The following is a 72,089-nucleotide window of genomic DNA, read 5'->3' as shown; positions in this document are numbered from 1 at the left end:
TAATTTAGGTTTTATTAATTTGGGTTATGTCTTGCCACTTGGTAGCAAAGTACAATCAAGTGAAAAGTTATTTATAATGCAAACTAAAAATTTATAATAATTAATATTTTAACAATCCCCAATCATTTCCATGAATATAAACATCAATACCAATTCCTAATTTTCGTTTTCCATACTTTCGCCCTCTAACTGCAGTTGCAGCTGTTTTTTCTCATAATGAAAGATTGCTTGCATGCATTCTTTCTTTGTCAGCTAACTGAAGTGTTTTATCTTCTTCATGTCTTTTTCTAATTCTTTATTATCTCTAAAGGTGATATCATGTTCTTTACTGATACTCTTTCTTCAAGCTTAGTAAATGGTCCAGTAATTAAATCGTTGTAGATGCATCTCTGGCATTGGTAAATTATTTAGAGCCCAATTTATTAAACTGCTTCCATGTTTTTAGCTTTTCCAGAATGTATGTGTGTTAAATTATTCAAAAATCTAATCAAATATGGAATACCTTCGGGATCAATAGAATCACTAAATTTGTTTCTTAACATCAGTGTTATTCCAACTTCTTCCTTGTCATACTTTGTATTTGCAATTAATTCTTCACAATGAATTAGTGCTAGTCTAATGAATAAATCTCTAACATAATTCATCCAGACATATTAGATTGGCTTTTCTATACTTTTTAAATTAAACCATCACCTGTTTTTGCATCTGAATAATCTGAATCTGATGATACTTAAGATACTTTTGGAAACTAGACGTTAACATTTTCTGAATTTGATAAATCAGCAAAATCATAGTTTTCGCCCATATCATCGATAATAATTTGTTTTTAGTTAAAAGATTCTTTCGACCATCTGTGTCTTGACAAACTTTTCCACCATTTTTTAAATTTATTGCCATCTAAATCAACTGCAAAATGCACAAAATATTTAACTCTATCAGCAGATTATAATACAAAAATTTAATTTCACTATAATTAATATGCTTCATATACTTTAACATTCTTTTACCAACATATAATTTTTTACATCATCCTCTTTTATTTCTTTATTGGACTGAATCTTCTTTATTTTTTAGCAGCACCTTCTTTCTCTTCTTCATATTTATTCAATGGAGCTTGAATGTTTTATTCACTTAATGTAAAGTCATACTTACCAGGAATATAAATTTGCACATTCCTCTAGATGAGATCATTTGTTCTTCAAGTTCTCTATTTTCTTCAATATGTTTAAAAACATTATCACCTAATCCTTTGATTTGCTGTTTTACTTGTTCAATAGCAACAATAAATGGTTGATCTTCATTTTTATATTTTCCATATTCTGTTCATGGTTGTTTTTTTCTAAAACTTCAATGGTTCTTTCACTTCTTTAGCGTTCGTTTTATTTCATTAGCTTTGTTTACAACTTCTAGGTTGTATTTTGTGAACATTTAACATGAAAAACAGTAATTAAACAATTTAATGCCTAATATTTATGTCTTATGTTCTTGTTTAACGATTACATACTCTATAGAGTTTAATTAGATGATATATTTTAAATATATGTCTTTCAAAAATATCACAACCACATTCATCCACACCAGATTTATCATCATTTCTAGACCATGAACAACTACTGTAATGTTCGCTAAACCATCATCAATTTTGTCTAATTTTTCATATTGTTTTAAATTATCAGTTGCTTATTTTAATTCATTTATGTGTTTAGGTAAAACACAATCACTGTGTTCTAATATATATATATACATATATATATATATATATACGATATCACCATTTAAAGTACTCATTTAATAAGGATAAAGAACATTAATAGTTAATTAAATCCTGTATTTTCTATCTGAACTTACCTTCATTCGGTTTTCTAGTCTTATCTATTGTAAAAACTCCAAACTGATCATTCCAACATTTACTATACATTTCTTTAAAATCATCAAAATTTAAAACAACACAACGAACTCATGATAAATATGATTTAAATTTGTGTCATCTTGTTTGAAAATATTCTAAAAATTAAGATTATCTCTAACTAATTGTTTTGGTATTTTTGAGTAAGTTTAAGCTATATAAAAGCAATCTATTTCTTTATGTCTTCTTCTGGTAAAATATTCCCTTACTATTTTATTTTTTGACTTTCAAGAATGAAGTTATCAACCACTATTACAGAACGATCTATACATTGATCTAATGGAATAATTTCATAGTTTTTTTTAATAAAAGTTGTAATTTTTTCGTTGTTTTTATTTTCAATTTTTGCACATCTTTCTATAAATTCTTGATATATCGATTGACCTAAACTTTTTGAATAAACATATAAAGTGTCAGTTTTATTCTAATTCAACCATCCTGGAGCTGAATTATAATTGTCATACAATAATGTTATTTTTCCACAACCACTTGGACATATGATTACACATCAAATAGAAAGTTTACCATGTCAATTTTTTGTTTTCTTGTCTGGAATTCGTTGTTTTGGTTCACAATTTGTCATTTAGTTAGTAAAATTTTTTAATAGTAAGTGGAATGCAGTCAAGACTTATATCACAGTAGATTATTTCACTTAAGTCAGGGCTTAACAACTGGCCGGTTTTGAGCGCTAGAACTCGTGTCTGCTCAGGCACGTGTTCGCAAGCAGGTGCAAGTTCGCGGGGTAGGGAGGGAGGGGAGGGAGGGGAAATGCGTGCATACTTTTGAATGTGATCTCGCGTTCTTAGCAGATTTAACTAGCCATCTGAATGCTTTGAACATTTTACTACAAGGTAAAGATCTGCTAATTACTCATTTCATAGATCGAATACGAGCTTTTAAAATGAAATTGACACTTTGGGTGAGTAAGCTGGAAACAGCAAACCTAGCTCATTTTCCTAAATCATCATCCATGCAAGATGTTCACAAAGACTGTGAACGTTATTCACATAGTTTAGTTGATCAGCGCTTTCAAGATCTGACAGCACTAGACAGTGATTTTGATCTGTTCTCTGCCTCTGCATATTCAGCGAATATTTAAGAGATTCGTCCTGAGCTGCAGCAAGAAATTATTGACCTGCTGTGTGACAGAGAATACAGAGACAAATTTCAGAACAAGAGAAACATTTTGTAATTCTACAGACACTTCACTCAGGATAGATTTCCTCGTTTGCAGAAACTAACGGCTACAATAGTATCAAAGTACGGTTCCACCTATGTTTGTGAACAACTGTTCTCTGCAATGAAATGTAACAAGACGCGCCTGAGAAATGCACTGTCTGATCGAAATTTAAACTGCACGCTGCACCTAAAATGCACAACAACAATTACTCCAAACATAGACGCAATTGTAAAGGGCAAAGAGGACAAGATAACTGAGAACCCCACACTTCAGTGACACCCTTTATTTTGTAATAGTTCACAAATTAATGCGAATGTAGAGGCATACACTAAGCTAATAAAATTATGTGGCATGTGTACATTCTCCTTTACTTGTTTCATTTGTTGCAGTAATAATTCGTGAGTGATTTCCCTGCAGGTGGCCGCAGATTTACATTGAGTGGTGGCAGCTGTTTTGTGCCCCACGTGACTTTCCCCACTCTCTGCTCTGGTCCGGTAGTGGGGGTAGTGTGCTCGCACTGCTCTGTGCTCGCGCCTTGCTGCTCACAGCTTGCTCCGTGAGCACGTATGTTGTGAAGCCCTGACTTAAGTGATAAGTCATCTATTCTTAAAAAAAGGTTAGCTCTTCCAATAAGAGAAACTTATAAAAATGTTTGACTAGTTGCCTTTTATTCAATTTTTTAGCTCCAAATATTAGATCGAAAAATGATAAACTTTACTATGACAGAGAAACAATCGAAATTCCTGTGGGTCAATATAGTTTGAAATATTCAGAAAAATTTATTGAATGGAAAAATCCAAATATTCATATTAAAGCAAATGAAATTTTAAATAGAGTGGTTGTTGACAGTGATGTTAAATTATTTGTGCATAAAGAAGTTAGGGTGTTCAATGTTTAAGGAATTAATAACCAAATTGTTGAAGATAATAAAAAACTGTTGCTAAAGATGTTGGGAGACCAATAATTTATGAAACATGTTCTACATCTACATACTCCGCAAGTGTGGTGGAGGGCACTTTACGTGCCACTGTCATTACCTCCCTTTCCTGTTCCAGTCATGTATGGTTTGCAGGAAGAACGACTGCTAGAAAGCCTCCGTGGGTGCTCGAATCTCTCTAATTTTACATTCGTCATCTCCTTGGGAGGTATAAGTAGGGGGAGCAATATATTCGATACCTCATCCAGAAACGCACTCTCTCGATACCTGGACAGCAAGCTACAAATTGATGCAGAGCGCCTCTCTTGCAGAGTCTGCCACTTGAGTTTGCTAAACATCTCCATAACGCTATCACAGTTACCAAATAACCCTGTGATGAAACGCGCCGCTCTTCTTTGGATCTTATCTATCTCCTCTGTCAACCTGACCTGGTACGGATCCCACACTGATGAGCAATACTCAAGTATAGGTCGAACGAGTGTATTGTAAGCTACCTCCTTTGTTGATGGACTACATTTCCTAAGGACTCTCCCAATGATTCTCAACCTGGTACCTCCCTTTTCAACAATTAATTTTATATGATCATTCCACTTCAAATCGTTCCGCACGCACACTTCCAGATATTTTACAGAAGTAACTCCTACCAGTGTTTGTTCTGCTATCATATAATCACACAATAAGGGATCCTTCTTTCTATGTATTCGCAATACATTACATTTGACTACGTTAAGGGTCAGTTGCCACTCCATGCACCAAGTGCCTATCTGCTGCAGATCTTCCGGCATTTCGCTGCAATTTTCAAATACTGCAACTTCTCTGTATACTACAGCATCATCTGCGAAAAGCCGCATGGAACTTCCAACACTATCTACTAGGTCATTTATATATATTGTGAAAAGCAATGGTCGCATAACACTCCCCTGTGGCACGCCAGAGGTTACTTTAACGTCTGTAGACGTTTCTCCATTGAGAACAACATGCTGTGTTCTGTTTGCTAAAAACTCTTCAATGCAGCCACACAGCTGGTCTGATATTCTGTAGGCCCTTTTTGTTTATCAGGCGACAGTGCGGAACTGTATCGAACGCCTTCTGGAAGTCAAGGAAAATGGCATCTACCTGGGAGCCTGTATCTAATATTTTCTGGGTCTCATGAACAAATAAAGTGAGTTGGGTCTCACACGATTGCTCTTTCCGGAATCCATGTTGATTCCTACAGAATAGATCTGGGTTTCCAGAAACGACATGATACGCGAGCAAAAAACATCTTCTAAAATTCTACAACAGATCGACGTCAGAGATATAGGTCTATAGTTTTGCGCATCTCCTCGACGACCCTTCTTGAAGACTGTGACTACCTGTGCTCTTTTCCAATCATTTGTAATCTTCCATTCCTCTAGACACTTGCAGTACACGGCTGTTAGAAGGGGGGCAAGTTCTTTCGCATACTCTGTATAGAATCGAATTGGTATCCCGTCAGGTCCAGTGGACTTTCCTCTCTGGAGTGATTTCAGTTGCTTTGCTATTCTGAAACGTCCCCTTAGAAAAATTGTACAGGACTGTGCTTAAACTGACACACAATATTTTTAGCGCAACGCAATCTGACTTTCAAAAATCCCTACAAAAAAAAATGGCCCTGACTAACATTAACCTATGCATTTCACAAATCGCTTACCTCACAAAAATCTTGGTTACTCGAGCTACTGCAATACAGCAAGCGCCACTACTGCCAGCTAAATAAAAGATTCAAACTATGGAAGGCACTAACTACTGATAGGGATAGTTAGCAAATGAAAGATATTAATAGAGAACAAACAATGTATTTACCTTAATATCATCAAAAGTCATAATATACAATATAGGAGTTCATAACATCCATTCTTACAAATTTCAAATCTCCGCCATTTCTCTCCCCACATCCACCACTGCTGGCGGCTCACCTCTAACTGCACAACGCTATGCGTTGTTCACATCCAGCTGCCCAACACTACAATGGCAGACAACAATGCAAACTAGCCACAGACTGCACACAGCACAGCCAGTGATTTTCATACAGAGCGCTACATAACGTTGCCAATAAGAAAACATAAACAGCCTACTTACATAGCCCCCATGCTCCCCACAAAAAAATTTACAAATTGTTTTGGGCAGTGGCCAATAATGATTTGATAAAATTTTTCATAATTACAATAACAAAGAAATCAAATGCACACACTTATTGATACAATGTTGGTCAAAAGCTAAAATTTTCTCACAGTCCATAAAGACAGTCCAGATTGTTCATCACAGTAAAATTTCAGTGTTTTTTTTTTTTCAAAGTCTGAGCAGTAAAAGACAATGCACACGGAAGTAGTGGATTTCCATGCAGTCTTGAAGAAGTAGTGTTGTCCTTCCAACTGAAAGACAGTGCTGACTCTTGACATGCTGACAGGTAATGGGCCACAACAGAGCAAACCCACAGCAGAGTCATTCGACGTTTTGAAGAAGATTGGTAGGTAGGTCATCACAGAGCAGACCCACTGTAGTCCTGGTAGAGAGTATGGTATTGGTGGGCCACCAGAGGTGCAGACCCACTGTACTCCTTGTAGAAATAATGGTATTGGTGGGTCATCAGAGATGCAGACCCACTGTAGTTCATGTAGAGACGGCCAGCAGCCATCTGTTGCGACTGTGCAGGTGCACATTCACCATCGAAGAGTCTTGCGGAGAATATAGCAAGTCCATAAACCACCACTTGTGCACTCACAAAGTTTTTGGAATTGTCCTTAGAACCAGCAATGCTGTTATCCAGTCCCTTGCTGAATTATTAACACACGTGCAAACACTGACAATCCCTACTTCTCACATATTGTCCATATATTATGACCAACAGAAATGTGTGCAGTGAAATGAATGCTTACAAGTTACTTAATTTGATGAACTGGTGTCAATTACAATATTATAACATGAGAAGACAATTACAAAGGTACAAAATACAACATTAAAGAACATAACAATACAGATAACATTTGTAGTACAGGCTTTACGACAGAATCTAAATAACATATACATCAGCGTTACAGGAATTATGACATGAGTACATACATAAAAGATCAGAATAACTTTTGAAACATCAACTTCACACATGAGCATTAAAACAGAATAGAATAAATAATGTCTAAACATCTTTACAAAGAAAATAACATATTATCAGAAAAATTCTACAACATAACTCATATCAGTTAAACACATAAAGACAGGAAAAACACAAATATACAAGAGTACACAAACACATAGCAGAATAACACAAGAGGAAAGGGCAGGGTTTGTTTTCAGTGTAACATTTGGTACTGCAGTCCAACCCAAAACTGCATTCAATAGATTTTTCGTCTTATTTCAACATTTGTTTCCACCAAAAAATCCTATCCAAGCATGTTTTCTGTATTTATGTACTCACATTTTTCTTATGTCATTATTTATTTCTCATTATCGTACCTCATCATTTATTTCCAAGAAAATCCTACCTATACCTGCTTTCTGTACTTTTTTTGTATAACGTCTCAATGCATTTCTTCCAATTAATCGCAATTCATTCTCTTATAGTCTACCCCTTCTTAAGCTAACTTAAATCTACTGAGCTCAGATGCTAAACTAAGGGATGAGGCAACGCAGCAGCACGAAACAATTAACGCAAACAGCAATGACAAAAAAAATTCAAATTGGCAAAGTAAATCTAAATTAACAGAGAAAATACAGCATTACAACTAATATGAGCCAATGTGCAGCAACAAGAAAAATAAATCAGTAGTAAAACTAGTTTAACAGAGTAATACAAAGTGAAATTTAGTAGCACTATGCCTGGCAAACAGCAGCAGCAAAAGTATTAACTTATATCTAAACATGACATAGCTCAAGCAGAAAAATGTTACACTAAAGACTACAATGCAGATAAGGGAAATGTATATTCACATCTTAATGTCTATGTAATTAAAGTGGTGCACCACAAAAACTTATTCTACAAAAAAAATTACCAAGTACTTGAAAAGAAAATTATATATGCAGTTACTGTTATTAGTCCCTTCTTATTGTTCTTTCCATTCCAAGAGCTCCTTTTTCGAAGAATGTGGATCAGAAAATAATTATTTAATAGATATGTTGACAGAAAGTGTTCACATTAGCAAATGCATTTAATTTTATTTTATGAAACCAATGCTGCAAGAGAGCTGGAAACCAGATATTAAACAAAATGAGCAATCTCTCAACTACAAAGACAATAGATGTAAAATGTTTCTAATCATTTCATTAGGCATTTAAGTAAATATCATAAATTATGAGCTTCACAGTATGCTTTCAACAAGGAAATGTCAATAGCGAGGATAATAGCCTCCCCTTTCTTTTTTTCTACCTGTGCCTCTGACGAGGCACTCACTAATGACTTGTTCTCCCGGCGTCTGACACAGCTGGGTGCCCACGACGCATTATGTGCAGGTGGTCACTTAACTTTCTTACGAAAATATTTACGACAGCAGTTTCCGCTACAGTGACAGTCTCATATACAAAATTTCACAGGTCGAGAATTTGCGTTGCAAATGTGTAGAAACAAAATCCTATTGATATAACAGTGTCCAAAAAATTTTCGCCGGCATTGTGATACATTCACACATTTACATACATTTCATAACTCTTAAAGTACGATTCTTGGTTTCCAACAACCTTTTTCACAAACCAGAGTCCCTAACTTCTATTCATTATTCATATACATATAAACACGTAATCACATTCCTCATATATGGTAGCACTATCTTATTGACATAAACATACCTCAACAGCATAATACACATCGTCGTCGCAATAATAACATCATAACACCTCAGTCAAATCTCAAAATCGTCGTAGCTTCCTCCAATAATTTCAAAACCTAAAAAGAATTCTCTTCTCATTTAAATAGTGTCATCTACCTCAAACGTACTTTAAAATCATGATCCCATACCAAATATATCATTCAAAGCTCTCATAGTATCACAATGGTTTCGAAAAAATATGAAGAGTTCACAAAGTACAGACAAAATACAATTTCGTAAGTGTGAAGTTATCCAACGGTGTAATTACGTAAACATCTGTCACTTCCATAGTAAAAAAGTTTGTCTCTCTCAGTTAAATGATCAGATAGCTATGTAATTTATGTGTTGGAGGAATATGGTACCGATGTGTAAAGTTGTATAAGCAAATACCATATTAGCTAGGGCTCCTTGTGCTTGCCACACACATGGTACACAAAGTAAGCGTGCACCCACCTGAGGATTAATGTAATTATACCCTCAGGTGTTACAGATTACAGCAATGGAATGAAATGTATCATGGAAAACTTTCTTTGTAATTCAAAAATCTTAAAAAATAAATGTTTTAAGTACTAAATTAATCACTGAAATGCGTGTCCTGTAGCGCTAAATGTGCATCTTGTTGTAAGATAATATCTGTGGAAGTGTCGTAGTTATTGTCCTCCGAAAGCTAAGTGCTGCAGAAGTCCATGTACTTACCTCATGATAAACAAAAGTGAAATGCTTTGCCTATAGATATCTTAGTTATTACGCTTATTGTTGTGATGAAGAAAGTACTGTGCTGTAACATATTCTTGTGCTACGGAAAAGGCTGTCTCATTGTAGCTATACCACAAAAGTTACTACTAAAACATGTTTTACTTTCCAGAATAATTCAGAAAAACTGTGCAGATATAAAACAGATACACCGCAAAAGCAACATTGTAAATTGTCACTCATTAGTAGCGTCGTGATAAAATCGTGTAGCTGTAAAAGAAACCATATACTAAGTCATTTTTAATCTCACAGAAAGTACTTTAAATCCAGAATGTATTTTCAAGTGAACCAAAATGTTGCATTAAAATCTCATTAGCAGTACCAGATATGTTCTAAGTATGTGAGCCTTATAGTCGTTACGTAACCGTGCAACTTACAAGCAAGAATGTACACACACAATAACACTGTGTCGTCTGTTCACAATAACAATGCATTCGTAATTTCTGTTTAAATAAGTTCTCTTGGTTCTTGACTGGATATTTAACTTCAAACATTGTTGCATGGTAACAGATACTAAGTCTGACAAAGCATACTGGTAATGTAAAGTGAAAAGTTATATGGCAAAGACAAAGTTAAAAACCAGATTATCTTTCAATAAACGGTTTTACATGTGAAATGTGGTGTAACCCTTTGCTCTTCCTAGTACGCAGAGTTTCAGCTTGAATGCAATCATCATGCGGTATTCGTCCGTAAAGAATACTGGAATTTGTCTCAAGGTTAGCGTCAATGTTATTTTTCCCTGAGCCAGCGGGCGCACGTGGCTGCCTGCGGTGCGAGTCATTGTCTGTTTCTTTGTTGGCGCGCGTCGTTACTGGGACTAGGAGACCTAGCTTCTACAAATTCACATTGTCGAAAGTGCCCTGCTCTATTTGAATCCCGCCAGTTCTGATAAAATGCAGGTCTGTCGTTATGATTATATCGTCTGTCGTCATGTCGGTAGATCCCACAGTTTCTTTCTTGTCGGTCACGTCGTGGAGAATTTCTCCCTGAATCGTAACTACGCGCTGGACCGTTGCGTCTAAAGTTATTCTGTCTCCCCTGATAATATTTATTTTGGTTCCTATATTGTCTGTTTCTCTGATTGTCTCTGTGATAGTCATTACCGCGGAGAGGTGATCTTTCCCTGTAATTATTACTACTCTGCCAACGGTTGCCATACGGGTGGTGTCTGTTTTGGCCACGATTTGTGTTGTGAGAATAGCCTTGTCGCATCCAGTTATTATTTCTTTCATCGCGGAATTGCGACGGATGTGACCTGTAATTGTTGTGTTCCTGTTTTTGCATTCCGCGATTGTCAGTGTCAATTTCCAGTTCTTGTAACAGTCCCTGAAAAGCTTCAATGTCGTCTTTGCAACGCCCTGCTAAAATAATATGTCGTAAATGTTCAGGTAATTTGATTAAGCAAATACGGATGAGTTCTGAGGGGCTGTATGGGTTTGACAGGTACTGATTCTTGTGCAACATGTCTTCAAAATATTTCACAAGACTGGAAAATTCAGGTTGTTCGAAATGTTTCATCATTATGATGCCATGTTTTACTCGGTCTTGTGTGGCTTGAGACCAATATCCTGAGAGGAAGGCATGATAAAATTCTCTTTCACTGTGACAATCGTGAATGACCGATCGCATTCTTACAGCTGGTTCATTCTCCAAGTAGCCACACATAAATTCTAATCTGTGTTCTAATGACCAGTTGGGAGGAAAACAATGAGAGAATTGATGGAGCCACGCTTGTGGATGAATGTCGTTGGCAGAATTCTTAAACGTTTTGAATTTACGTGTAGTAATGAACAGCTTATAGTCAAAACCATCATGTCGGCGAGTCGCATGTCGGTCATTGTTACGTCGTGTCGGCGGTTCCATCTCAAAATTCGGTGCACATTGCCAATTTCTTTCATAACTTCCGAAGTGTCCTGTGTTATTATTTTGTGGTTGTTCCGTATTTCTATGTCCCTCTTCCCGTATTGGATCGCGAGTGTCCTCTGAAATACGTAATTCTTGTATTACCTGTGTCAGCTGATCTTGTACTTCCTGGATTTCTCTTTGGTGTTGTGTATTAATTTGATTCTGATTTTGTTTGAATTTTCTAATTTGTTCATACTCTTCTGTGTCAGTGAAGGCTATGGGTCTTGTGTCATTCAGATCATCATCTACCTTTGTAGATAAGTTATTTAGCTGATCCGAAAGTTCAACTACTTTCTCTGATAATGAACTAATTTCCTCCATGTGTCTTTGTACTGTGTCCATTAAGTTTTCCTGAGTTTTTGCAAGTTCCATAACCGAATCGGTAGACGCAACTGAGTCAATTTTAGCTTGCAAGGTCTCATGATTTTCATGAACAATAGTTTGCAGTTCTTTTATGGCTGCTTCGTGATTCTGTAATGCATTTTCATGACGCGAAAAAATAGGTTGGAAATGCTCACAAATTTGTGTTTTTACGTCATTACAGGCTTTTTGACATTTCGATTCTATTTTATGTAACTCAGTAGTTAAATCTTCACGTGTTTGTTCAAGCGTGGTGTGAAGATTTTGTTCCATTGCGTCTAACTGTTGCTGTGTTTGTTTCTGACTTTGTTCCATTTTTTGCATTAATTGCAATAATAATGTATTAGTGCCTGGAATCTGTTTCTCTATGCTTTTTGGCAGTGCGTTTTCACCGGCAGCATTCACATTTTGACAAGCAGAAAATGTGTCTTGACTCATTTGAGAAAACGGTGAGGACCTAAAACCTAAGTCTACAGTATTTGCAATATTGTGTTCTGTCATTTCGGATTTCTGAGGCGAGCTGTTGCCGACCGATCTATCGATAATGCTTCCCTGTTCACTACCTGTTTGACTGTCTACACCATTATTTGCCGCCCGCTCCATCTCCCTATGCACAATTACCAAATTACTACTTCGAATGTCTGTTAATTCACTACCCAGTGGTGCTGATAAGCTACGCTCGTCGTCACTATTATTTCTCAGTTTACTTTGAAGCCTAGTGTTACGTTTTTCACACGCCATTATTGTCACAATATTTCACACGATAACACAGAAAAGCACAATTTGAAGAGCAAAAATAAGAGAACACATTAACATAGCACTGAAAATAATATGTAGTTAATTGCAAGCGCAGCTGCGAAATACTTGGTGCAAATTTACATGCATGCCACAACTGTTTTACTGTACAACAATGAAAGACTGCAACTACAAAGGAACTTCTCTCTACAATTACGCAATAGCAATAAACAAAATCTACACTAATTACACAAACTACAAGAAAAAATCAGAAGATTCCAGTGAGGTATCCTCGGCTAAGGGTCGACATATGAAACGTCCCCTTAGAACAATTGTACAGGACTGTGCTTAAACTGACACACAATATTTTTAGCGCAACGCAATCTGACTTTCAAAAATCCCTACAAAAAAAAATGGCCCTGACTAACATTTACCTATGCGTTTCACAAATCGCTTACCTCACAAAAATCTTGGTTACTCGAACTACTGCAATACAGCAAGCGCCACTACTGCCAGCTGAATAAAAGATTCAAACTATGGAAGGCACTAACTGCTGATAGGGATAGTTAGCAAATGAAAGATATTAATAGAGAACAAACAATGTATTTACCTTAATATCATCAAAAGTCATAATATATATAGGAGTTCATAACATCCATTCTTACAAATTTCAAATCTCCGCCATTTCTCTCCCCACATCCACCACTGCTGGCGGCTCACCTCTAACTGCACAACGCTATGCGTTGTTCACATCCAGCTGCCCAACACTACAATGGCAGACAACAATGCAAACTAGCCACAGACTGCACACAGCACAGCCAGTGATTTTCATACAGAGCGCTATGTAACGTTGCCAATAAGAAAACATAAACAGCCTACTTACAATTCCTTGGACACTTTTTTCGATGTCAGCCATTTTTTCATTTGTACGAGGATTTAGAGAAGGAACTGCAGTGCGGTCTTCCTCTGTGAAACAGCTTTGGAAAAAGGTGTTTAGTATTTCGGCTTTACGTGAGTCATCCTCTGTTTCAATGCAATCATCATCCCGGAGTGTCTGGATATGCTGTTTCGAGCTAGTTACTGATTTAACGTAAGACCAGAACTTCCTAGGATTTTCTGTCAAGTCGGTACATAGAATTTCACTTTCGAATTCAGTCAACGCTTTGTGCATAGCCCTCCTTACGCTAACTTTGACATCGTTTGGATTCTGTTTGTCTGAGAGGTTTTGGCTGCGTTTAAACTTGCAGTGAAGTTCTCTTTGCTTTCGCAGTAGTTTCCTAATTTTGTTGTTGAACCACGGTGGGATTTTCCTGTCCCTCACAGTTTTACTCGGCACGTACCTGTCTAAAACGCATTTTACGATTGCCTTGAACTTTTTCCATAAACATTCAACATCCTGTAGACATCCATATATTTGATCCTATTCAAGATTTATAAATTGCTATAACTGATAAAAATCATAATCTGATTGACTTTAAAGGCTCTTCTGTAATGGCTGTTTTAAAAATGTCTTAATAAATTTTATCCTTAATAAATCATGAACAAGATATTCAGTTATCAGTTTTGCTCATTCCCTGTGAATGAGAAAACAAAAAATAATTTAAGTGCACCCAACAAGGATACAGAGCTTGAAATAAATATTGGAGATCGATGGCTTCATCCAAATCATGAACAGTTATACATGAACTTTAGAATTGTTACAGCTGATCCAGATGGATCAGAATCAGATTATCGAACATCTCACAAATACCAATAAAAAAAATTAATCGACAATTGTGTAGCTAAAATGTTTGATTTTGTGACCATAAAGAAAGGAAATATTATTTTATCTAAAATCGAACATTCTTTTGTTTCATCAACAGCTATGTTATATTTCACTTCATTTGTTACTAATAAAATAAGCTTCGAAAGACATATTCCTTATAACGGAAAATTTAAGAGTAAGAAAAATGAAGTACTTTATCCATTATCAATGCTTCGTGAATTTTTTAAAGATTATAAAGAAATTATTTGGGAAGGAGATTTAGCATAATTTTTCCAAGGTCATCTAGTTCTGGAGATGCAATTCTTAGATGGACTTATTGTAATGATGCTGGAATGGAAATTGAAGACACACTTCCTAAGGAAGGAAAAATTGTAATAGAGATCTGTGTACCAATTGTCAAATATGAATGAACTTAATAGTTAGAATAATGATAAAAAGTTCTGAAAAATCCGAAAATTCCGATATCTCTTTATGAACTACAAAGTGTAGAAGTTGCAGGATTAAGTGCTAAGAAAAAGTTTCTAACTTGATAGGCCTATTACAAATTACTGTAAGTCAGTGGAATTTGATATGCCATATTTTTTATTTGTTACATTTCACACAAATCGCAAAAATAATCAGTTACTCGACCCTTCATTATTCGACCATGTTCATCTACAGAATATAGGGTGAGTCAGGAGGAAATGTACATGCTTTGAGAGGTGATAGTATTAGTGATTCTGAACAAAAAACTTCATATGGATGTATGTCCTGTTCCGAATGGTTTGCAAGATAGAACACATTTAATATCATATTTGTACGTTTTTCTTGAATGGCTCGGAACCCACACCCTTCAGCGAAAACGAGTCGAAGTACAAATTTAAACTACATTAAATCTCCTACAAAAGAAGGTCCTGTTCATTTATTCTCTCGAACTAATTGTTTGTGAGAAGAGAACGAGATAATGTTGAAAAACTCGCTCGACATGTGTGCGCTGTAGCTTACATAGTTTTTGTAGGCCAATTTGAGGTAGTTTACCGACTTGATAGATCACAAGTGTCCCATATCAAACTGTTCGTCTAAACTTGCTACCTCAATATGTTACCTCAAGTTGGCCTATAAAAACTACGTAAGCTACAATGCATGTGCGTCGAGTGAGTTTTTAATATTCTCACACTCTCTTCGCACAGACCATTAGTTCTAGAGAAAAAATGAATAGAAATTTTTTGTAGGAAATTTAATACAGTTTAATTTTGTACTGCAAGACATTTTCTCTGCAGGGTGCGGTTTTCGAGTTATTCAAGTGAAACGTACAAAAGTGATATGAAATATGTTCTATATCAGAAACCATTCGTAATAGGGCATATGTCCATGTGAAGTTTTTTGTTCAGAATTTTAATACTGTCACTCCTCAAAGCATGAACCTTTCCTCCTGACTCACATCGCATGTTCCTGAAAAATGGAGGAAACGAAGTTTTCCCATGGGAAATGTGGAATATTAATCCTTTAAATAATTTTCTCAAACCAGACGATGCATTTCACCATTTTAAACGAGTTACACTACTCAAATCAGACACTGACATAACTACATATAATTTCATAACGATCTATCCAGTCTATGTAATAACATGACTCATAGAAAGAATATTGTATCTTCACAGAAAACGACTATAAAACATTGTACAACTTTTAGTGAAAAAATTCCTACAGATACTTTAGCGTATGTAACGATGTATGGCAAGAAAAGTGTAGCTTTTCCTGAAAATTTTAAACTATAAATGAATAAAAATTAGAAAAAAACATGAAATCTTTACAGCTTGTTTGCATTTCATTTTGAAGTAATGTCAGAAAGAAAGAAAAAATAAAAACTGCAAAATTCTGTATGTCAATTAGAAAATTATATCCAATTCTCATTTTCCTGAATAGCTCTTTTTATGTAGATTACATTAGCATTTTGAATTTTCAGACTCGGTTAATATCTGCGTGAGATCAATGGACAGCACTCAGAGATTGCAATTCTTTTTTTATCTGGCAGCATGCACCCTCTAGAAAAGATATTGCAACACTTTCCATCACTGCAAGCAAGGTCGCGCAATGAGTGAAGTTTTATAAACATCTTCTTGTGCTGTTTGTGAAAGAACATTCTTTTGCACTGTTCAGGGCAGAACATTCTCTTGCACTGAACTAAGCAATTCATAACCTCATTCAGAGATGGCACTAATGTATGATCCACTGAAAATAATAGGGGAACATGTTTCTCTTTAAACACAAATTATTATTATTAAAGTTGTTTTCAGTCTTCATACTAACTTTTACATGTTATTTACATCTCATTACTTCAAATAAAATACCAAAACGTGAAAAAAAATAATTTATTTACACCTGAAGTAAACTGATAAAAGTGCATTTAGAAAGTAGTTTGTGACTCGAGTACCAACTATACATATAAAATCTTAGAGGTTCTTTACTCTGTCAAACCCCTTAACTGAGTACATTAACTGAAGGACATTTCGCCATTATCTCACAGTCATCAAAAAGTTAGTATTTGGAGGAGAGCTAGCCATTTGACAAAACAATCAACACCCTTGCCTATGTATTAATAACAGCATGAATAAATGAAGAAGTTCTGTTAATTCAGAACTTAGTCTTCATGTAGCGCTGTGTACATAGGGTCAGAGGAGCCCAAAAAAGAACAATGTGGTAGTTGTTTTGCAGTTTTCAAGAATGAATTTTTATTTTTCCTATTAAATTTTATAATCTTTAACATGGACAATACTAAACAGCTAAAGCACTGTGGTGACGGTCTAGAATAACCAAAATGAAAAAGAATGTTAAAGAATTTCATAAAGATAAGTATAGAAAAGACGGATTTTGTTGATTTGTAAAGAATGTAAAAAATATTACCAGAATGTTAATTGTGAATGTGGTAGAACTGTAAATAAGACTTTTCTAAAAAAACGTTTACAATCGCCAGTTCATAAAAATCTTATGACTGCTCAAGAAGAAAGAATTAGGAAAATTTTAGGTAATGAATAGAGTTCTTAAATTCACCCTAATGCATTTTATTTAGTTTCTTACATTCACCTTTTATAAAAAATATTAAATTTTATTTCCTTATGTTCACCTTATGAAAGAAATAATTATTTTGAAAATTGGTGAACGTAATATAAAAAAATATTGATCTTTACAAATTTTTCTAAGTTATTTAAATGAAATTAAGGGATTTAGACCTGAAAAAGTGATTATAGTATGATGATTCAGTTAGTTCTCGGTAAGATTTCATTTCTAGTAAAGGAATGCGTGAAATTATTGAGTGAGCTAGAAAATGAAAGCTGAGCCAGAACTTACTGAATCATCCTACTTACCACCACAGTGATCATTACAAAGGATGAAGAACACGAAATTTCTTCATTCCACATAGCACATTGACTACAAAAATACTAAAGGCCAATCCACACTGGACATGACGGCACCGTCACATCATGACAACATCCCATCAAGGTTTATTCACACTGTCAGGCGTGTCATGGCACGTTAAGTCAATTCACGTCATGTGATCCCAACTCGCATTGCTGTCCTTAACTGTTTCTTCATGAGAACTGCAGTATTCACAAGATGATTTTCAACTTTTTTTATACTCAAAGTGCACATAAACAGCACAGTAGCTTATGTATGTGGACACTGGAGTTCACATTTGCACAAAGATGACATTTATTGGGCTCAAATGGTTTGCAGCTTGCAGGGATACTATATCTACATTAGAGAAGGAAGGCAGAAGCGTAAAACAGCGCAAAAGAGAGTGTGGGTACTAAAAATGTCATTATGTGCTTCAGAAGGAGAATTCCACACACTATACAAGGAGCTTGCAGAAGAAGAATCTCCATTTTATATTTTAGAAACCTGAAGCATCCGTTTTTTTTATTTGTTGCATCAAACTGCACCCTGAATTGCTAAAAGGAACATGGTGCTATGAGCTACTATCACATCCGGTGAAAAATTGGTGTGTTTAAGGTTAAGTTTAGTTGTGAGTAAAGTGCAAATTGTTATGGAATAGTCATATTTCCTCCAGTACCTTTCCCTTCAAGATCTTTAGGTTTTATTTACACTTTGTATTTGGTTATTAATAGTTCAAGTGCCTTATTTGTACTGAGATTAGCTAGTGAGTCTACATAAATATTGACCATTGATACTTGCAGAACTGTTTCAGGTACAATCCACAGAGCTACTTAACAATAAATAAGCCTGCCACAAAAACATATTTAAACAAGCAACTAGCAGTATCTAAAGGTTTCAATCCATTTCTTTATGAAACACTGCAAATGCATGACAAGGTGCAAATAAATTCCTCCTAGTGATCAATCTGATTCTACAAACAATAATTTTTTTTTACTTCAAGTTGCAGCCATATTGCAATCCATTTCATTGTAAAATATTAAATATGGTACCAGTATATGTACACTTTATAAAGATAATAGAGGCCCAGTTGATATCGTCCATGAAAACCACATCAAAACGAAATATGGAGATCTGCACATGGCTGCATATTGAGAGGAAATGAGCTTCAGGGTCACATGATCAACAACAGACAGATGACATCAGCCATCAAAACTTTCTTCCTGTGAAACTGTGACAGTGCTGTGACATGATGTGTCGTGACGTGACAGCCATTATGAATGCAACCATTTGAAATGCACTGCAGAGCATTTTGATGGGACGTAATGTGATGTGATATGAGTGACGGCCAGCATGAATTGGCCTTAATAAGCGCTTGGAATCTTACAAAGAAATATTGACAGGAATCATCTGCATTTTAAGTTTCTGTACTATGGATGATGTTAAGTTTATACACAAAAAGAAAGGATATGTTAGGAGATATGAAAATCCAGCTGCATTGAAAGTGTATATGAGTGAAATAAATGTATTTAATTTTACTCCAAATAACCTGTCCAAACCTACATAAATTCCTCATTAGATGATTTATATACTGGTTCACATGTTTGTCAAATAATATGTAAAATGGAACACTGTAGGATTTGGGTACTATATTGAAAGGTGTAATACATTTCGCCTGTAGCTAGAAATCGAAACTTCGCCATGAGACGATCTTTAGCAGACATAGTATTCATGATTTAAATACTAAGACACGGCACCAGTTATATGTTTTTTGTGATTGGCACAATGCTTTGCCAGAAGGTAACTCATGAAGCACAGTTCGAGCTTCTCCACTCACTATCCACAGTTTCACCCACAGCTATTTCCATTTCTCTTTCATATGCTGTTGTTAATTGTTTGGCATCTGTTCCCAAACGATTATGACGAAAAATTTTACCATCAGGTAATAGCTCCAGTGACGTACCTATGAGAATTACAGTGGCTGCGCTACTTTTCAAGATATGCTTTGGCTGTCACGAAGGCATCAATAGATGTCTCTGTTGTCAAGGTAATGTCGTGACTGAGGCAGCCACTGTAGCAGATGAAGTAAAGCAGAAGCTCATTATATGTTTAAATGGTTCATTCATTACAAATTTGGAAACAAGTACTTTCTTTTCTTAATCTGAAAGTTACAATCTGCCCGCTTTATACTCGTTATTTACATAGAGGTATATAGTACAAAAATACTTTAGAAGCTCCCCCAACGCTCCATAAGTGAAGTATGTTCTAATTTGTGCGAAAATTACAACTATTGCCATATTTTCTCTCTTTGCAAGTGAGAATCTGTCAACTACAAACTGCCCATTTAGTTAGTGGTATATATTAAAAAAGTACTTATGGAGAATTTCTCCCACTGCTGAATAAATGTGCTGGTTATGTGAAGTATTTTCTAGTTCATGCGAAAAATTGCAGTTCACTGCCAGGAAGGTAAACTTCTTCCTTTGCTATTGGAAGTAATTGAAACACCAGCAGAAATATGCCTGCACCAGTACCAAAATATATTTCATCTGTTTACGTGCTTAATTTGAAGACATTCTTGCTTGGAAAAAAGAGTCTCCTAAAAAAACTAGCTTGTACATTTTCTTTTATACTTTATAGGCAGCTGACGGTGAGACTAAGGCACCTTTTAATTCTATCTCACACGTGTCGCTCTTTTTTAAGTTTTCCGCTCTGGCCATGAGTGGTATTTTGTTTTCATCACATAATCAATGTGTTTTGAATATTCTCTCCCATTTCCTTGTTTCATGCTTAATTTGTGAATTATTGACAACGACAAGTCCCAGAAGCTCTCATATGCATGAAGGTGAATAAGAACATTTTTACAGATGGCAAGATGCGAACCAAAACTAGCGCATTTGCAATCCGACCACCTTGTCTACTTCTAGGGATGTTAAGCCACATCCACACTGCCACTGGAAACATGTTTCAGGTGGAAAAATTATCTCCTGTCGTGTTTTGCGTCTGTTCCTAACTTCGTTTCCTGTCTCTGTTTCTGACCACAGTGTTGGTTGGGGAAACGTTTCTCCTAGTGTATTCCTAACGTCTACAACGCTATAGTTTTCATATCGTCTGCTGCTATGTTGGGTGATGAGGAAATTGTAATGATGCATGGTGCTGCACCGTCAATACTGGAAACTGAATGCAAACAAAATGAAGGATGTTATCATCATCGTTGGTGGGCGAAAACATATTATGGAAGAAGTGTTAGGAATAATTTGCTACAGGAGCTGAGTATGGAAGACAGCTCAGGTTTCTGTAACTTCACTCATATGACATACAGTGAATTTGAATTTCCGGCAAATATGATAGCACCAATTGTTTAAAAAAAAAGACACAAATCTCAGGAAAGCGATTTCTGTGAACCAAAGACTTGCAGTTATTCTTGGTTTTTTAGCAATGGGAGAATCATTTCAGAGCCTGGTGTATTTATTTCACATTTCAAAGCAAGCTATAACTCAAATAGTAGCTGAAGTTTGTGGAGCACTAGTGGAAGTACTGAAGGATTATGTAAAGGTAAGCAAATTAAAAATACTTTTAAATAAGCATATTATCTATTTTTTAATTCTTCTGTATTCCATTACAAAAATCGTCAAACATTATTTCATCCAACACTTTGTTGTCATATCAATATGACAGGGGAATCAACACAGGTTGCTGATGCCCTGAAGCATTCACATCCACTGATGACTCCAGACTTTCATAATAGTCTATTTGTTCACTTAATAGCACTTCCTCCAGTTTGATCATTGTTATGGTTCTTCATACCTGTGGCATTTTCCTCAACATTGGCGCCATGTACTGTCTGTAGGCACTACATTCATCATTTAATTGCTGTTCCTGTCGCTTGAGAACAGTACTTAATAATGTGAAAGCCACGTTCTATGTTCCATTGTCGGTCTTTGCACAGCCCACTCACCTTGATGGTTTCCTTGGTGGAGAAGTCAGTGTTGAAGGACCAGCAATGTCCTCTTCCTCATCGTTACATCCATCTATCGAATCTTCCACAATCTGAAATCAAATGTATTTCTGTCAGATGCTGGAGACTGAAAATAACTAGCATGTGTATTCACACAAATACTTCACTTCCCCCATTGTGTGATAGCAGGCACATAATCATACAATGCTCTGTTGCTAGTGGTAGCGAATTTTGGAACTGCAAAGGTCCATTTAGCTTTGTGCAAGGACAGCATCTATAACTTTTTGTATGCAAGTATTCGTTGCCAAGGAAGAATTTCAGATGGCGATGTCTTCAAGAATGCGAGCTAAGTGAACTTACTAACAAGAATAAACAGAGCTTGCCACAAGCTGAATGCCAGCCTAGGGGGCAAAGGCCCTACCCTACGTTTTCGTGGCAGACAACGTCTTTCTGTTCAAGAAAACATAATGAAACGTTACCAGAAAAGCATATTCAAGGTTCCAAAAAAATAATTTTTAATTTTTGTACCGATTGTCTCGGGCGAGAATGGTGGGGAGAACGCATTCGGGATTCTGGCTTCGGTTTTTCGCGTCTTTAGAAGACCGATGTTGCTGCAACCAGAAAGGGACGAACTGTCACTTTTACAGCTGTGTGTCTCCACCATTTTTAAGGGGAAATGTTGGAGCACAGAAGCAATTTAGCCCTCAAGGAAGCTTGACACACAGGGGAGATATTCCCAGGAACATAGAGTCGAGATGACATTGCATCGATTTCTCCTGCATGCCATAAAGTATCACACAAAGCTTCTAATACCGACAAACAGATTCGAGAAGAATTTGCAGATTTCTTTGTAAGCCCATAAGGAAGTGTACCATGGGAAAATAACTATGGATGAATGTTATTGTATCCTGTTTTTTATTATTGTTTTTATAATTCTTCTTCCTTATGTCCCACAAAAAGTCCTCTGCCTGGCAAAGTCATAGCAATTCCACTGTTCGCTGCATAGTCCACTCCATTTTTAACCAAAATCGATCAAAATACTCACGACGTCACGACGCTAGACAGCTCGTAACAACTGACAACCACAACACAACATATAAACAAACACTTGAGGCTTGCAGCGGTGATGTATGGTAACGGGCTTGAAACATTGTTTCCTTTGATCTGTACTGACACTGCTACAGATTGATGATTCCGTGTTTCGAAACATGGTTGTAAACAATGTGGATATCAAATAGGAGGAAACATGTTTCGAAAACAAGTTACACACTCAGTGTGGACGTGATTTTGGACTAAACCACAATGATAATTTGCTTGTCACAGCTTTCTCCTGTGCCATAGGTCTCGTGAAACCTATAAACACAATAACTCATTATCTGACATTTAACATCAATAAATTGTAGCTTTTCGAGGAATCCTCAATGTGCTAGTGTTTTGGAACAGCATTTATTTATAGGAGATAAGTTATAATATGGTTATAATGTAAGACATGCCAAATACGAGCTGGACGACATCCAATATGGCCTCACTAGGACGATTCAGAACTGTGTTGTGGTAGAACCACATTACTACTCTGGTGTAAAAAGTATACTTAAATATACGACGTTACAATACGTACTTGATTTTAAAATGGATGAGTAGATCACTTAAAGTGAAAAACAGATAAAATCGAAAAAGATGAGGCAAAATATGGCTTATTTACTACCGCAAAAGCAATAAATCAATTTCAGTCTTTTAATACTAATGAGGTGCACACAATGATTGTGTATTAGAGACAATTTCTGAAAGAACATAACCTTGTTGTTCATAAATTACTTTCATGCTTGTAAATAATTAGGTGTTATAAAACAGCAACCAGTCACATTATTTCAGATCGGTAAACTGCTGTTCCAAAAACGTTCCCTAGGTGGTGGAATGTACCAACATGGACTCTTTTGGCTATTGCATGAAATATTCTCCACATTTTTCATCGAGTAATTTTTTATTAATAGAATAATAATACAAATCATAATTATCTTTTTTTAATTGTCATTGACAAAAGTTGTACATACAGTGATAGCTTCTTATTGCAGAAATGGAATGTAAAAAGAAAACAAGCGTGTTTTCAGAGGTACACGACAAGGAAAGGTGTCTGTGTGATCCTCTAGATACGCTTTACCACAATAAAGTACGTCCAGACATATTTAATTCTGAGTTTACATGTTCCACGTAAGTGTAGATCTAATTTTGCTTTGGATGTGTACCTATCGCCTTAATTGGTGAAAGTACAGCATTTATTTTATTTGATTGCATTTTTTGTACTATTTCAGCATGACAGGAAGGGTAGTGTTGTGAGAATAGCCGCAAGAGTCAGAGTAGTTGTGCTGGCCGCGACCAGTGAGGACTGAAAAAGTCGCTGTGAATATTTGCGGTCGCACTGATATGAAATAGCGTCCCTCATTGTTCTGTTACTTGCGCACGTCCTATAGTGTACCATCGATAAGGCACATCCATTCTGACAGAGTTCCTAAATTCTTGTGGATCTTCGGTCTTTAACTCCTGCATTAACAGGAGATATATGCCCTCCCTTCAAAATGGTTCAAATGGCTCTGAGCACTATGGGACTTAACATCTGAGGTCATCCCCTAGAACTTAGAACTACTTAAACCTAACTAGCCTAAGGACGTCACACACATCCATGCCTGAGGCAGGATTCGAACCTGCCACTGTAGCGGTCGCGCGATTCCAGACTGAAGTGCCTAGAACCGCTCGGTCACTGCAGCCGTCGTCCTGCCTTCACCCCTTCTTCCAGCCAGAGTCGAACCCAATTCCTGCTTCTGGTATTACCTCGTCGTTCTGCCCTTCTCCTAACGGCTAAGGCGGGTACTTAAAGCAAATGATGCATAGGTAACTACGTCGTCCATGTCTAAAATGCTGTGAAACTTAAACACAGATAATCATTTTCTTGTACCAACAGGACATAAAAGGAACACATTGTCCATAATGCTGTATAATCGTAACGTAATTTCATTATAGCTGCACAAAATAACAATAACTGCTTAATAAAAACGTTACACCTCTCACAAGTTTTAATGCGAATAAATAGCAGCTTTACTAAAATATCACCTTTCATACTCAACGATGTAACTGACGCAAACAAGCCTGTGGTTCCGCGTATGTTCCCTTGGAGTGCTAGTGCAGACTACACGTTAGGCTGCAGTAGCAATGGCACCGATATCGGTGGATTCCGCCGACAACCGACGTCATTCGAAGACTGCCAATCTTTTGAAAACAGTGCGTCACTACTTGTGAGGCCACAATGTAGCTGATCTCGTCGCCCTAGAGTTTGCTGTTTTCGGTCACAAATGGCTTACGCAACACAACACAAAGCATGGACAGTGGGAAAATGATGCATTCAGTCAGAGGAGTAGTTTGTGGCATCCTGAAAAGGAGAAACATCATAATCGGATATAACTCTGAATGTATGGACTGAAATCGCAGGTTTACTGGAAACAGCAAGTAGGAAAAAATCATCATCGGAGATTTCAGGTGTAGATTATCACTTCGAAAAATAATTTGTTCAAGTGACAAGGATGGTGTTCCTTACGGTTAAAGTTACTGTAGTGGGTCTATTTGGGTTGTGGTAGGTGGACATTAGCTGTCTATAAATTATTGTTACTTCTTATTGGCGTTTTCATGCCAGTAGTCTGCTTATTCTATACCGTAAAGTGGTTTGTGGTTTGCAAATGCGGTGCACGTATGTTTTACCACTTTACAGAACTTTAGATGTGCAGAGTATCTTATTCGAGAGTTCATGTTTGTCTTTCACACATATGCTGAATGACAGTCATTGAAGGTTAACTGATATATGGCTGCACAACTTCAAATAAATTCAGCAAAACAGACTTCTAGTGCTTGCCTAGACATGTGATTTGAACTCTATTAAAGAATCAGATATTCACATTGAAGATGCAATTCTGCCTCAAGTAAAACTAGAAGTGACACTCTGATATTTTAAATCTGGCGATTATGTCTTTTCAATGATTAGGCATTTACCACATTCTGAAAACGGCAGTTTCAAAGTTTTTGTGAGATATGTTGGATGTTACTTACCAAGCCCAAAATACTAATTTAAAAGCTAATGTTTTCACTCTTGCGTCCCAAATACTACAAATTTTTTGATTTAGCCTATACAAAATTTTGGAGCTATGCATCGTGGAAGTACACTAAAAGACACTATAATATAGCTGATTGTTCTTATTAAAGGCTCTTCTCAAGTTGAAATAATACTGCCACCAGATATCTTGTATATCCTTTCTGAAATCCAATGGGCAAGTGTTTAAAGGGCAGTGAAGTTTCCAGTACTAGAATCTGACTATCTGAATATACCTACTGCCAGTATGGAGTTAATATACGCCATTCTGAGAATAAAGTGAGCTGCTGTGAAACCGCAAATCTACTTTTCATTAATTACATGATACTTGCTTATGCACATACACATTTCGTGCGTTCATTGTATAATAAAAACATCCACTTTCACCATGTACATTAACGTTTATGTGCACGTGGCCTAATTGGCAAAACCATTATACACCAAAGTTGTCAATGTAGCATATAAAACCTTTCTCTGAACATGTTTTGAAGAGATCCTTAGTGTGGTGTTAATTGAAACTACATATTTTCGTAATATATGGGTATTTCGTAAAGCTTCTATGGTAATTCCAATAACTGAAGCCAGAGTATACAGTACTCGAACCGTTCTTTTCGAGACAGATATAGCTCATTAGGCATCTTTTAATAGCAAATGTCACATGGCAGCACTCGTCTCCAAGCAAAGAGGACTCGTGGTACCCATCCCACCCATGGAGGTTACAATCTAACCTCCTTCATACACAGACTGGACACTAACCTAACTTAACAGGCTCAGCCCCGCCAAAAACTGACGAATGAGATCAGACGCAGCATGACCAATCTGTCATCCGCTGTTATCGGGCGATCTCTGGCGAGAGCGTCTGACGATTGTTATCTGTGTCACTGCGGACGCAAGTGTATCGTGTAACAGGTTAATGAAAAAGTTGGCAGTTCCAGTTTCGGTCGCAGGTGCAAAAGTGTACGTGTCAGTGCCCTTTTAGAAAGGAGAATGCAAGCTGGCTGCAGCGAACCACTTAAGACAGCTATTGGACGCTTCCCTGAAGTTACGCCAGCAGTTCACACGAGCCTCACCTCACACCTTCAGATCACAGTTGTTTCTAAGCTGGTGATTCTCATAACATGCTGGAAGTGGCAGAATTTGCCACTGTCGCAGCTCTGGCTGTATTCAAAAAAAAAAAAAAGGAAGAGGAGGATGGGGCCACAAAAGTTTTTTAGTTTCTATTGTATGCCAGTATCATCGTTTGATCAGCTCTGTGCTATTTCGAAACCACAATTCAATGTGCAGGACACCAACATTAGAAAATGCATTTCTCTTGAGGAGAGGATTGCCATGACTCTGAGGTAAGAAGAAAATGAAATAATGTATTGAAGTGTAAAAATATTTATTGTTCCTTCTATTTCCCCCACATGTCATCAAAATACAATACTACTTATTACATGTAATCTGCAATGTGCCGAAATTCTATTCATTCCAGTGATGTGACGAAGCAGATCTATTAGACAGGAGTAACAGATGGGTTGTCACATGATGATTGTTCCTAGGGCAGTGTTGACTGAGAAATGTGGCGACAGTGGTTTTTTAGTTAATAAATCTGTTGTGCTGATTGTGGGCAGTGTGTCTTTTGATGTGGGATTTCTGGAAAAAACACTGTTTGGTTGGGATGAAACAGCTGATTTGTGTGTTGTGGAAAACTTTACAAAACACGATTGGAAAGAAGCTGTGTTGAAGAGTGGCGTGAAGATTTGTATCTAGCAAGTAACTTGTGCCAGTTCACATTTGGCTTAGCACTTCATATCTTTAGGGATATCTCTTAAGTCACTGTCTAAAGATAGTGAAAACAATCTGCCCTCGTCTGAAGACTGCTCGTCTGAATGCTCACGTCGCTCGTTGTTTTTGTGTAGAACATCACAAAGCTTATTGATATCAGACTGATTTCCATCTGTGCTGCTAGGCTTCCATTTCCTCTATGGTCTTTGTTCATCGGCAGCCTCACTATGTCGTTCATATCTCTGACCCTTTTCAAATTCCCCTGCATCTTGCGAAAAATCACCATCATCAGGAATGTTCGTTACCATTCTGGGAACGAAAAGCAATATTTGTTCGAAATTATTTGTCTGTTACTTCCACAACGCTGTTGCACGTTACTAACACGAATTTTAAACAAGAAAAGACTTTCACTCTTATAAAGAAAAAGAGATGCAACATTACTTACAGTTTGTTTTCCAAAATTGGGGCAAGAAACGAAAGGATTGCAGCACAAATATATTTCGCCCTTCTATCTCCAGCAGAACCTGTTTTCGAATTTCTTATCTTACGAAAATATCTCACAAAAGAGAATCTCAAATTTTTCCATTCCTTCTGTAAACCATTTTTTGAAATTCAATGTGGAAAGAATATTCACAAAATAACATCCTAAAAAGCATTTAAATTTTGAAATTAGTATTTATATCTCCACAGTTATCTTGGATCAGGATGTACCATGACAGATTTATCCTACAGCTTCAGACTTGGAATTATATATCTAAAATAATAAACGATGTCTGTATGAAGATTTGGGACCACTTGAGAGACATCACAATGTCAACACAAAGTAAGAAAAAATGGGAAGAACTTGTCAAGGGAATTTTTTGCAGCCGCTGATTTTCCAAACTGTATTGGAGCAATGGACGAGAAACAGGCGGAAATGATTCAACCTAAAGACAGTGCATCAGTGTTTTACAGTTGTAAAGGCTACTTTTCTATTGTTCTCCTCGCTGTCTGATTCTAATTATTGTTTTTCAGCAGTAGACACTGGGAATATGGAAAAAGTTCGGATTCGTGTCTATTCAAAAATTGTTATTGGTAGAAAACTTGAGAAAGAGAACTGAATCCGTCATTCGCATGCTCACTGCCTGGGACAGCTGTACCAAAAATACCATTCGTATTTGTTGCAGATGAAGCATTCGCCCTGTCACATAATGTAATGTGTCCATTTGCAGATAGAGCCATACCACTGGGAAAGAGAGTATTCAATTATCGTTTCACTAGAGCCAGAGGTTTTATGGAGTGTACTTCTGGAAAACTGTCTACCAAATGGCGAATTTTCCACCGACCTTCGAACGTTTCACTTGATGTTGCAGAAAACATTGCGAAAGCCTGTGTCATACTTCACAATGTTGTTAGAGTTTGTGATAGTTATCAGTTGAAAGATATGCTACAGTAGGAAGATTTAAATGATTTCGACAGTGAAATGATTACCAACGGCAGTGAATATTTCTACAGTGACACTGAGAAACGTATATCGCAGTACTCACATGTGTAAAACTGAAGGAGTATCTTATGTACTATGAAATTATCATCTAGCACAGCAGACTAGAAATTAGTATTGAAATTTTGTTACTTAATTTACAAAAATAAAAAAAAGCACTGCGTCTTCAGGCCACAAGTAGCCGATCGGGACCATCCGACCGCCGTCTCATCCTCAGTTGACGATGCGGATAGGAGAGGCGTGTGGTCAGTACACCGCTCTCCCAGTCGTTATAATGGTTTTCTGTGACTGGTCAGGACTGGCTCTCCCAAGGCTGTCAGTAGTTCTAATGGAATGTTGTCTACTCCTGGGGTCTTGTTTCAGCTCAGGTCTTTCAGTGCTCTGTCAAACTCTTCACGCAGTATTGTATCTCCCATTTCATCTTCATCTACATTCTCTTCCATTTCTATAATATTGTCCTCAAGTACATCGCCCTTGTATAGATCCTCTATATACTCCTTCCACCTTTCTGCTTTCCCTTCTTTGCTTAGAACTGGGTTTCCATCTGAGCTCTTGATATTCATACAAGTGGTTCTCTTTTCCCCAAAGGTCTCTTTAATTTTCCTGTAGGCAGTATCTATCTTACCCCTAGTGAGATAAGCCTCTACATCCTTACGTTTGTCCTCTAGCCATCCCTGCTTAACCATTTTCCACTTCCTGTCGATCTCATTTTTGAGACGCTTCACTTACTGCATTTTTGTATTTTCTCCTTTCATCAATTAAATTCAGTATCTCTTCTGTTACCCAAGGATTTCTACTAGCCCTCATCTTTTTACCTACTTGATCCTCTGCTGCCTTCACTATTTCATTCCTCAAAGCTGCTCATTCTTCTTCTACTGTATTTCTTTCCCCCATTCCTGTCAATTGTTGCCTTATGCTCTCCCTGAAACTCTGCACAACCTCTGGTTTAGTCAGTTTATCTAGGTCCCATCTCCTTAAATTCCCCCCTTTTTGCAGTTTCTTCAATTTTAATCTGCAGTTCATAACCAATAGATTGTGGTCAGAGTCCACATCTGCCCCTAGAAATGTCTTACAATTTAAAACCTGGTTCCTAAATCTCTGTCTTACCATTATATAATCTATCTGATACCTTTTAGTGTATATAACCTTCTTTTATGATTCTTATGTTAGCTATGATTAAGTTATGCTCTGTGCAAAACTCTAACAGATGGCTTCCTCTTTCATTCTTACCCCAATCCATATTCAGCTACTATGTTTTCTTCTCTCCCTTTTCCTACACTCGAATTCCAGTCACCCATGACTATTAAATTTTCGTCTCCCTTCACTATCTGAATAATTTCTTTTATCTCATCACACATTTCATCAATTTCTTCATCATCTGCAGAGCTAGTTGGCATATAAACTTGTACTACTGTAATAGTCGTGAGCTTCGTGTCTATCTTGGCCACAATAATGCGTTCACTATGCTGTTTGTAGTGGCTTACCCGCAATCCTATTTTTTTTATTCATTATTAAACCTACTCCTGAATTACCCCTATTTGATTTTGTATTTATAACCCTGTATTCACCTGACCAAAAGTCTTGTTCCTCCTGCCACCGAACTTCACTAATTCCCACTATTTTCTAACTTTAACCTATCCATTTCCCTTTTTAAATTTTCTAACCTACCTGCTCGATAAAGGGATCTGACATTCCACGCTCCGATCCATAGAACGCCAGTTTTCTTTCTCCTGATAATGTCTTCTTGAGTAGTCCCCACCTGGAGATCCGAATGGGGGACTATTTTACCTCCAGAATATTCTACCCAAGAGGACGCCATCATCATTTAACCATACAGTAAAGCTGTATGCCCTCGGGAAAAATTACGGCTCTAGTTTCCCCTCGCTTTCAGCCGTTCGCAGTACCAGCACAGCAAGGCCGTTTTGATTATTGTTACAAGGCCAGATCAGTCAATCATCCAGACTGTTGCCCCTGCAACTACTGAAAAGGCTAATGCCCCTCTTTAGGAACCACACGTTTGTCTGGCCTCTCAACAGATACCCCTCCGTTCTGGTTGCACCTACGGTACAGCCATCTGTATCGCTGAGGTACGCAAGCCTCCCCACCAGCGGCAAGGTCCATGGTTCATGGGGGGAGGATATTTTATGTATATGTATATTTTATGTATATTTATTGGCAATATTTTATGTATTGCCAATAAATACACACAAAGTTTAAATAAAAGCGCCTCAAGTGCTTTGTGTTTTTATTTATAACAGCACTAATTAAGCTGCACAGAAGGAAGCAAATTGTACCATACGAGAAATATCACAAATGAGTTCTGTGGAAAAAAAATGTTGTAAGCTATGAAAATGAAATTCTTACCGATCATTTTCTTCTCTTCCTGGGGCAACGTCTCGTAGTTGGCGTTCTAAAACCCTGCATAATTCCTTCCATACCTCAGCTTTCTTGTTTTCATTAGGATAATCTGCTTTGGAGGAATCCCAAATTGAATTTCGAGTATAAATTGTTCAAAATCTCTATTTTTTTGCGGCGCGACAATAATCTGCCAATTGAAAATAAAGGCTGACAATGGACACCAAGAGTCGTCTGCTCTGTTCACGCGCTCTCGTCTTCATGCATGTATTAGACTCTGTTTAATGCGAATAGCAGGCGATTCGCTGAACAGCCGGCGTGTCAGCTGCAGTGAGCCTAAGCACCCGCTCACGCGCGCTCGTCTGTAAGCTCTCATTTGACCGCGTGTTATGTAAATCGATGCAGCTCACTGCAGCCGGCTCGCAATCTATCGTCTAAAAGGGCCCTTAGGTGTGTTGTGTAATACGGGCTAACACTACATTGCTGACATCACACAGACGTGCTCTCAGACCTTTATTTATTGTACGTGACGACGTTTTGTGAACAGGAGGTTAACGCGGCTCAAACGTTTACGTTCGCGCCATATTCAATCGATCGATTTCAGCCGAACGCCATTTGTACCGTACTCATTGTAGTTGCTCGTGGACTAGGCACCTGTGCTTTCATCACAACAATATCTTAGGTTAGAGAGATGGCGGCAAGTGTGTTTACTTGTAATGCGCGTGGATCGACTGTAACGAATTGTGTGTTTATAGCGAAAGTATTGAAGGTACATCAAGAAACAGCAGTTTATAGTTCATGTATTTATAGTGCGCATATCATGTTCGTTTCGGTGGTTCTGTAATGACTGTCTGGAGAGTTTCGTTAATACGTAATTGAAGCAGTTACACTCTATCGGTTTTCACGTGATGTTTTACAGTGATTCTTACGTTAGATGATGTATATGTTTTATTTGTGTTTGCAAGTAAACTATGTTACAAATATACAGCAGAAACTTATGTGTGTGATTATTGACTACTTGGTGACAGTTAATTTCGAAGTATCTGTTGATTGATTGTATTTCGTCTGCCAGTTAGTTAAAATTTCGGCAGATACATCGTTCTAGTAAAATGTGTTGCCATCGAAAATCAGTGGCCTATCACTGTTATCGTTCTCGGATATGTTGCTAAGCAGAGCCACTTTATATATCTGACTTTTACCCTATTTTAAGCCATTTCACGTGGGGTTCATTTGTTCGCGGTATAGTATATTATTGACTCTTCATAAAACCGCTAAATAAGCATTGCCGACACTAATGACAGAGCATTTAGTTTCGCCATTCATAATCTGGTAAAGGACGCGCACATACCAACGGCAGCGCTACAGCATTAGGGCCTATAGAGAACTCATAGCCATAAAAGTGGATGTGGTAGTTTGATTGAGGAGATGGCAATAAATGGAGAGGTTGCCCTATAGATTTGATTCTTGGACATCAAGTCTTGATACTGTGGCAGGAATATTTGAATCAATTTGGAACCTGATAACTGAAATGCAGACATTCAGGAACTTTGTGTCATACCGATGCTGTGCAATGTTTTGTAGGAGACTGATGGTTAGCAGTCAGTAATTCGGGCATATATTCCATGAATTAGACGAATGTTCAGACCTTAGTAGAAATAGAGAGAAGTTCTAGAGACATCGAATTACTGTAGAGGTTTTGTGGCTTGTTGTCATAAGGATCTTGGACCATTAGTTAATTTGAAAGGTTTGCTGGAAATAACTCAGGGAAAGGGGGTTACATTGATTGACAGAGTAGAGGAGAGGAATGCTACTATTTGAGAGTGTGTAAAATGATGAGATGACACTGTCATAAATTAAGCATAGACCTACTATTGAACATAAGGCATCAGATTGGAAAACAACTGACTTGTACATACCTGTTTCTTATTTCATCTTTTAATGACTCACCAGTGCCAGATATTTATTAATATAAATTCGTTTACCTTTTTCCTATGTATACTGAAAGTTGTATACCTGTGTTATAACTGCGGATTCCGCCATTTCTTGGGTGACTAAATTGAAGAAATAGACTTTGTCTTGAAATTGTTGCAGGTCGATAGGGAATGAGAGTATATAAAATAAGCCAGTATAATTGTCTGCAACCAATTAAATTGCTGAACTTGAAAAATAGGGTCAGTACTTTCCAGAATACTTAGCTTCTCTGCACATATCATTTGCAGGTCACATGTTTCATGTATCCACTGGTGGATTGTTTCAGCCAGAACCAGTGAGAGATGTGAAAATTATCCAATTAGCCTATATATTACTGTTGAAATTGAATGTTTCCCATTCCGATATGAGTTTGTCTTGCTGTCAGACATTACTTGGCGTGATAGGCTATGTCTTGACTTGGCTCAAATTGCCACCTTCACAGTGTTTTGTAGTCCCACAGTACCTTCTAAGTTTGTTTTCTGTATTTTTTTTTCTTTTAGCTATATCAAACATCCTGGCATTGTATTACAGTTTAGGTATGATAAATTAGCTTCACACCACTGCTACAAAACACATTTTGAGAGGCTAAAGCCTCCCAGCAGACATCTTGAAGGAAAAATTCTAGGATATCCCTTCAGAAGTGAGAGTCAAAGTGGGATAATATTTCAGTGTCAAATCAAGATTCCAATATCAGCTGGGCTGATGTGGTTTGGTGTCAAACACCATGCCTTTTTGACTCTTGTGTCTGATGTTTTCCTTCAGCATATTATTTGTTTGCCATTTTCCCATCGTCTGCTTAAAACCAGCTCTTTGCCTATGCTATTGCATTTCTCGTCATTGTGTTCCCAGAACTGCTACCTAGGAGCTGCAAAATGCGTAAGTAGCACTTACGTACTGCATCGGCACTTACCAGTTATCACACAATGAGTTATTTCTGAAGAGGTTAATTAAGGGTGGGAACATGTGTATTAAAATATGTTGTTTGACATGATATTTATCACTAATTATATGTGGTTGAGCAAAAGTTCAGTACTGAATTAGTTTCTTAAACACAATCCCACCTCTAGTTGTAGAAGAAAAGTTTAGTGTGCATTCTGTGATTATATTCACATCATAATTTGGCACAATAACTTAAACCCACTGCTATAAATTCCGCTGCCTATTCGATACTTACAGCTAGTTAGTTAGTTGCTTGCATGTTCCATTGATCAATTGCACGGTACGGTAACCGTTGTGATGTGGAACGTGTCAAGTGCGCAAGAAATGCACATATGAAACAAGATTTTTTTTAATTTAAATATTAATATTTCTATTATTTACCCAATTCCCTTAAATGGCACAAAATCCATATACTATATTAATAGATTTATTTATTCCTATTGAGGAATTCATCTACACAGAAGGAGTTGTCAAGGAGATGATTTCAGTTTATTATAGAAGCTATTACTGCTGTCTGTCAGACATTTTATTTCATCTGGTAATTTGTCGAAACTTTTTATAGCAGCATATTTTACCCCTTTCTGTGCCAAAGATAAGTTGAGTAAAGGATAGTGTAAGTATTTCTTTTTTCTGGTATTATAATCGTGAATGTCACTGTTGTTTTAAAAACTGGTCCAAGTTGAGAACTAATTTCATTAGTGAGTAAATGTACCGTGAGACTGTTGTAAGAATTCCAAATCTTTTAAAAAGATGTCTACAAGACATGCGACTATGAACCCCACACATTATTCTAACCACTTTCTTTTGAGCAGTGAATACTTTTTGTCTAAATGTTGAGTTACCCCAAAATAATATTCCGTATGGCATCAGAGAGTGAAAGTATGTTAGCTTTCTAATTTCTATATCCTCAAAATTGGCAATTATTCTGATCGCAAAAGTTGCTGAACATAGTTGCTTTGGAAGATCCAAAATATGAATTTTTCAATTGAGATTCTCATCTATACGTACACCCAAAAACTTAGTAGGCTATGCTTTACCCTGTCTACTGACTTCTGTTGATGTGTTATATTTATCGAAGGAACTGTACTGTGTTTTTTCAAAGTTTAGAGCAAGCCCATTTGCAGAAAACCAATTAATGACTTTTCCAGAGACCTTTGGGGTTTCTTTTACTGGATTAATATTGATGCTTGTATCATCAGCAAACAGTGTCAGTTCAGCTTCCTGTTTCAGATAGCAAGGGAGGTCGTTCACATGTATCAAGAACAGAAGGGGACCCATGATTGAACCCTGTGGAACACGTAATGTAATTTCACCCCAATTACATGAAGTGGCAAACTTATTTAAATCACTTGACACATATAAGGAAACTTCTTGCTTCCTGTTCTGTAGGTACGACTTAAACCACTTGTATGCTATTCCATTTATACCATAGAATTGTAATTTCTATAACATAATGTCATAGTTCACAAAATCAAATGCTTTGGACAAACAGAAAATTCCTATTGGTCACATTTTACTATTTAAAGACTCTATTATATGGACAGTAAAATTGTATATTGCTGTCTCAGTGGAACAACATATTTTTCAAATCCGAACTGTGATTTACTAAGTATCCCATTACTGTTGAGACGGCTAACCACTCTTGAGTACATTACTTTCTCGGAGATTTTTGAAAATGCTGTAAGCAAAGATACTGGCCGATAATTATTGACATCTGTGGTGTCCACCTTTTCGTAGAGAGGCCTGACAATGACGTATTTTAACTTATGTGGGAAAATATCTTGAGTCAGTGATGCATTACATTTGTGACTCAGAACATCAGCTGTAATTGCTCCACATTGTTTTAGTATCTTATTAGAGATGTCATCTACTCCCAACAGTACATTTATTTTTCAAAGATTTAATAATTTCACTTATTGCACAAGAGGTTGTTACGTGAAACTTAATTTTTTTCAAAATAGACTCTCCCATGTACTGCCTGGCTTTTTCTTTTGAACTGTTCTCGCCAATTTTTTCTCCTACACTTTAGAAACGGTTGTTAAATACATTAGCTACTTGTGTACTGTTGGTTAGGATGGCCTCGTTCTCTTTAATAGTAATAGTACCTACCCCAGTGGTTACTTTTCCGGTCTCCCTTCTAACAACATTCCATATTGATTTGATTTTATTGCCGGAGTTGTTAATTTCTTCTCTAACATATATATTTCTCGATTTCCTTACACCTTTTCTCAGTATGATACAATAATTTTTATAGTGTAAAACTACTTCTGGATCTTTACCAGTTCTTACTGTCTCATACAGTTTTTTTTTTTTTTTCTGAAGACACTTTAATGCCTGTAGTAATCCAAGGTTTCTTTGAAAAGTGTGTGGTGTTAAATTTAGTAATTTTCTTTCGGAAACAATGCTCAAAAAGGAATATAAATTTACCAAGAAATATGTTGCATTTATCATTAGCATTTGGCTCATTATATACGTCTCCCCAATTAACATTTCTTAAGCTTTCTCTGAAGTGATCTATAGATATCAGGTTGAGTGACCTCACATTTTTACTTAATGGTTTCTGAACTGTACACCCTGTTAGGTTTTGTAAGTTAACCAGTCCATTTACCACGGGGAAAGCACGTGTTTGTTTTACATCCTCTTTCTGTACAAATACATTATGTATTAGTGTGAACATGGATGATAAATAGTTTGGACAAGAAGAGAATAGAAGCTTTCGAAATGTGGTGCTACAGAAGAATGCTGAAGATTCGATGGGTAGATCACATAACTAATGAGGAAGTATTGAGTAGGATTGGGGAGAAGAGAAGTTTGTGGCACAACTTGACTAGAAGAAGGGATCGGTTGGTAGGAGATGTTCTGAGGCATGAAGGGATCACAAATTTAGCATTCGAGGGCAGTGTGGAGGGTAAAAATCGCAGAGGGAGGCCAAGAGATGAATACACTAAGCAGATTCACAAGGATATAGGTTGCAGTAGGTACTGGGAGATGAAGAAGCTTGCAGAGGATAGAGTAGCATGGAGAGCTGCATCAAACCAGTCTCAGGACTGAAGACCACAACAACGATATTAGCGTGCTACTGTCTTGAGCTACACGTGTAGGGAAATTGATCACTGATTCTAAGTTATATGTCGTTCATAACACTTCTAGTTCACTTTTCCTATCAGAATTACTTAGAAAGTTTACATTGAAATCACCACAGATTAATAACTTCTTCTTTTTGTCTGACAGACAGCCTGATCAGGTACTCACACATCCGCTTGAGTTTCTATCACACCACATCATGAGAACTGCCAGCATTGCTCCTTACAATATGTTAGAAACCACACTGTCCCTGATCTTGCCATTGTTGTTTAATAAAAACAGACATATTTGAGGTGACAAATGAAGAAGTTATATACTGTGTGTTACATTGATTGGAAAGCCATTAAGGTGTTAATGTTGGAGTAGACAGACTCACTCATAAGTCTCAATGAGAAATTGAAAGAATAAATTAGAGAAAGAACTTGTTTGAAAGGATATAGAGTGATGCTTGTATGATTCTGTCTGTATCCTGGCCTAACTTAATTGTTGTGAATGTTGAAATGTAAGTGGAAGGAAGGGGAAGGCAAGAAGAGAAAAGATCCAATAAACAGCCATTAAGAAAAATGGAAGCCCCAACCACTGTGTGGAAGATTGTTCAAGAGGAGCAACTGAAGTTGATTTGAACATGTTTTCACATCCATTGCCAAGTTCACTTTTGTCCAAAATTGTACAAACCAAAAGTCTTCTATGTGATGATTGAAAGTAGTTTCCATACTTGCAGATTGACTGTCTGCTAGGGAACAGTTGTATAGAGGGTTTAAGAAGACATCTTTTGAAAGAAATGACCAACATGCACATATAAGTCACCCTTATTTTTAAAGTGTTTTACGGGGCATAATTCCTTGGTCTAAAAGTAGCTCTCACACCTCTGAGGACAGTGGTTGCCAAACTGTGGCCTGAGTAAAGTATTCATGCAGCCTGTGGTTCTCCCCCAGCATGAATTTTATCATAACATGCACCAAGCAACAAACAGCTGAATCCAAAAAGTCAACTAATGTTAAGAGCATGTCAAGAGTGCATTTTTCTTGCTTAGTAAGAAATGAAAATACTTAGAGACAGTAATATTTTAAGATAAGCTACATTTTAATTACCAATGGTGAATTCAGCCTTGAGCTATATAAAGTCTACCACTCATGCCAGGGACAGAGTGGTATATAGGGCAGTCACTACAGGTTTAACAGAAGTGAGAGTGGGAGTATTTTATTGTTTGTCTTTCATTTCTCACAACTCATGACCATACGCAACCAGCACGTTCAGCCAGTGTGTTATAAATGTCTGACAGAAGTGATATGGATTTGTGGATGCACATTATTGAGATGGTCACTTTCAAATACAGTAGGCTACATGTTTGTGGCAAGTAATATGCAGTTGAATTAATGTGTTGTAGCACCATGCAATAAATAAAAGAAAAGTGACATTCAAAATATTTGTGATCACGTTGCATATTCCACATTCTGTTATTAATATAATGTACTAATTTCTGTAGGTTACCAGTTAATAATAAGATCGGTAGGGGGAAGATACAGTAAAATTACAGGGGCTGGGAAAGTGGCATATTTTTGGCCGTGAACAGCGCCACTGGCTGGCGAGTAATTGTCAGGCTAGTTCTAATTGATGTATGTTGCCATTGTCAGTGAGATTGACCGAGGAACCACGCACATTTATTTTCATTAAAAACATGTTTGTTATATTATTCTTGTTACCTCATTGTGGTTCAGTGTTTAAACAGTGTCTTTTGGTCTAAACATGTAGTTCCGTGTTGCACTTGAAGACGCCTAAAAATGTGTATGGAAATCAGAAAAAAAACATGGGATCCTGTTGCGGTGAAGTGACCACAGTATGCACTTAGGTACTGAAAACTGGCCATCTGAGCCTTCAGAGAAGTGCATGTAGTTACAATATATTATGTTCTATTTGACTTAAAAGTAATTGGTGTGATACCCTATAATATGGCAGTTCAAAACATGTAAGTCGGAGGCTATCAATAACCTTGGTTTGGCAAAAATGAAGTTTTCATTGAGCAGCCACTTTAGTCCTCCACTCCCCTTCTTTTCCAGCCCGAGGTGTTAACCTACAGTGTCGGAATTGGGTTTTAAGCAAAAAAGATTGACAACCACTGATCAAGAGATGTACTCTGACAAAATATTTCTGCTTTTCATGCTTTCAGAGCAGAAGTAATTCACTTGGACAAATGTTATAGTTCAATGAGAATTTATTTTTTCTGGAATGAGGTGAAGACATGGACAACATCTCAGTCAAGCAAGCTAACATATTGTTGTCTTCAGTCTGAAGACTTATTTGATGAGCTCTCCATGCGTACCTATCTGTGCAGGCCTCTCCATATCTGCATAATCACTGCAACCTAAATCTCCCTGAACTTGCTTACAATACTTAAGCCTGTGTAGCCCTGCTCATTTTGATGTCCCACTCTTCTCTCCATTAACAAACTGGTGATTCCTTGATACCTCAGGCAATGTCCTACCTGCCAAGCTCTTATTTTTTTCTTCAGTTCACTTCAGTATTGCCCTATTGGTTATGTGACCTACCAGCTTAATCTTCAGCATTCTTCTGTAGCATCACATTTCAAAAGCTTAAATTCCCTTCTGGTCTGAACTGTTTTATCATCCATTTTTCACTTTCATACAAGGCTCTGATCCAGATGAATACCTCAGAAAAGGTGTAAATATTAAGTTTTATGTTCAATGTTAACAAATTTGTCTCTCTCTCATAAGTTCTTTATTGCCAGTCTGAATTTTAAATACTCTCTTCTGTGGCCATTATGACTTGTACTGCTGCAAATAACAAAAATCACCTACTACATTTTGTCTCTAATTTCCAGATTTAATTCTCTCAGCTTTGGATCATTTCATTCAACTACATTCCATTATACTTGTTTTAATTTTGTTGATGTTCATAACACAATGCTTGGAGGTCCAACTGGGGGTCTGTTTTACCTCCAGAATATCTTACACAACATGATACCATCATTAAGCCATACCATTGAGCTGCATATTCAGCAAAAACCACAGTAGTCTATCTATCAAATATCAAAAGACATAATGTGAAGTGAAAGACAGAACAGCCAAGGAACACTTAGGAAGGTATATTTGAAGAGAGAACTGCTAGTGAGAACTGGCCGCAGGTCAGACTTGGAGGAGGTTCCTCAACACAGCAATGCAGACATGAATGTTAAGTTAAATTTGGCATAATTCAAATACATGAGTACACCTTACCCCTTAATGGGAATTCTCTAGTTTTTGAAATACAGATCAACAGCCATCATAGTGGAAACATAATAAAAGTTGCCCTATTTTGCTAAAAGATAATCTCTTGCGATTTCATAATTCCTCACGTAATTGTCTGCAGGAGGTATCTGGCCTCTGTGTTGTTGGAAAGTACTGGATCAGCAGTATGATATATGCCCTGGATGCTCTGCACCAACATTTTGATCTGATAGAGTTGCCTCAATATGCACATATTTCAAGAATGGATGTAATGAGGAAGAACTGAATCACATATTTGAACCTCTCATGTGCTATGACTGTTCAGTGAGCTGCTGGAACTATCACAATATCCCATATGTTTTTCTACATCACTTGATGACAGTTGTCACTGTGTGTTAAGAGGCATACTTTCCACTTCTTCATGGTGCCTCAATGACATGCTCCTTATGCAAGAGAGTAAAATAGTTTTGCATCATATGTGGCTAACTCTGGTGCCGTAGGGTAACTAAGTAACTGTAGTTTCATTAATATTTGTGTGTCACCTGCAAAACAGTTAACACAAAATGTGTGATCAATCCTCTTTAAAGAACATTTTACAAATGAACATTGACCATGGAACCAGATTAAAAGTTATTACAACAGTGAGAGAGATTACTAGGAAAGGAAAAAAAATAAACGGGAGAGTGAAAATGGCTGGAATGCTTCTGGTAAAATAAACAATTTTCAAAACTAAGTTTCCAGTGTGCTCTAAAAGGAAAGTTTGCAATAAAAGACATACAGCTATGCAAAGTATGGGCCAGGAAAGAAACTTGCTGAATTTCAAGAGCTAAGAAAGGGTAGAGACAATGGCCTGTAGAAGACATTAGAAAATACAGGGCTATTACAAATGATTGAAGCGATTTCATAAATTCACTGTAGCTCCATTTATTGACATATGGTCACGACACACTACAGATACGTAGAAAAACTCATAAAGTTTTGTTCGGATGAAGCCGCACTTCAGGTTTCTGCCGCCAGAGCGCTCGACAGCGCAGTGAGACAAAATGGCGACAGGAGCCGAGAAAGCGTATGTCATGCTTGAAATGCACTCACATCAGTTAGTCATAACAGTGCAACGACACTTAAGGACGAAGTTCAACAAAGATCCACCAACTGCTAACTCCATTCGGTGATGGTATGCACAGTTTAAAGCTTCTGGATGCCTCTGTAAGGGGAAATCAACAGGTCGGCCTGCAGTGAGCGGAGAAACGGTTGAACGCATGTGGGCAAGTTTCACGCGTAGCTCGCGGAAGTCGACGAATAAAGCAAGCAGGGAGCTAAACGTACCACAGCCGACGGTTTGGAAAATCTTACGGAAAAGGCTAAAGCAGAAGCCATACCGTTTACAATTGCTACAAGCCCTGACACCCAATGACAAAGTCAAACGCTTTGAATTTTCGGCGCGGTTGCAACAGCTCATGGAAGAGGATGCGTTCAGTGCGAAACTTGTGTTCAGTGATGAAGCAACATTTTTTCTTAATGGTGAAGTGAACAGACACAATGTGCGAATCTGGGCGGTAGAGAATCCTCACGCATACGTGCAGCAAATTCGCATTTCACCAAAAGTTAACGTGTTTTGTGCAATCCCACGGTTTAAAGTTTACGGCCCCTTTTTCTTCTGTGAAAAAAACGTTACAGGACACGTGTATCTGGACATGCTGGAAAATTCGCTCATGCCACAACTGGAGACCGACAGCGCCGACTTCATCTTTCAACGGGATGGTGCTCCACCGCACTTCCATCATGATGTTTGGCATTTCTTAAACAGGAGATTGGAAAACCGATGGATCAGTCGTGGTGGAGATCATGATCAGCAATTCATGTCATGGCCTCCACGCTCTCCCGACTTAACCCCATGCGATTTCTAAGTTATTGTAGGGCTGTGAAATCGCTTCAACCATTTGTAATAACGCTGTATGTAGGAGCAATATGGATGTGTACAGTGAAGACGATAATGCATGGAGAAGTCTATATGTCTAATGGCTCATGATAAATCATTATTTCTTCTGACAGTGTCATCATTATCCAAGATCAGCCTTATATCGAACATTTTCATGTTATGGCTCGGGTCTATAGGATGCAAGACTGTAAACTGTTTAACTTGGATAAAGTAAGCTTAAAAATTGTGAAGGAAGTTTTACCATGTTTCATACAGTCTTTCTCCCATGACTTCAATCTGTTGTTATTAGAGAGGCAATTGATAAGCAAGTGCTGCTTTACTCCCTCATATCTTGTTAACATGATTAGAACTTGTTTCACAGCAGCAAGTTGAAATCTTAATTGTGAACTGACTTCTGCACTTTCATACCAATGATCATCATTCAAGAGTCTCAGAATGCAGATCTCATCACACACCAATGAAATAGAGTGTGTAGCTTTCCTTGAAATCTTGGAAGTTAAGAAATGTAAAGGGGTGGTCAACAAGTTGATCAAAACCTGTTCATGTGCTGCAAACTTTGTCTCATATTGTTCTGAGGTGTAAATAGAAGTGCTGAGTCATCTTAGGTCCAGGTGGAATTATTTATACTTGTGCAAAATTTATTTGCCGATATATAAAATGACACAATATAGGAATTTGGGATCCCTTTTTAATATGTAAAGATAAAAGCATTTTTCAATCCAGTAAAGGCAAATGTAAGCTAGTACTGTATGATGTACGTTTCTGTTAAAATTAGCCTGTAGGGCCTACAGGTAATACAGTTGTTTTCTAGAAGTATTCATAAGAAAATACCTATGTAAACAATGTACATCTATAGGTACACATGGTTGAGTAATACAATTGAAACAGAAACAATTTGGGTTTTATGATTATTAAAATATAAAATTACAGTCATCTCAAATATAAGTAGATAAAAACAAATGTTCTTGATTGGTACTGCTTAGATATTACTTCATTAATACTGCTCCATTAGCTAGTGTACAATGATAATTTTCTATTCTATCAACATATTCTTAATATTTTCAGTATTCCTCAAGACTCCTCATGTAAGGAGCAAATCAATGTGCAGTGTATATGAACATTCAAATTTGCCTCATACCCACCATTGTACAAGTTTGTGTTTTGTAGTATTGCTTATATTTGACAGCATGTGTTGTACAGTTTTGCATCATAACATTTTGTTCATTATCAATTTTGAAAACTTTTTTTTTTTTAACTGCTTCAGAACAACAGTCATTTAATAATAATGAGGAAAGTTTGTCTCTGATGTAAAGAAACAGTATTATGTGAAAACTATTAAAATTAATGCTGTATAAAAATACTTTTCATTACAGACTGACTCTGCTTCATGTCTCAAATTACAGTCAGTTCAGCATGTGCGACATTATCACATACAGAAGCACAACTCATCGAGGCTGCTGGCTGGAAAAGCAGGAAGATGCATGCTTCAGCCAAAATGGATGAGAAGTGGCACACTTGGAATGGCTGCTTTAAGGTTATCAAGTACCACAGCAGAAACTGGAACTAGCTTGTCAGAAACAATCCTTGAAAAGATACCTGAGCCACCAGTACCTCCACCACCAGTTCTTGATGTAGCATCAGAAGCTGCACAGGCAGTTGGTACAGAACCATCATTCGTCAGTTTAGGTCTTGGTGGATGGTCACCTATAGGACTTGTCCAGCACTGCTTAGAATTTCTCCACGTAGATTGTGGACTTCCTTGGTGGGGTTCAATTGTTGTAGGTAAGTGCACAAGCCGCAGTGCTGCCGACTTAAAGAGAGTGCTTGAATATAGTAAGTACACTGCTGCCCATTGTAAAATAAGTATGTTCTGGAAAAAAGAACGACGAGAGCTGCATACTTACTGCGACTCTTGTGGTTGTACTCGTGGACATAGGTAGTATTTATGGTTTAACTGGCATCTAGGTGACAGTAAGCTACAGACTCTCAAGATTGTGTAACATGTCAAATCTGTTGATGTTTTAATCTTTTCTAGTTTACTAAGATATACGTAATTTGTGGATTCTTAATTAATTGTAGTGTCCATTACAGGTGTCTAATGATGGAATCTTACAGTTCTGAAATCAATTTTAGTGTAATTTCAAAATTGGAATAAATAATACAATTGACCAGACAATATGTTTGGCATGATAAATAAATGGGCAACTGGTAACATCAGTTTTGTTCATGATGTAATCAAAACTACAGGACATTGTTCTCCGTTGCACTGTGTTTTTCCTTGCTGGGACTATGTCAAAGTGATCCATATTGGTTCTTTTATAAACAGCCAGCTTTAATCTTCACATTCAGTATCAAGTTTTACCATGGGACTAGAGATGGAATTCTCATTTGACAAATGGATCTCGTAAAAGCTCACGTATTGTTTGAGGCCTGTCACTGCTTTACTGAGTTCTGGAAATCTTGCTAGACTGCAGCATCCTTCGTGAATTGTAGAGCTTCACAGCAAAGTGTTATCTAATCGCGCATTTTCTGTTCTAAGTCAGCATTGCTGTGATACCACTATATGAGCAAATGTCTAGAACCACCATTATGTTAAAGTGCAAAGTAAAGTTACTTAGTAGATCTGTGACTGTGGCGTAAACTTGAGAAGATTTATGCCCATCTGAATAAGTCACCAGAATAAACTGTTTGACTGTTGTTAAAAAAAAAATTTTTTTTGTACATTATAATGATGCGTTTCAGGCGCAGCCCATCATCAGAACATCTGCTAAACGAAAGTACAGAGTCATAGCCACAAATGTAATTGACGGGAATCATTGACAGTTAACATGTAGAAGGTATTGTAAAGAATTCTCCAAAAGAAGACACCTAGAACTAAAGTCTTTATTAAAGTGTGGAGTCACATGTCAGTCCTCAGCATCAGTATGCAACTGATGGAGAGATGGCCTTACAAACCTTAACTACCAGATACTGCCAGCAGTACTGAACTATTTGGTGCAGTGATGCTATTTGCGCCTATAGAAATAAATGAACAATGTGATAATGAAATGAAATAATACAGAAATAGGAACAGAAACCTAAATGTGAATCTAAATATACATTATAAAAAACAAGAGTATGCGTGGCAATGCATAATACATACAAGGTTCAGTTAGGACCAGTAGGGGAGGGAAGAAAGGATAATGGGGGGGGGGGGGCATGGACTATAAAATTGTAAAATAACAAAATGCTCACAATATGAGATTCGTATAGAGAAACAAAACATAAAGCAACTATATTATTCTGAGTGCCAATTACAACTACAAAAACAGGGTGGTAGATAGGATGGGTAAATAAATGGGATTGGGAGAGGAGTCTTTATTACATAAGTGGTGCCACTGCACTGACTAAATGTGATTCCTGAAATGCTCGAACCACATTGGGAAAAATTTCTCTCAGCCCCTGTGGATTTTCAACTGAGCAATGGTGCACCTTTTGAGTATTGATTTGCCCTTGTTTGTAAATAATGCGTCATTCATAAACAAAATCTTACACAGAAACACATCATCGTTTTGAAGTTTTCAAAGAACTATTACTGATTTTGAAAGTCATTGCCATAAAAGGTAGAGGGCACAAAGTGTAGAGAGGCTGAAATGCATTGGAAAGTAGTACTTACAAAATACTCCGTTGACCATATACAGGCTGCCTCATATTGACACATGGATTGTGTATTATTGCTGCTAAAATGTTAGCATAATTTTTCTCATCAATTACTATTTCATTGACATGCTTTATTCTTCACATTTCACTTTTTTTTATTTTTGTAGTGTTTGGAAAAACGGATAGTGAGAACTGATGATCAGAATGTCTTTTAATGTGTGGCCAAAGTGCTACTCATACAAGTTGGCAATATTTGCCATAACTGGAAACCGTATCCACTTTTTCAACTGTCATATACGTTATGAAAGTCTTGAATAGCTTGACAGTCAGGTTGCCCAATTGCTACAACAGCAGAGCACAATCTGATGTTAATTGTATACGTAAACACAGGCATTGCACCTCAATCACATGTTGACCTGCATTTTTAGGGTAGGACACAAATTTGTGGGATCTCTTCTCTACATGGCAGACAGTGGTTTTGCAGCGCAGCTGTCTTGTTACTGTTTAAACATGTTCCACATGTTATGCCACTGAAGTCTTCTAAAAGGCTTTCTCTGGTGCTCCATGAGAAAGTTTATAGTTCCATTAATAAAAAAAAGTTTGTATAATAGTTTGACAGATACAAACCTTAAAATATTTGAATAGGCTAGAAAATGTGCGTTTTCAACTTTTTGCAGTGTAATGAATAGCCCACTAAATTCTGGGCATGCAGCCATGCAAATAAAATTTCATCCACTGATATTTAGGCTGCATATCATCCAGCCATTCTCAGAATAAGTTGCAAGTCTTGTGACTTACTCTGAGGATGGTTGGATGATACCCGGCTGAAATATCAGTGGAAGAAATTTTATTTGCGTGGCTGCATGCCTGAAATTTAATGGATTAGGTCAGGAAACATACAACATTGTCCACTAGAACATACTGAAACTGCACCTCAATATAATTATTCATTCTGAATATTGCTGTGGGAACCGAAGACTCTAATGTCTAGTGCTGTAAACTGAGGGTCGCAGGGATGCAAGCAGAAAAAAAGGGAACCTGAATTTAAAATTACAGTGGAACTTCGATTTTACATTCTCCGATTTTAAGTTTTTCGTTATTCTACACCATAAATTTATAGCCCCTGTTAAAAACCCATAAGATCAAGGCTAAAAATCCTCCAATTTTACATTTCTTCCTAGTAAAGTTTACCTTGATTCTAAGTTCTTACTCAATGTCTCACTCGACTGTCCTGTTTTCTTCCTATTCACATTTGACATGACTGAACACATTATAAGTGGCTCAAGAGACAGATGTTTTGCATCACAAGTGGTGACAGAATTAAGGGAATATTTTAGGCCCTTGTGGAGAAGGAAGATGTGAGAGAGGAAATGCTGATTTAATCCATGGTTGGTATTGCCAACACAACTTGCAACATTTAGCTTCATCACACAATTATGATACAACTACTGCTAGGTTGCAGTGATAATGGAAAAACAAGACAGTCGGTATGAATTGTTCCGGACAGAGCCAATATGTACCAAAGGGCTCAGCCACCACCTTTTCTTGTGCCACTCATAACTCAGTCTCATCTTTTTCCATGTCTTTGAAATGTACTGTATTCAGCAACAATATCAGTTGTCAACCTTTTAAATTCAAACACTGAGTCTTGAAGAATGTCTTGATCATAATTGAGGAAACGTTGCTGGTTTCCGGCTAGTGAACTCTTATTGGATAGTGACTTGTTAAGTCACCCAATAGCCAGCGCAGCTGCCACACCATACTAACACGTGTAAAATGAGCTCACCTACTGGATGTGTAGAGAGGGAGAGTGGCCTTTCAGTGACGGGAGTGCAAGTGGGGTGAAAGCAACTTGTGAAGTGCTGAAACCATACTTTTTGTGTAGATGATATGCTATGGCAGAGATGTCACATGGAAATAGATCAAGGGTTTTGCGATAGCATATTTTAAGGACTTTCGTGTTAAAATCCGACAAGATACAGTTGCAACAACTACATACACTACTCATATATACACCACATACTTTACACCACACAAACTACATACTGTAGATTGTAAAGATCGGTAGCAGTGGTAGAGGGCATGCATTGAAACTATAGCACCTGAGCTTTCTTTGAAATTTACATTTTGCAAAGTGTACAGAAATTCTCTGAGCCAACTGCTGATAAGCTTGTAATGTCAATTGGGGAAGTAAACTCATTTTTTCACTTCTCTGTCTCGCTCATCAAGCCTAAAATAACAAACAGTGGTGAGCATATGAAGTGCAGCTCAAAAGAAAAGTGTTAAAGAATAACACCATTGGTGATGTAGTACATCATTAGCAGATATCTGCATGTATGCTTATGGTTTAACTGCTTAGCTGCTATAATGTTTTAACATGTTCATCAGTTTTTGCGTTTTTCTGAGTGACTTTGTGAACTTATAAATTATAGTCGTATCATGTTGGAAAACAGTTCGATTACTTTGTACCCAGATACCAAGTTCAGTTTTTTGATAAGTTTTTACTTGCTTTTATATAACTTTAATTTTTAAGAACTGATGAAATTCAGTACCACAAATTATTGTATACACATTGTGTTGATATTTAATTTGCTTCACCTAGACAGATTTAATACAAATTATGGAAGAGGATTGCGATTTTTGATCATATATGTCAATTACATGTGTTTTTGCTCATATTTTGGGGGTTTTTAACATTTTCCTCAATTCTGCAATAGGTGTTTCACTTTAGATATGTGATGGAGGAAAATCAAACTATCGGTAGCAAACTTATTACAGAATACAGATATGAAACGTAGAATGTTGTGGTTTAGTTTTTAAATATATTAGATTCTGAACTTCTTGACCACCTTAAACTTTTGACATTTTAGTATAAATGTAAAACTACATTTTATTTACATGTTGTCAACAGTGTTAAGTAGAAGAAGGATCTTTTAATGCTTGTGTTTATTTTTCAGGGACAGTTGTAGTAAGAGTCCTGATGTTTCCTCTAGTGATAGCTGCTCAAAGAAATAGTGCTAAAATGAATAATAATCTTCCTCAGCTTCAAGTATTACAACTTAAAATGACTGAAGCTAGGCAAATGGGAAATGCAATGGAAGGTAATTACAATGTTAACTGAGTTTTCCATCACTTTTTGGTAGAGTAACTTCATAATTAAGAATGAAAAACACAAAATTGCAGATGCTGTACAGTATTTGGATGATGTAAATTATAATTATGGGGGTACTTTTTGGCCACTTTTGCTATATTAGTATTATGCCTATGCTTGTTTGCTTCCACTTCTATTCTGGTAAAATTGTTCTAACATTGTTTCACAAATGAATTTTTGTATGCTCAGCATTTTCCGTAAATGAGGGTTCCTTTCATTATATTAAAGGATCAGTCGAATAGCAACCAGACTCGTTAATCAACTATATGTGTTGTAGGATAACAACCTCATGGATTTTTTTTTTTTTTTTTAAGACATCATATTTGCCATTGATGGCAGTATTTATTACAATTTCTGTTATTGTAACAATATTATGCAAAGGAAAGTTGCTACTCACCCTATATCACCAATAAAGCTTTCGGCCAGTAAGGCCTTTGTCAATAATAGACAGACTTACACACACACACACACACACACACACACACACACACACACACACAGATCACACTGACTGCAGTCTCAGGCAACTGGAGCCACACTGCCAAGTTGCTCATTTTACTCTGAATCAGTAAGGGACTGAACATTATAACTGTTTACATACACTACCATGATCATTGCTAACACATTCATTTTCCATATTTAATGCTTGCACAGAAATGAGCTTAGGTTCCAAAGTTGCAGTTGGTTCTGTACTGCTTACATCAGGAAATTTGGTGATAATGTGTTAAGCAGTGGACAGTTGTAGTACTGTCCATATATTGTGCTAGAGATGGTAGTTACAGCCCACAACACATTTTAGGTAAAGTATCTTATCCACTCGGTCTCCCACCTTCCAATAAATAGAAATCATTATCCATTTTTGCAAAAGATGCTAGAAAAGAGTGATTTCCATTTAATTCACTGTTATATGATGACTGATACGTCTTTATCACAATACTGTATTGTATGTAACTCAAAATATTGAAGGTAGTTCATAGTTAAATTGACATTTTGTCTTGTATTTAATGCAGTACTATTTGCACAACAATCTTAGAGATTGAAAATTTGATTGGTGAAGAAATACAATCCTTCATTCAGAGATATACTGCCCACTGTAATAGATTTTTAGACAAACAGAAATTCGGTATACATTCATGAGCAATTGATGGATCATACTTGCCCAAATGTGCATAGCACTCGTTTTTCCAGATGATGATGGCAGTGTGTTGTGGAATGGACTTCTGAGAGTTGATTGGAGCTAGGTCCAAGATGCACATTGCTTTCTTTAGTGTCAACAGATGTGGGTAATAGGATTGAAGGTAGATGACCTTGTAGGGGTGGCTTTGAAGTCTTCCTTCCAGTCGCTCACCAGGGACCAACTGACTACTTTTGTGAGCAACTATAAAATAGCCAAAATTGATTACCTGCGACCTGCTGCCCACAGATTGACATTTGTTGTTTTAACTTTAAAAGGAAGCACACTAAAATCTGCAAGAGGTTGGCGAAATTTCTTCATTTGAATTAACATGATAAATCTTGGTAGTGTTAATAAGTGTGTACTGAATCCAAATTTTCTAGATTCAGAAAATTCTTTTCACAATTTTTTTCCTGACACCATCTTGCAGTGGTTGAAACTGAAAGCGTAGGTTCCTGACAATTCCAGTTCCAGACAATGAACCAAAACATATGTGCAAGTAAGTTCAATATAACAATACCAGAGAAGGAAAGTTGCTACTCACCATATAGTGGAGATGCTCATGATTTATCATGAGCCATTAGACTTATAGACTACTCCATGCCTTATCATCTTCAGCTGTACACATCCATATTGCTCCTACATATTTTCTAATGTCTTCTACATGCCATTGTCTCTACCCTTTCTTAGCTCTTGAAATTCAGCAAATTCCGTTCCTGGCCCATACTTTGCATAGCTATAAGTCTTTTATTGCAAACTTTCCTTTTAGATCACGCTGAAAACTTAGTTTTGAAATTTTTTTATTTTACTAGAAGCATTCCAGCCATTTTCACTCTCCTGTTTATTTCTTTTCCTTTCCTAGTAATCTCTTTCACTGTTACAATAACTTTTAATCTGGTTCCATGGTCAATGTTCATTTGTAAAATGTTCTTTAAAGACAGTTGATCACACATTTTGTGTTAATTGTTTTGCAGGTGACATACAAATATTAATGAAACTACAGTTACGTAGTTACCCTACAGCACCAGAGTTAGACACATATGATGCAAAACTATATTACTCTCTCGCATAAGGAGCTTATCACAGAGGTTTCAGCTCTCTGAGAGAGTAGATGTGCGTGTACGTGTGTGTGTGTGTGTGTGTGTGTGTGTGTGTGTGTGTGTGTGTGTGTGTGTGTGTGTGTATACTGCTGACAAAGGCCTTAATGGCCGAAAGCTTTAATTGCGTGAATCTTTATGTTGCGCCTATCGCGACTCAGCATCTCCGCTATATGGTGAGTAGCAACTTTCCTTCTCTGGTATTGTTACATTCCATCCTTGTAGCAGCTCCGTAATGGGGTAGGCCATGTGTACAAGGAATGGGCTGGATCCTCTGATCCACCTGAACCAATCATTGACTGAATATGGTAATGTTGGGTACTTGGAGACCATTTGGAGCCATTCATAGATTTCCTGTTCCCAGACAATGGTGTAATTCTTATGGATAAGAATGCACCATGCAACCAGACCACTATTATTCATGATTGGTTTGAAGAACATTCTGACAGTTTGAGCAGATGATTTGGTCACCCAGATCTCCAACATTAATTCCATTGAAAGTTTGTGGGACATAATGCAGAAGTCAGTTTGTGTACAAAATGCTGCACCGGTAACTCTTATGCGATTATGGACAGCTAAAGGGGCAGACCAGCTCAGTATTTCTGCAGGGACTTCAGATGACTTTTTGAGTCCATGCCACATGGAGTTGCTGCACTACACCGGGCACAAGGAGGTCCGACACAATATTAGGAGGTATCCCATGACTACTGTCACCTCAGTGTATTATAGTTTGTTTGTTTATTTTTTACTCTGGGAAAGAGCAGTAACTGAAAGCAATATTGCCAGTGGACCAGAAAGCATAGGGGAGTTGTAATTCATGGCAATGAATATAGTAAACATTTAAATGGAAAATAAATTTTCAAAAATGGAATAATAAAAATGTTTGAACTCTCATTTCTATGTTAGTATTAAATAACTGCTTAAGTTTTATGTTGTATAATCATTAATAAGCTAGATGCCATATCACACAGTGTAAAGTTAGAAAATAAAATAAATACATCTAGACCTGGAATCGGGCTCAAGTATTCTAGCACAAAACTCTACCCACTGCTCTAAGTGGGCAGAACACTTATAGATACTTGTTGTACATGTAACTACAATGTTGAAAAATGTCCTTTTTTTGGACATCCATTTTCTGTCGAAAATATGCATAGGGTGAAATTTTGTTCGTTGTTTTTGTACAGTCAGTATGCAAGGACCATGCTGCGGTGTCGGTGTATGAATTTTGATTTGTCCTTCATACTGGTCGTCTTCTAGTACTCAGACTGCTTTAAAGACAGCTCCTGGAGTCATTGCTATAAGTTACAGCTGTCTGCAGTGCCTGTTCCTTTGAGCAATACAATAATGTTACAAGTAGTCGGCAGTGTAATTCTTCAAACCATTCGTGTTAACCAAATGCCATCTACATACTTCAGACTGCTAGATAACATAACGCCATCATGCAATATTAGTCATTTCTTGTCTGGTACAAATTATCTAGTTGCCTTACACCTTTCACTATTCTTTTAACAAAAATGACTTCCCGAGCCAATTAAAACTTCATCGTGGTTTAAGAGGGGTGTCTGCCTTCCACATTAAGAGACTTCCCGTTGATTTCAGGGAGTATAGTACTGATCCACCAGAAAGATCATTCACTCTCCTGCTATCTAATGGCCAAGCTAATCTTCTGCATAATCTTTCTTCCATAGATGGTTTTCAGTCATTATTAGGTCCAAAAATACATTAACATTTTGATAGCACAGGTTTTTGCTGAAATACTCTATTGCAGGGTATTGCAAGTGGAGATTGTTGACTGATAATGGTATTTGGATTTTCATGCTCCCAGCCTCTTCCCCTTTCACCAGTTTCTCCCCATTTTGCTGTCTCAATTCATTTGTATTCCACTATTTCCTCTCAGTAACTGATACTACTACAGAGTCTTACATGCCAACCTCATTTTCATACTTACCTGAGCTTTTTCTGTATCCTTCTTCCCCAGTCACCTCATTTAAATGGCTTGTTTGTGTGTTTCCACACATGCTCCCTTAATCTTTCATTTCCTTTGGGTCCATGACTTTGAAAAAGCTAAGTTTCTGAAAATACTTTTATTGCTCTAGTTGCTTCTCATTTATTTCTTGGGAATTTTCACTGATCCTTCATAATTGCTAAGGTGACTGGGGTGTACCTTTTGTATAACAATGTATATTTTTTGTTATTACCATTTCATGTTTGTGTAACGTATAACTCCTTTTTCGAAAGTGAGTCTGTCGAAGTACAGGTAAACAGACAGTCATGTTACCTTCACAAGAAATTCGTAAAATAAAGAACGACAGCCTTCAGTCACAAATTGTGATTTGCATGATGCATTTGGAGCCATTGGGGGCTCATCTTCAGATGCTTTGACAATCTACATCAATTTTTTTTCCTAATTTAGGTTAATTCTGTTCCTGGTAAGATTGCCTTGGTATATTACAAAGTGGCATATTGTGAATATAAGTTTACAAACTTAAGACAAATTGAAAAATAACTTTTATTGTTTCCAGTAGTGGATATACGAGGGTGAATCAAATGAAAACCTTAAATTTGTAATAACAAATCAAAATTTTGTGCCGTTACCCTGTAAGTTGGTAAGTGTGCTACAAACAGTGTGCAGAATGGCCTGTAGGTGGCAACACAGTGCAGATGCACACATACCGTCACAGTGTCAGTATAAAAATGGCTGCCCCACTTGCGACTTGCAGCAGGGAAGACCAGTGTTCTGTTATTCGGTTTTTGCGTAGTGAAGGTGTGAAACCTATTGAAATTCATCAATGAATGAAGGTTCAGTATGGTGATGCATGTTTGTCACAGCAGCAAGTCTACGAATGGAATAGGAAGTTCGCAAATGGTGTGACTTCAGTGGAAGATGCTCCTCGTCCAGGTCAGGCACAATGAGTTGTGACTCCACAGAACATTGCAGCAGTTGAAGCCATAGTGAAGGAAAACCTCTGAGTGACATTGAATGACATTGCAGCATGTTTACATATCAGGTCAGCACACCACATTGTGCATGATGTGCTCCAGTCTCACAAAAGTCTGCAACATGTGTGCCACAGCAGCTGACTCCTGAAATGAGAGAACGGCATGTTGATGCTTGTGAAGAACTTCTTCAGCACTTTGAACGAGAAGGTGATGGCTTCCTTGCAAGAATTGTTGCTGGGGACGAAACATGGGTTCACTTCCACTAACCAGAAACAAAGAGAATGAGCAAGGAATGGCGCCATTCCTCATCACCAAAACCAAAGAAGTTTCGAACAGAACCATCAGCAGGGAAGGTTATGCTGACTCTCTTTTGGGATGAAAAAGGAGTCATTTTGGAGCATTACATGCCTAGAGGGACCACTGTCACCAGTGCATCATACCCAGATCTCCTAAAAAATCATCTACGGCCTACAATCAAATCAAAGCAAGTGGATTGCTGTCAGCAGGTGTCCTTTTGCAACATGACAATGCAAGGCCCCACACTGCCCTTACAACAGTTGCAACAATCACAGACCTGCATTTTGAGTGTCTGCCTCAGCCACCATATTCACCAGACCTTGCCTCAAGTGATTTCCATATGTTTGCACCACTCAAAGATGCAATGGAAGGAAAGAAGTTCTGTTCTGATGAAGAGGTCCTCCACGCGGTGCATGAGTGGTTGCGCAGACTACCAAAGGATTTTTTTTGTAATAGAATTTATGTACTTTGTAAGTGCTGGAGGACTTGCATTGAGTGTGGGGGAGATTATGTTGAAAAGTGATACAGCTTTGTACCACTTCTGCACAATAAATAATATTTTAAAAAATATTTAAGGTTTTCATTTGACCCACCCTTGTATATGGTCCTGAACTACAGTATAAGTAGACATGTTTATAACTGTGCCTTTCTGTTTGGAGTACAGTTACACTGTCGTGGATGTCACATAGTTGGTATCTATTGAAGTATATGTGGTTAGCTATTGTGGATTTGTCAAAGTGGTTACCGAGTGTGGTGGCGCAGTGGTTATTACACTGGACTCGCATTTGGGAGGATGACTGTTCAAACTCATGTCCGACCATCCTGATTTACCTTTCTGTGATTTCCTAAATCACCCGAGGCAAATGCTGGGATGGTGCCTTTGAAAGGGTGTGGCCGACTTCCTTCCCTATCCTTCCCTAACTTGATGGGACCGATGACCTCGCTGATTGATCTCTTCCCTCAAATCGACCTACCATCCATCAAAGTGATTAAGTCTAAAACTGTCAGTGAGTTCTTTGTAACATGTATGGAAAGCTCTTCCTGTTTTGCCTATGTAATATGCAGGGAAACTGTTACTGTTATCATTATTGGGGTCTTAATGTTTATTGTGTGAGACGGGGTGTCCAAGTTTGTTGCTTGTGGAGAATATTGGTGTCTCTAAATAAGTCAGCAATTTTTTTCTGATGTCATGTTTAAATTGGAAATGCTTATGAAGGTTGTTATTCCTGTAGTGCTTCTATTACTGATGTTGGCCTGTATTTTGTTGGATAGTTTGTCAGTTTATTTTTGTGAATACCCATTATTTATTGCAATTGTTTTAACAGCATCAATTTTGTGTGTTATTCTTTGGGTTTTAAAGATTATGTGTGTGCCTTGTTCAACATGGATCTAAAAGCAGCTTACGTACTAGTGTTTGGGTGGTGTGATGATTTGTGTATTGTGATATCAGTGTAAGCTGTTTTCCTGTAGATGTAAAAATTGCTTTCCTGCTGTTAATTAACATTTGTGAGGTGAATTTTAAAATTTTCCCGGCGAATTGACTGTTCAAACAAATTTCGGGCTTGCAGCCGGTCGTCGTTCAATACTTCGCGAAGTATTGAAGTATTGAACGACGACCGGCTGCAAGCCTGAAATTTGTTTGAACAACATTTGTGAGGTCTAAGAAATTTAAGGATTGATTTATTTCATGTTCAGTTGTGAATGTCGTTTTATTGTGGAGTGAGAAGTTTATCTTCTGTAATATACTCTTTTTTTCCCAGAAAGTTTAGTTTTACCTTCAAAAAAATTTGTTTTTTAAGGGGTTGTCAAATATATCAGCAAGGAGACTTGACATGTTGTTGCCCACAGCTAAGCATTCTATTTGTTGGTAGTTTTTATCATTAAATGAGAAGTAATTATGGGGTAATGCTAGTTAATCAGATCGACTTAACTTGGAAATCTCTGCTATTGTTAGTTTTGTGTGTTTCATAATGTTTTTTTTTTTTTTTTTTTTTTTTTATATAATTTCAAATGTCTGTTTGACAGGCACATTTGTGAATGGATTAATAATGTCAAATGAGGCAAATGTAGCTTCTCTGGGGATATTTACTTCCTTGAAGTGCATTGTTAAGTTAACTCACATGTATTTTTTTTTTAAATTGGGTATATGGTTTCAAAATAGTAAAATTTGGTGAGGATATTACTTAACAGTTAGGAAAGTATGTATGCCAGTGTATTCTTGGAGTTAACAATTGGCGTAACTGGAGAGTTAGATTTGTGGATCTCTGTTGTGCTCTGAGTTTGGGGGCAGTGGGACTCAGTTTTTCTTTCTAGTTTCATTAGCAATACTGTCTCATTTTTTGAGGACATATTTCAGAGGTTCTCATCTATTAACACAATTTTCAGCTGCTCGATACGCTCAAGAACTATCAGCATTCATGAAAGAAAAGGAAATCAACCCCTTCAAGAATATGCTGGTTCCTTTGGCTCAGGTATGCATTTCATTATGTTGTCTTTAAATATGTGTGTTGATTACTTTTTTTGTTGAAAAGGAAAGCAATCAGTGGCCAAGGAGCTTTTAGAAGGAAAATCATAAAATACGTTGATGCTTTGGATAGTGTAACAAGTTGAAGTAGGTAGCTCATATCTTATTAAAGTGGAAAAATGGACCAGGTGGAAGAGGGTGTGGGTAGATGCCAAAAAAGCTGAAGCATTGATTAAACCTTTTATTTTAGTAAAGAAAGAGCCAATTGATTTTGCAGAATAAATTAAGTGTAAACAGCCTCACATGTAAACAATTCAGTTCCGAAACCATCCTGGAAGAATTACTGTCATGGACTAGAGGTTAATATTTGCAAACAAAAAAGGAAAGTGGTCAGTAAGGAGAGACTGGTTTGAAGCATTCAGTCATGTATACAAGACTGAGAAACATTCTACACATTTTCATATAAGATGCAGAGTTGCCAGCTCGTGCCCCTACCCACTCTGTAACAAAGTGCTTGCTTTGAAAATCAGGTTTTCACAGTGATAGTTAATTATGGATTGATATTTCTTGCTGCATCTGGCTCACAACTGAAAGTATTTGTGGGGGAAAAAATTGGCGATTTTGGGGTTCTGAAAATTTCCATCTGAGTGAAGCAAAATCACTCCGTTCTTCCAAAGTTAATGTTTGAGATGTGGTATGCAGAAGAGGCATTGTTAGCCCCGTTTTTCATGGGTGAATTGATAAGTAGTGTGTGTTCTTCGTGCAAGATGGGTCCCAACCACATCGCACCAAACAGGTGTTTTGCATTCTTGATGAATACTTCACCCAATCCAACTCTTTGTGACTTCTTTTTGTAGTGCATATGGAAAGACATTGGATGAGCTTGAGTTGTCAGTCTGGCATCTGAATCCATTTTGATCGAGACACTATAAGATTTGATGGCAAATTTCATTGTGCCATTCCTACTGCGAGTCTTGGACATTGTCGAAAGATTGTGATGTGATTGCAAGAAGTGCTTGCAAAGGAATAGTTTATTTATGCAAGCTGATACAAGTCATATGCAGCCTGTTGGAAGCCTTTGTAACTGCTATTTTGAAAACTGCATGAAATTGTTACAGCTTTCACAGTAAACATACTATTTATTGCATTCTTTTATTGATATTAGTTTTCATGTTATTTAATTTTAAAATTAGGGTGTTAGTTGTTGGAGATATGGTAAGTTGCTTATATGCAAGAGGTACAGTATTTTTGCTGCATTCTGAAGCAAAAAACTGCATATACTTCTCACCCTACATCAGTCATACAGTGTTGTTGTAGGGTCACAGTGAAGCTAGATTTTTTGCCAAAGATTTTGGTCTTGCTTACCTCAAAGTACATTTTAAATAATATCAGAAGTCTCGCTAGAGGGCAAGAGGGCTGTTGTCTTCCATATTTTGCTCAAGAATGAATCAGACAGAAATTCTGTAAGAAATCTCCTGCTTAAACAAAGTACACTTTTTAAGATTTCTTCCAGTGTCTCACAGCTTGGCATAAGCTTTCCCTGCAAATGGATTTATGTGCTCTTTTAGCTGTTGTGCCTAAATATTTGACACATTTGCAGATCTTTTTAACTCTTCACACCTGTCTGAATGTAACAGCATCAGAGAGAGAAAATATTACACACACCACTTATTAGTATTCATTGTGGTACATGTGAATGCATCTTTCATTTCTGGTGTGTTACTCAGTTTTGCCTCCTAGGAAGGCCTTGGCCTAATTGCATACATGATTGAGAATTCCATCCACTCCTTTTTTCTGTGCAAAGTTATAATATGAAATTAAACCAAAAGCTTTCAGGAAATTATGAAATACAACATCAGCTTGATCACCTTCATCATAACTTTTCAGATTTCATGAGTGATTAGTGTGAGCAGAGTTTTGCTTGTTCACACCTTCCAGAGTTCACCATGGTTTCTAAATTTGGATTATTTGGTCTCTTAAAAGTGAAGATTTCAATTCCTTTGATCCCTCCACCTCTATGTCTCAGTAACAGTGCTGCATATTTTTTCTCATCAACCACAGAGAAACAAACAAGTTTTTTTTCCCCGTCCTTCAGTTGCTTGATCATGATTTTTCACTGTAGCTGAGAGAGCATAATTAGAAAATACTGAATCACAGAAATTGCAAGTGCGCACATGTGCAACCCCCCCCCCCAGCCACACACACACACACACACACACACACACACACACACACACAGAGAGAGAGAGAGAGAGAGAGAGAGAGAGAGAGAGAGAGAGAGAGCCTAATTACCATAAAAACTTTCTTTCTGCACTGCTATTCAACTGTCAGTATAGAAGTACTAGTTACTCTGGGAATGAGTGAGTGTGAAGCATGCTCTTTATTTAGCAATAAAATTAACTAAACTTTCTGTTATAAGATTATACTAAAAAAAATCTTGCTATGCCCATAAATTAAGATATAATAGTTGTTAAAAGATCAGAGTAGAAGTTAGATGAATTTGATGGAATGATGCTCCCTAATCAGTTTGCATATTTTTAGGCATTTATTCATGTTTTTGCATTTGTGTTTTCAGGCACCACTCTTCATCTCATTCTTCATAGGCTTGCGTAGAATGGCAAATGTTCCTGTAGAAAGCATGATGACTGGTGGACTCTTCTGGTTCACAGATTTGACTGTGCCTGACCAATATTATTTGCTGCCTATCATAACAAGCTGCACAATGTTGCTTACTATTGAAATTGGGGCAGACTCAGCTCGGCTCCAGGCAGCAAATATGGGAATGATGAAGTATGTCCTCAGGGCTTTGCCAATATGTGTGTTTCCATTCACCATAAATTTTCCTGGCGTAAGTTGATTGTTTATAAAAAATATGTACACAGTCACTCTTATAGCTTTACAAAAACACTGCCTCACTTCTCATTTATCTTTATTTTCAAGTGCAAGGGTGTGGGTGTATCATGTTATTTACCAAAATTTTGACAGTGGGATGCTTGTAAGATAATTGAGTAGCTGGAGGAAAGTAGAAATGGGGGGAGGGGAGATTTGGCTCAACACGAATAGAAAACAGAGCAGTCAAATGTATTATGTTTCACAGAATGGGAATATCAGAGAGTAGGGTAAAGTCATATTTTGGAAGGGAGAAGGCAGCTAGAATGAGCAACATGGTCAGATGGTGTCAAAGAGAACACAGTTGAACGGTATGTTCATCTTGTTCTTCATAGATTATGATAATTTGTAACTATAGCCATGGAGTTTCTGTTGTGCATTCATTGTATAAATGATGTGTGAGCCTTTCATATCTTCCATTGTATCTCACGTACCACCAATTTTTGCTCAGGTTCAGATGTAACTGTTGCCCTAAGACTGTGCCATTGTACTACACCTGCAGGTGTTAGCTCCATATTCTGGTCACCAACAGGCCTGTGGTAACAATTGAATATATGAATACACAATCCAGCTGCACAGTTTCTAGTCTTTGATAAAAGTGTATTCCAGTGTACAAGGGTAGTTTAATAAGTGTGGTAAAAAAGCTGAAAAAATTCACCTTATTTCTCAAGTCTCCTTTGAGGGATGTATGCTTGGTCCAGCATTCCTCCAGAGTTTTCATTACATTTGAAAAATAGGTTCTGTCAAACTCTGCAAAATACTCATTGATTGCAGCTATCACTTCCTTATTTCATGAAAATTTTTTCCCAGCAAGCAAAAGTTTGAAGTTAGGGAACAGGAAGAAGTCATTTGGGGCCAAGTCTGGTAAACAGCATGGATGAGGAACCAATTCAAAGTCCATCCCTGTACTTTCACCATTGTTATCACTGGTAAGTGGGATGGTGCATTATCCTGGTGAAAGGGCACTTTTTGCATCCAACCTTGGTCTTTTTTTAACTGATGTAAGTTTCAGATGATCCAACAATCAAGCATAATAGGGTCCAGTTACCATTCAGCATTTTTCCAACTAATCTCTTGTAAATCCCAAAAAAGTAGCCATCACCTTACCAGCTGACAAAATGGTCTTTGCCTTCTTCAGTGCACTTGCACCAGCTGTGTCCATCGTTTTGCCTGCTGTTTTGAATACAGTGTGTAATGATGGATTCAGGTTTCATCAGCAGTCACAAATCGGCAGATTGTGATTAAACATCACCACACATTTTGTTGAAATGTTGTGCTTGATGCACTTTTGTTCGACTGTGAGCAATCAAGGCACCCACCTCGCACACAGGTTCTTCATAGTCAATTCTCTGTGCAGGATATTATGCACTTGCTCAGTTGAAATGACTACAGCTAAGGAATGTCAAGAATTTTTATTCGGCCGTCTTGCATTACCATATCCTGGATTTTGATGACCTCAATTGGATGGTAAGAGTCCACTTTGTCTTTGGTGCTTGTTTGATCTCTTGTAAATTCATTAATCCAGAAGTAAATAGTCTTCAATGAGGGTGCGGAGTCCATGTGAATTTCATCTAGTCCTGTTTTGATTTGCACAGCAGGCCAATCCTTCTAGCCATCTGTCTTCCATGCCTGCTAATCCAGCCCATGACATTTTTTTTCGACACCTCCTTTGATGTAGGGTATGCAGGCCGCCCCTCCTCCCTACTACCATCGGGAGTCTGCTTCTGTCAACTGCTCCATTCTCTTTCCTTCTGCTTTCCTAAAACCTTCTTGACAACTTGGGGTACAGCACCGCCTTGGTTCCGTCCCCGGATCTGCCTGCTCCGTGACCTTTGTCAGTTTCCCAAGGATGGTACCCCTTCTCTTGTTTATCGTCGGGCATTTTCTGCTCTATGTGCACAAATGAAGGAAGCCACATTTATTTATACTGATGGCTCAAAAACATCGTTTGGTGTAGGGAGTGCCTATATTGTTGGTGACACCCCACATCAATTTCGCCTTCCCGACCAGTGTTCGGTTTATACTGCGGAGCTTTACGCTGTTCTCCAGGCTGTCCACTACATCCGCCGCCATCAGCGGATACAGTATGTTATCTGTTCAGATTCTCTCAGCTCTCTCCTCAGTCTCCAAGCTCTTTACCCTGTCCACCCTCTGGTCCACCGGATTCAGGACTGTCTGCGCTTGCTCCACCTGGGGGGCGTCTCGGTGGCATTCCTCTGGCTCCCGGGACATGTTGGTATCTGTGGAAATGAGGCGGCCGATATAGCGGCCAAGGCTGCAGTCTCTCTTCTTCGGCCAGCTATTCAATTGATCCCCTTCGCCAATCTACTGAGCGTTTTATGTCGTCGTGTTGTTCTTTTATGGCATGCACATTGGTCGACACTTCCCCATAATAAATTGTGGGACGTGAAAGCTCTTCCTTCTGCTTGGACCTCTTCCTCCCGAACGTGTCGTCGGGAGGAGGTAATTTTAACTAGACTCCGGATAGGGCACTGTCTTTTTAGCCATCGACATCTTTTAAGCGGCGATCCTCCCCCACTCTGTCCCCACTGCCCTCAGCTGTGGACGGTAAGACACCTTTTAATTGAGTGCCGCTATTTTACTCCGTTACGCGCCCGTCTACAGCTGTCGCCTGATATATCGTCAATTTTAGCAGATGACACGCGCTCAGCCGATCGCGTTCTCGAGTTTATTCGTGCCAGTGAAATGACATCAGTCATTTGAAGCCTTTTTTGGGGACAACCAACCCCTTTCTGTAGTGGACTTTTAAGCCTTCCTTCTGCTTATAGTTTCTCCAATTTTTTGAGTTTCATTCCCATTGCTGCTGGTTTCCATTTTCGGTTTTTTACTGTTTCCTAAGTCACGGACCGTGTGCTAATGACCATAGCAGTTTTGTGCCCTTAAAAAAAAAAAGGCCAATCCTTCAAATGAAAATGTGTGATAATGGCACAAAACTCTGTTTCCTTCATTTTCAGTCACAGTTGACACGCTGATCAATTCAGACGGCTTTCAACAGTGAGCTGTACACTGTACGTTGTTGAAATTCTTTTTATGATTCTTGGAATAATCGAGCTTACCAATGAAGAAGATGCAACAAAAAGGTTTCATACTTTGTGGAAATCTACAAGACTTATCAAACCACCATTGCCTATTTATTTAACTATGATGGTGATGCTGTCTCCCCAAGGGATTCGTACTGTCTCCACAAACGTGTGATATGGTTCCAAACACATTACTTAATGAATCAACAGCTTGTGGGTTAAAGTATGGCAGTATGCTTGTAGAAACTGAACTCCTTCGCAACTATGATCTGTAGAAAACACTCCCAGTATTTCAGCTAAGGCAATCTGTTTGTAGTGTGGTATGTTTAACTAGACACTCAAGACTTGTTTTACCATCGGAAACTATGATTTGCACAGTTTGTGGAAGTGTCAGTTATACCATCTCAATGCAATAAATAGTGATTTCATGCCATATAGGGAATAAAAATAAACAATTCAGAGTATGTATATGGTTTTCTTGGGAAGTTTGTTGATCTTGTAGTCCTCCTCCCAGCACCCTTGTGGTACTAAGAATATCTTTGAGAGATAAAGGGAACCAACATTTTACAGAGGTCATAGGAAGTATCATTTACGGCATCATAAGTTAAACACAAATTTGTTGTTTAAATGAAATACAGTTTCATTCTGTACCCTCTACTGTGTTTCGTACTGAGTTTTAAAGTTCTGAGTCCAACTTTTTTAACTGGTTTGGATTGACTAAGTTTACTGTTAACAACGCTTATTACTGTGGCAAAGCAGTTATGTTTGATACACTTACTTAGATTTTTACAGATGTTTCATCTGTAGGTGGAGCAAAATGTGGGAGATCTAGATGTTTTACACTTTGAGGGAAGCATAGGCTTATCACATACTGAGCTCGGAGGTACAGAGCCTGTTCAAGAGAAAACAGTCTTAAGGAGATGTAATATAGGGTGTCCCACTAAAACCTCCCTGATTTCAAGGACCTAGGAGAGAAAAACCAGAGTAGATACGACAATGAAAAATGCATCAAGTTGTAGAGCATCTCAAAGAATTTGTATTCCCGTGTCAGAAGTGCCAAGTATCGTCGCCAAAGTGCAGCTGGCGACTCCACAGCAACGTGCACAAGCAGTAGTGTGGTTTGCAGAAACAAAATCGCTGACCTCAATCGACATTACATTGTGTAGTTCACCGGTGTCTTCGTATGTCTGCTTACAAAGTGCAAATTCTGCAACATCTGACTCCGACAAAAATTTGCTGCGGATACACTGCAGCGTATTGAAATGTATGCCAGCTTCCTGGAAAGATGTTTAATCTCAGAAGAGGCAACCTTTCATCTATCAGGAGGGGTTAATAGGCATAATGTTCAGATTTTGGGTTCGCTAAAGCCTCACGTTGTCTTTGAACATGTTCGTGGTAGCCCTAAACTAAACGATTGGTGCAGGCTAATGCACAACGGGATTGTTGGACCATTGTTCTTTGCAGAATAAACAGTGAATGGGTCAATGTATCTGGACATGTTGGAGCAGTTTGTGTACCCTCAGATACAAGACTTTCAACCCAACATCATTTTTCAACAAGATGGATCTCCACCGCATTGGTCAACAGCTGTTTGCAAGTTCCTGGACAGGAAATTTCCCAATCGTTGGATCGGACACAGAGGACCCATTGCCTTACCACCACGTTCATCTGATATTACGCCGCACCGCTTGATTTCTTCATGCGGGGATTCGTGAAGCACTGCGTGTATGCGACCAAAGTGGACTATATTTCTATATTGCGACATCATATCGCTAATGCGATTGCAACGATAACAGGGGAAATGTTACAAAGAACTTGGCAAGAAATTGAATATAGACTTGATATTCTTCGTGCTACAAATCGTTCACGTGTAGAGGTCTATTGATGATAAATAAATAAATTAATTCTTTGAGATGCTCTACAATGTGGTGCATTATTCATTGTCGTATCTATTGTGTTCCCCCCCCCCCCCCCCCCCCCCCCCCCTCCTGGGTCTTTGAAATCAGAGAGCTTTGATTGGGACACCATGTATTTTAAGCTACTTATTATGTGATATAGTTCCACCACTTGTTTAAGAAGTATAATAATGGTAATATGATTTAGTATTTTGTGATCTAAATTGCTGTTTTGCAAGAGATTGTCATGGAAAAATTGATTCACTGTTATGATGGGAACACAAATTCTACATCATGGTTCATTTGTAGGAAGGTGTACATACATTGCTTTTTGTATTATTATCTTTAAATATCCACTCATCCCACCTCTCTTTGTGTCAGTATAGTAACAGTATGTTTTAATAGCTTGGATTCACGGTAATATGTAACTGTTTCAGGCTATCTTATGCTACTGGGTTTCATCAAATTTTATCTCACTACTTCAAGTAGCATTTCTGAGGATACCTGCAGTGAGAACGTATTTCAAGATCGAACCTCTTATTACATTCAGTCCTGAAACATTACCAATGAAACCAAAAGGATTTGTTAAAGGTTTTAAGGAATGTAAGTAAAATTCTATATTGATCTAAGGACAGTTGTAACGCACATTAGAAATTGATATTTTTTACGTAAAACTTGTCTCCTCTTGTTCAGTTCTCCACTGTCAGCTTGTTTATCAATTACAGCTTGGCGCAATGTTCAGATTACAAAGGAGCTTGAAGACAGGCAAAGGTTTGACGAAGTGCAGTTTCAGAAAGCTGGCAGGGGTCCAGTAGTAAAAACTTACAAACACGATCCCACAAGGGTAATACCACCTGTCAACAATAAGCATGTAGCAGCAAAGAAAAGATGATTTTTTTGTTAAAAAAAGACTTAGTTAATTTAAGGAAGTGTACATAAATAATTATGCTTATTTATATAAAATAAAAGGCCACCTAAATTATTTTGGAGATGGAATGAACAAGAAACTATTAAAAGGTAAATGTGTTCATCAAGCCACAAATAGCATTACCTTAGTTCCTGCTTGACTAAAATTCTGTTCCCCTCCAAAAGAATTGTTTTTGGAAATGAAAATCAGGTCCACACAGTGTATACTCCCTTTGTCAGAAAAGTTCCAGGACAGTTTTCTTTTCTTTTTTCTTCCTTCCCCCCCCCCCCCCCCCCCCCTTGAGTCTGGAGTACTAAGTTCAGGAAAACCCCTAGTGAAATGTAGACATGTGAAGGCAGAGATTTCAGTGCAGGGCTGTCCCAGAGCTGGTCACCTATCACAGCACATACCAATGCAAATGTGAAGTGTGTAAGGTAGTTATTGCAAGAAGACCATCATGTAACTGGGCATATGACGTCAGAAGAACTTAATTTGAAATGTGATGTGTGTCATTAAGATGTTACATGAAGATTTAGGGAAACAGAAACTTAATACAAAACTTGTCCCTCACACACTGACAGACGAACAGAAAGAGGAAAGATGAAGAACTTCTGCTGAACTAGTGGAGAGAGCCAGACGTGATCCCACATTTCTGTTAAAGATGATTGCTGGGCATGAAAGTTACTGCTAGCAGTATGACCATCACATGAAGCGTTGAAGTGCCGAATGGTGGAGTCCTGGATCAAGAGCCTCAAAAAAAGTCAAACAACGGCCTTTGAGAACAAAGACAATGTTGATTACATTCTTTGATAGTAAAGGATTATTTCATCATGAATAATTTCCTTCAGGCCAGACAGTGAACCAAACAATTCGACATTGCGGTCCTGAGTTGTGGCATTCTCAGAACTGGTTCTTACTGCACAAGAATACTACTTTATACATTACCGAGTATCTGGCCAGACATTTTATTATTGCCATCCCTCATTCGCCATATTTACCAGTCTTCTCACTTTGTGATTTTTGTTTTGTTTCCACAAGCGAAAAGGTGACTATCAGAGCTGAAAATTTCCCTGCTTGCTTCTAAGACATCCACAAATGTTGGCAATTGTGTATAGATAGCCAAGGGGACTACTTCAGTAGGAGCTAGGTTCATTACTAGGTAAGTGCAGTTTTCTATTAAAAATAATAATAATAATAAAGCCCTGAAACTTTTGTCACATAGGAAATATAACGTCCTCGTGCAGATGTAACTTTTTGACCCTAGGGCATATGGGCTACACAGAATATCCGCTCGGACTAATATCTACCAGTGACAAGATGCCATATCCAGGTCAGCAATTTTAGTATCCGACTATGCTAATGAACAGGGATGTATGATGAGGACAACTGACTAATGTAGCTGGATCATTTGCTGGGGTCACTGAGAAGTATTGACAAGACCAGAGAATCACATTTCTACCATATGCTGATGCAGCCTCTGCAAGAATCAGCTGAGCTCTAAACCAGAAAGAAATCGAGCCTTTTGGGTAGTATGAGGGACAACCTCGGGCTTTGAATATCTGGGGTGTGTCACGTTCCTTGTGGCAAATCTGACATTGGACAGACACAGCACTACATCTCCATATGTTTTTCTACGAAACATCTACACAAGACTTGGTCAGGATGATAAATAAGCACTGGCTGAGAACACATGTCGTTTCTGGGACAATATCAAGGAAGCGAATGAAAGGCGTGACAATCTCATTAATCATGTTAAGAGTTTTGTCCCCTATGCAAATGGAAATCTTCATTGTAGGTAATACAACTGGCACCACAACATACTAAATTTAAGAGGGTGGTGGTTGAATGGTTACGTACAGACAGCTGTGGAGATACAAATGTTCACTGCCAATTTCTGTATAAGGAAATACTACCTCATCAGAAGATGGAAAGAGAGTAAATGCCTTTACAGATACACTTAGAATTAATGCAGCAAGAAACACAAGTAGACTTTATTATGTCATTAATTTTTTTGTTACTAAGAAGGAGAGAAGAGTAACAGTGTGACATAACTTGTAAGCAAAAGATTAAAATTGAGGGGGTTTTATCAAGTGCAAATTAGAGATGGAGGAACATGGTCCCAAAAGGATGGCAATTCAGATATCGACCCCAAAGAATAAGGTACTGACCTCAACTGCAAGAGGTTCTGAGTTTGAATCTTGTCAGGTGCTTTGAAATTTGTTTTTAAATCTTTATCAAAATGACTGTGATCACTATTTTCATTCAATTAATTGGCCTAAATTAATTTTTATTTCTATTCCATTGTCACATGATTTTAATCACTGTATTAACTTTTTCAGTTGCTCTCATTTTTTCTTACTATTGTTCTTTTTCCACTTGGAATCTTTGGGTGTGCAAATTTAATTACTTCAATTTATCTATTGTTACATTTAAACATTGAAAAATTCTATTTTATCAGTTAAAAAATGAAACATGAAATAATCTATTTATATTGACTGTACTTTGGTGTCAAAAATGTATTTTTCGCCACAATGTGTATAGGTTTTTTTTATGGTAATCACCATACAATAATTTAAACATAAATTCTTATTGCACTATGAGAGACATAATTCATGTGAAGATTTATACGAAAGAAGAGATAATAAGTAAAAGAAATTAAAGTTAGGAATAGAGGCAATGAATGCAGTAACAAGAACGAAAATATAGGAAGATAAAATGTGAGAAATTAAATCAAAGTTGACGCATAAAAATAACTGACCCTTTCACTGCTGTGGACATGCTCTTTGCATTCCTTGCTAAGGCGGCTTTTGTTATGGCTGTACTGGTTGCCAAATGCTGGTGCCTGTTCTGAGACAGTTCTCTGCCTAATATGAAATACTTCTCAGCCAATTTTTCAAAAACTGTTAGGTGTCTTGTCTTACAGCCTGGTATCCTCATTCAATAAAGAGCTGGATTTCTTTTTGTTATCTGTATACTGCACTGCATCAAATTAAGTAAAACATTGCATGAAATTTTAAAGAGTTCGCAAGGATAAACTTTGCATATTGTTGATTTTAGCTCCTGCATTGCAGTGAATGAGATATAAATAAGATTGAATTTTTATTCAAAATTGAGAGCAGGAGGATATCTCCTGAGTTATTGGGTTTTGTCTCTAAAGGATGGCTGTGCATAAAACACCAATTCATGCCATTGTGCAACATGAATAGTGTGGTTACAGCAGCTGTCATATCGCATAAAGCAAGTGAAAGCATGCAATGAGGCCAAGCACATACGTTCTATGATAAATACTTGAAAGTTTTTTAATGACAGAGATATGGAAATAACTCATCCACAGCAGTAGGAGGTCGACAGCTCAGGACACAATCTCCATAGCACTTTAGGAAAACCCATGTAGTGTGTGTATACGTGTCCAAAATACCTGGGGAATGGTGTAGCAGGATGTGTATACTCACCCACAGCGTCAAAAGGGTTACAATTACATGAACAAAGATTCCAAGTGATAAAGTTACATTACTGTATGTTGTTGTTGTTGTTGTTGTTGTTGTTGTTGTTCCAGTCAAGAGATTGGTTTGATGCAGCTCTCCATGCTACTCTACCTTGTGCAAGCTTTTTCATTTCCAATTAACTACTGCACCTGACAGCCTTCTGAATCTGCTTAGTGTATTTATCTCTTGGTCTCCCTCTACGATTTTTACCCTTCACATTGCCCTCCAATACTAAATTGGTGATCCCTTGATGCCTCAGAACAGGTCCTACCCACCGATCCCTTCTTCTAGACAAATTTTGCCACGAATTCCTCTTCTCCCCAATTCTATTCAGTACCTTCTCTTTAGTTATGTGATCTACCCATCCAATCTTCAACATTATTATGTAGCACCACATTTCAAAAGCTTCTATTCTCCTCTTGTCTAAATTGTTTATTGTCCATTGTTCACTTCCATACATGACTACGCTCCATACAAATACTTTGAGAAAAGACTTCCTGACACTTGAATCTATACTCGATGTTAACAAGTTTCTCTTCTTCAGAAACGCTTTCCTTGCCATTGCCAGTCCACACTTTATATCCTCCCTACTTTGACCATCACCACTTGTTTTGCTACCCAAATAACAAAACTCATCTACTACTTTAAGTGTCTCATTTCCCAATCTAATTCCCTCAGCATCACCTGATTTAGTTAGACCACATTCCATTATCCTCATTTTGCATTTGCTGATGTTCATCTTATAGCCTCCTTTCAAGACACTGTCCATTCCGTTCAACTGCTCTTCCAGGTCCTTTGCTGTCTACGACAGAATTGCAATGTCATCAGCAAATCTCAAAGTTTTTATTTCTTCTCCATGGATTTTAATTCCTACTCCAAATTTTTCTTCTGTTTCCTTTACTGCTTGCTCAATGTATAGATTTAATAACATCGGGGATAGGCTACAACCCAGTCTCACTCCCTTCCCAACCACTGCTTCCCTTTCGTGCCCCTCGACTTTTACAACTGCCGTCTGGTTTCTGTACAAATTGTAAATAGACTTTCATTCCCTGTTTTTTACCCCTGACACCTTCAGAATTTGAAAGAGAATATTCCACTCAACACTGTAAAAAGCTTTCTCCAAGTCTACAAATGCTATAAACATAGGTTTGCCTTTCCGTAATCTATCTTCTAAGATAAGTCGTAGGGTCAGTATTGCCTCATGTGTTCCACCATTTCTATGGAATCCAAACTGATCTTCCCCAAGGTCGGCTTCTACCAGTTTTTCCATTCGTCTGTAAAGAATTTCTGTCAAAGTTTTGCAGACGTGACTTACTAAACTGATACTTTGGTAATTTCCACACCTGTCAACACCTGTGAATGGGATTGGAATTATTATATTCTTCTAGAAGTCTGAGGGTATTTCTCATGTCTCATACATCTTGCTCACCAGATGGTAGAGTTTGTCAGGGCTGACTCTCCCAAGGCTATTAGTAGTTCTAATGGAACGTTGTCTACTCCCGGGGCCTTGTTTTGACTTAGGTCTTTCATTGCTCTGTCAAACTCTTCGCGCAGTATCATATCTCGCATTTCATCTTCACCAATGTCCTCTTCCAGTTCCATAATATTGTCCTCAAGTACATGGCCCTTGTATAGACCCTCAATATACTCCTTCTACCTTTCTGCTTTCCCTTCTTTGCTTAGAACTGGTTTTCCATCCAAACTCTCGATATTCATACAAGTGGTTCTCTTTTCTCCAAAGGTCTCTTTAATTTTCCTGTAGGCAGTATCTATCTTACCCCTAGTGAGATAAGCCTCTACATCCTTACATTTGTCCTCTAGACATCCCTGCTTAGCCATTTTGCACTTCCTATCGATTTCATTTTTGAGACGTTTGTATTCCTTTTTGCCTGCTTCATTTACTGCGTTTTTATATTTTCTCCTTTCATAAATTAAATTCAATATTTCTTCTGTTACCCAAGGATTTCTACTAGCCCTTGTCTTTTTATCTACTTGATATTCTGCTGCCTTCAATATTTCATCTCTCAAATCTACCCATTGTTCTTCTACTGTGTTTCTTTCCCATTCTTGTCAATCGTTCCCTAATGCTTTCTCTGAAACTCTGTAAAACTTCTGGTTCTTTCAGTTTATCAAGGTACCATCTCCTTAAATTCCCACCTTTTTGCAGTTTCTTCAGTTCTAATGTACAGTTCATAAACAATAGATTGTGGTCAGAATCCATGTCTGCCCCTGGAAATGTCTTTCAGTTTAAAACCTGGTTCCTAAATCTTTGTCTTACCATTATATTATCTGAAACCTTCCAGTGTCTCCAGGCCTCTTCCATGTATACAGCCTTCTTTCATGACTCTTGAACCAAGTGTTAGCTATGATTAAGTTATGCTCTGTCCAAAATTCTACCAGTCAATTTCCTCTTTCATTCCTTAGCCCCACTCCATATTCACCTGCTACTTTTCATTCTCTCTCTTCTCCTACTATCAAATTCCAGTCACCCATGACCATTAAATTTTCATCTTTCTTAACTATCTGAATAATTT

At 37.5% G+C, this 72,089-nt stretch overlaps 1 protein-coding gene across 2 annotated transcripts; it reads left to right on the top strand.

Moving 5' to 3' along the window:
- The first annotated feature begins 32,052 nt into the window (after positions 1 to 32,052).
- Positions 32,053 to 66,145, top strand: LOC126188159 (mitochondrial inner membrane protein OXA1L). 2 transcript variants are annotated; one of them, XM_049929673.1, is made up of 7 exons: positions 32,053 to 32,188; positions 43,980 to 44,358; positions 49,173 to 49,316; positions 57,260 to 57,345; positions 59,914 to 60,186; positions 65,601 to 65,766; positions 65,889 to 66,145. In XM_049929673.1, the coding sequence occupies exons 1-7, from the start codon at positions 32,111 to 32,113 to the stop codon at positions 66,053 to 66,055; spliced, it is 1,293 nt and encodes a 430-aa protein (XP_049785630.1). In that variant the 5' UTR covers positions 32,053 to 32,110; the 3' UTR covers positions 66,056 to 66,145. The 2 variants fall into 2 exon arrangements, with proteins under 2 accessions (XP_049785630.1, XP_049785629.1); XM_049929672.1 differs by having other exon boundaries at positions 32,103 to 32,188; positions 43,950 to 44,358.
- The last annotated feature ends 5,944 nt before the right edge of the window (positions 66,146 to 72,089 follow it).

The sequence above is a fragment of the Schistocerca cancellata genome, chromosome 5 (genome assembly GCF_023864275.1).
Source record: "Schistocerca cancellata isolate TAMUIC-IGC-003103 chromosome 5, iqSchCanc2.1, whole genome shotgun sequence".
Lineage (NCBI taxonomy): Eukaryota > Metazoa > Arthropoda > Insecta > Orthoptera > Acrididae > Schistocerca > Schistocerca cancellata.
Note: the sequence above shows the minus strand (reverse complement) of the source record. Positions and strands in the feature narration are given on the sequence as shown.

Excerpts from the sequence above, each read along its gene's own strand:
- LOC126188159 (XM_049929672.1), top strand. The coding sequence starts at position 32,111 with ATGGCGGCAAGTGTGTTTACTTGTAATGCGCGTGGATCGACTGTAACG. Across the intron at positions 57,346-59,913 it reads TGCTGGTTCCTTTGGCTCAG|GCACCACTCTTCATCTCATT; the intron begins GTATGCATTTCA and ends TTGTGTTTTCAG. Across the intron at positions 60,187-65,600 it reads TCACCATAAATTTTCCTGGC|GCTATCTTATGCTACTGGGT; the intron begins GTAAGTTGATTG and ends TAACTGTTTCAG.